Genomic DNA, 72089 nt, shown 5'->3' with positions numbered 1-72089 from the left:
GCTCTCCTGTATTACTTACTGAATGCCCCTTTACAGTATGACAATCTCATTGGCATACTTCAGAGTTTTCACTTCTTATTTCTTCCTTGTGAACTTTAATTTCCTTTCCATGTTTCACCTCGGTTTCTTTCACAAACGCTCAGTGTACAGGTAGCATAACATCGGGGATGGACTACAACGTTTTCTCAAATTTTCTTAACTGCTGTTTCGTACCATGTCCAATAACTGGTTTCGGAACAAGTTTTAGATAGGCTTTCGCTCCATTTCATGATTCAGAAGCAGAAAATTAGCATGTAAACAGATGCTTCCTGAAATAGTAGAATAGGGCAACTATTGTTGTTGAAAAAACATTCTCCAAGCTTGCGCCTGTTCCCAAGACGTTTGGAAGTAAGAACAGAGGCATGTGAGAGTGCAGACTAGCGATGCTCTGGAACGCGAGTAGGTTGACCGTAAACAAGAGATCGAAGAAAGTCCCGACAGCCGAGTGAGGGGAAGGACCGACCTTCATGGCATGAGCAGCGGCGGGCACCGAAGGCAGATGGAAAATCTTACACGTGGCCACCAACAGCCGGCTATTTAGATTTACCAGAGGTCCTACCAACCTAGCCAAATATGCTACTGTTCGCGAGAACTATGTAGCAAGGAAGACGGCGACAGTTCTGTGCAACAAGTACCATAGAGTAGTGCCACATGAACCATAAAGTAGTTAAACTACATAACACTATTTTTTCGTAAATTATGATAGTGAAATTGTGGCCGAGTAGAGACTGCCGGCCGCGGTGGTCTCGCGGTTCTAGGCGCGCAGCCCGGAACCGTGCGACTGCTACGGTCGCAGGTTTGAATCCTGCCTCGGGCATGGATGTGTGTGATGTCCTTAGGTTAGTTAGGTTTAAGTAGTTCTAAGTTCTAGGGGACTGATGACCACAGCAGTTGAGTCCCATAGTGCTCAGAGGCATTTTTTGAGTAGAGATTCAAGTTATTATTTTTGCATTCTTGTTACATTCTTCAGTCCATGTACTGATTTGATGCAGCTCATCCTATGCAGTTGCCTTTGCAACTTCCATCCATTTGAAACCGCATACTGTAGTTAGGTCTTAGTCTTTCTTTGCAACTTTTACCCCCTCCATCTATTACCAAATTACCGATTCCTTGATACGTCAAGATGTATCCCACCAACTGCTCCCTTCTTTTAGTTAAGCTATGCCATAAATTTCTTTGCTCCATAATTCGATTCGGTACCTCCAGATTACTTGTCCAGTTTACTCAAGCAGTCTTCAGTATTTCAGAAGCTTATACTCTCTTCTTGTCTGAACTACTCTTTAGCCACACTTAACTTCTACATTACAAAGAAATAGTTTCGAGAAGATCCATAAGTCAAAAATTTGTATTCGGTGTTAATTTGTCTTTTCCAGTAATGTTTTTCTTACAGAGAGAGTATGTCTTTTGTGTAATCTCAGGTTCGCCCATCGTCAGTTATATTGCTGCCCGAATGCTACTTTTAGTTTTTCATTTCCTAATTCTCTCAGCATCGCTTAGTTTGATCCGACTGCAATCGATTACTTCCGTTTTATTACTACTGATATTCATCTCAAACACTTTTCAAGACGCTATTCATTCCGTTAAGCTGCTCTTACAGGACGTGTGCCGTCTCTGATCGAGTTTCAATATTATTTGAAATTTTTATTTTAGCTCGGTGAAGTTTAATAATCTTCCCAAATTTCTCTTCCGTCTCCTTTACCGCTTGTTAGACGCACAGGTTGATTAACATCGGTGACTGTCTGTAACCCTGTCTCACTCTATTCTTAACTAGTACATTTTATCTTTGTCTATGGTCTAAAGAAACCAATAATTCCCATTAAAATCCTGGTTCTACACCTATATAATTAGTATCACTGATTTAAATTGTCAAACTATAGGCAATTTGCACACCAACCGCAGACCGTGGGCTGCTAAATATTCTATTGATGCACCAACGTGAACTTACTTTTGAGGCCGGTAAAAGAAACCGCATCTATACCTCAGGGATGATAATATGAACAGTAAAAAGTTCAAAAACACCCATTACAGCGACTTTAGCAATCTCATCTTCTTCGTAGTAAGACACACAGATGAACAATATTGTCACATTTGTAGGTAAATAATATTGCCATGTACGTAAAATTTGCATGTGAAATGGTCTAATTAGAATTATAGCCAAGATAATTTATGGCGTTACACAAAAGACAACCAAGAAAAGAGGAAAAAGATTTCTACGAACCGCGCTTCGTGGAAAAATTAAAGTCTATATCTTCAAAACCAGACCTCATAGAGAAAAACATTTTCCCAATTTAGAAATAGCAACAAAACTGAATTATAAAAAATACAATTCGTGTCAGATATGTACAGCTTCTTTACTAGTGTAATGGAAGCTGACGGAGTCCTTCTGTCCAGTTTAAGGCCAGACACCGCTGACGTGATGGAAATATATGGACTTGAATGCAACAAACGAAATGAACGTCATATTTATCTTTTATGCGTCCTCGATGGCTGTATATTACAGTGAAGAAATTTGGGGCCATTTAAGCAACAAGCAGAGAAATCTCACATGCACTGATGAACCAAAACGTTAACACCGCCTGCTTAATAGCGTATCAGTCCACCTTTGGAATGTAATACAGCAGTGGTTCTTTCTGGAATGTACTGGACAAGGCCTTGTTATATATGCGGAGATACGTGGCACCAAACGACAACGCACAGATCACAGCGCCCCAAACGTGTTGCATCGGGTTCAGAGCATATCAATTTAGTGGCCAAGACATTAACGTGAGTTCAGTATCATGCTCCTCAAATCAAGATTCTGGGTCGTGTAACACATTTATTTTGCTGGCATCGTTGTCAGGGAGTACATCAAGCTTGGAAGACTGCAGGTGGTTCGCAGTAATGTTCACGTGGTCCACAACTGTCATGATGCCTTTGATTATAGCCATAGATCCAATAACAATATAATGCCCTTATTGGCCTGCGTCCGTGACGCGAAATATGTTTCGAGCAGCTGTTCGCCTTAAGAACGGCGTATCTGAACACGACCACCGAGGCGGTATCATAAGAGACGTGATTCGTCAGACTGGGTAGCAAATTTCCATTGGTTCAGGATCCAGTGTCGAGGATCCCATGCAAACTGCAATCATTCCTAGTCTTTGGGTCACCATGAGAAAAAATGTGGGTCGTCTGCTGTGAAGCTCCATTTTGGACAGTGAGTGCAGAACGGTGAACTCCAGAACACTCCTGCCTGTACTGGCATTGCTTTCTCTCATCAGGTCTACTGCAGATCGCCGCCTATGACTACTTCACAGAGAGTGTGAAACTTCTAACTTTTTTACTTAAACTGCTGAACGTTTACTTAACGTTCTTAAACTGCTGAGTGAAACTGAACCTACAGTCACTTTACTCGTTTTTATTATTTCATTTCAAACATGAGCTACAGAATTTTCCCTGACAAATACTACTCAAACTTATCCTATTCATTAATGACCCACAATATACAAACGCAATGCAATCTCACTGCAAATAATTAACACAAACGAATGGCCTTGAATCAGAAGAAAACTTAACAATAACCCATACATTTCATAAGTCACTTACCTCACAGGGAATCTTCATGACACGAACCACAGTAAATATAGAAGGCAGCAGCTACAGCCAGATAAATAAAAAGATTAAACTACTGTAGGCTCTAACGACTAATAGGTGTGTGGTTAGCAAAGGAAAGATTTTGTTGCAGAAAATGGTTCAAATGACTCTGAGTAATATGGGACTTAACATAGGAGGTCGTTAGTCCCCTGAAACTTACAACTACTTAAATCCAACTATCCTAAGAACAGCACACACATCCATGCCCGAGTCAGGATTCGAACCTGCGACCGGTTCCAGACTGAAGCGCCTAGAATCGCTCGGCCACACCGGCTGGCATTTTGTTGCAGAACGAAGAATGTATTTAGCAGATTTTACCTAAATCGTCTGACATCACGTTCCCAAAATTGTATAATCATCAATAATTCCATTATCCAAGCATTACCAAATACATCATCATCATTTTTCTATCCATGTCAAACCAATACTAAATCTCCATGACCGACACACGTCCAAACCATCCAATCGCTCACTGCTTACCTCCAACACTGCTAACTATAAACAGCTTACTGTGAGTCCGACCAGCCACAGAGTTTGTTAGCGAGGCCGCAGAGCGCTGCTATAGCGCTGCAAAGATACAAACATATAAACAGGCTACTTACAAGCGCAAACCTCCGACCTCCATGCTCTGTGATGAGTCGTGGACATCCAACACGTTACCACCTAATCGTGGTTTCACTGTATTCTATGCACTTTCCACATCTACGTGACTAGTCTGCAGTTCACACTTATGTGAGTGGCAGAGGGTTTTTTGAACAACCTTCAAACAATTTCTACGCAGTTCGTGTCTCTACAGTGCGCGGGAAAATGAACGCTTTGTTGCACAGCAGAATAGTAAGTAACTGCTGGAATAAAACTCTTTAAAAAACGAAGGAGACCGCTAAGTGGGGCACATCTGCCGACTATGCAGCGATGTCTTAACTGAATACCAACACGGGAGGCCGAAGTGCAAGCCAGCCAGCTACGAGCACAATTCATCATACTATGCGAGATGGAAGCCAAGAACGTCTGATTCAGAACTTCGGCAACAGTGAGGAAAAGATAGAACGTGCTACAGTAGCGAGCCTAAATGTAGTTCACTTAGAGATGTCATAAGAGCACATTTCAGAACGCAAACTTAGCATAGAGGAACGCTCTGAAACCCTGAAGAAAACGGGAGCACATTCAGTCAGCACCGAGGGGGCGGGATCACGTCATCGCCTGCTATAAAACCTTCGCCTTCCGCTAGCTCATTTTCAGAGTTATGCCATTCCATCTGTATTGTAGATACCGATGGAAGAGCAGCTCCCTTAAGTTGCAGGGTGCTCAGGTGAATTCATCAAGTGTTCCCAACCTGCGAGTAAATTACCCACTGAGGGGTAAAATGAAATTTTATGAGGGGTAAATACTAAGGTATTCCTTTATGGTTCTATCAACTTCAAAATATCATTAGTATTATCACAGTATTGTGAGACTCTAATACTGATTATATAAGTTGTCAATAATAACTTTTTCTCAATTACTAACATTAATGCATTGGAGCTTGCAGATTCCTCACATAGTCCACCACTACATACATATCTTGTGCTTTGTCCCATACATCACTGATGATAAAAGTGAGGCATATACGTAAGAAACACTAAATCTCTCAAGAAAACATCTTCTCCAAGTAGTCCAGAAATTGCCTCATTACTCGCTTCGAAACAGATTAATGAATTGACAACACAACACAGCAATGACTACGTAGGAGCTACTGCAGTGCTGTTTATAGTATTATTGCTATTATTATTATTATTATTATTATTATTATTACTAGAGTGACTGGGCAGAAAGCAGTAACAGCTTGATGTCCAATTTCTGCCCTTTCAGAAGTAATGAGCCCAGCAATAATGAGATTTACTAACTGTCAATATAGTGCAGAGCATCTGAACTTGTTTGATTTTAAATGGGCGTGCAGTGCGCAGATCAAACAAGTGCTGCACTGGAGAGGAGTAATAAAGGATAAGTCTGTTTTGTAACAAGTGTCTACCTCGCTGTGGACAGTTAGCTTCCTTATCTGAGAAGGAATTGTGTGTACACTTGAGATGCACCACGAATTCCTGCATCATTCATTCTAAAACACACACACACACCACACACACACACGCACGGTCGCCGCATCCTCCTGCGACGGAACGCAGCGCTGAGCAGAAGCAACGCAAGACCTGTGCTCAGTCGGTTCCTCGTTGGGCACCGACGTGCTTCCTCGACGACTGTCAAATTCGTGCCAGCTAATAATTGTTAATTAAACGATGTTTTGTTAGCACCCAGGCGCTTACAGGATCACTCAACCGCGCTCCTCCGCTGATCTGCTGATAACAATGCTTTCCTGGCCGGGTCGTAACAAATATATTTCTGTAGGAGCTCTATTTATCTTATTTTGTTATGGCGATCATTTTTCTCTACGTAGGTTTGCAACAATAAAACATTTTCGTATTCAGAGGAGAAAATTGGTGACGGAAATTTCACAAGATCTCGCCGCCTTTATGTTAATGACTGACACCCCAACTCGCATATCATATTCGTAACACACTATATCTCTGTTTCGTGGTAATACAAAACGGGCTACCCTTCTTTGGACTTTCTTTGATGTTCTCCATGAAACCCAGCTGATAAGAGTCCCACACATCACTACTCTAGCAGAAGACAGCTCTGTGTAGGGAGTCTCTTTAGTACACCTGTAGCATCTTCTAAATGTTCTGCCATAAAACGCAGTCTTTGGTTTGTGTTCCCCAAAATATTATCTACGTGATCGTTCCAAATTACATTGTTTGTAATTTTAATCCCTAGGTAATTAGTGGGATCGACAGCCTGTAGACTTGTGTGTTTTATGGTGTAACGAAAATTTAACATATTTATTTTCGTACTTATGTTGATGACCTCACACTTTTCCCTATGGAGAGACAATTCCCACTTTTAGCACAATAAAGATATCTGGTTTTATCTTCAGATGACTTTACTAGTGGGTAAATGACACCATGATCTAAAACAATCGAAGACGTCGGCTCACACTGTCTCCTAAATCTTTTATGTATGTTAGGAACAGCGGAGGCCCTACAACTTTTCCATGTGGATCCCTAGACGTAACTTCGGTTTTAGTCTTTGCGTAGGTACGACAGAAGCACGGGAACAGCTGATCAGCTTAGCCATTTCCGAGTTGGTCGTTACGAAGCACTGGTCCATAATAATCTGCCCTTTGCCAAAGACGATTATGTCAGGAGGTTGTCCCATTATTTATAGCCCGTAACATTTCTGTTTGTGTACTTTCCTTACACGTCACAGGCCCGTAACTGCACCAGGTCTTGTGGGCGGTGGTGGCTCAATGCATTATCGATGTGTCTGAAACTATAGTTATCGCGCCTATCTAATGCAGGCACCTGTTCGTAATTCGTTGGTGTCGTTGACTGCTATACACAGGACATTTCTGTTTATCCTCAGGCCACCGCTGTGACAGAGTGGCATAGAGCCATTGAGCCACCCTCACATGCAGAAAGTACTTGCACATGGGTCTGAAAATGTATTATTTGCATGTTATAACTTATTTTTGTACGACGTTAGTCACTGGAAAAAAAAACAACACAAGGTAGCAGCACATCATCTGAAACAGATGAAATGTTACAAATGCTATCTTACAGCACTGAGAAATTCATTAACCCCCCCATTGTACTGTGTACCTTACGACAGGTGCAGCATAGAATTCGGATCACAGGCCATGCCCTGACACGAGTGCCACACCGCTCGGCCACGCTGCACACTTCCTCTCCTCTCACGCCAGGCTGAGCGCAAGAGGGGGAGAGGCGAAAAGTCCGAACATGCCACATTGCACGCATAACTGCATAGGACTTGCTTTTGTAGTTGACATTTCTCAACAACACAGATCAAAAACAAAAGAAATTTTCAGTATTATTTAATTATTTTTGGAGCACTGATGACACAATTTTTTCCTGGTACTTACAGACGGCATATAGACAGACAGACACAGACAATTTCGCGGATTCTAACCGGTGAAGTCCTTCATACGATGGACAAATAGCAAAGGGTAAACAGCGTTGACACCACGATTCTGCTGAACTGAAGAGAGCTGTGCAGACAGAAAAGTGCCACACCGCAGAACTAAATGAAATATCGTTCCTTACGGACTACTTTCGGAAAGGAACGGGCAAAGCCGAGTCAAGTCCCCTCACGCTCTTCACACCCGGGGCGCATGAAGTCTGGCATCCTGTGCCGGGCCTTGTCGTAAGAACATATATATATATATATATATATATATATATATATATATATATATATATATATATAATGAGAGCCAATTGGTTAATCTCTTCCTATTCACCTGATCTGTTATTCAGAAGCAGATGGGCCTTGACAGTTGAAAGCCTTCTACTGTCGTTTACTTTAATCAATTAGTTCATAAGGTTCCATAAGGTACTACAGCCCAGGTTTTCATGCCTTAAAGAGTGAACCCTCCATATAAAAGTCTGATTCATATGTGAATAAACACAAAGTTTGTTTAAGGTTTAGTAACGGCAAGAACCTTCGCAAAGTGGAGCAGAAAAATTAAAGAGGATTGGACAAGAGTTAACCAAGACAAAACTACTGAAGCAAGTACGTTTTTGAAAATGGAACCGTATGTATTTATGACTGCATTCGATAGTTTTTGAGAAGACAATTACAGTGTTATAGCATTTTTTAATATTGACCCTGAAGCCTGTCGTAAAAAATTCGAGAAATATGCTATAATCTAAGAGTACGGGGGCCGGAAACGGTGTTTGATGTGGGAACACTGCCAAGAAGGCGTCACGGACCAGGCTGCATAGTCGTATACTGCAACGTAGGCCTGCACAACAAGAATAAAACTTTATTTCCCTTTGAAGCAACTTACTAGAAGCAGGTTCACCTACGGATGTTATATATGGAAATGCGAAATAACCTCTAATCCAGCGTATCACAAAGGCCTTAGGAAAACTATTTCATATTTGCGTAACCTTTCATGAAAGCTGAGACAGAGAAATCAACTGTTATTTCTACAAAAATAAAGAGGTCTTGGTTTTTTTTTGGTCATCAGTCTTCTGACTGGTCTGATGTGGCCCGCCACGAATTCCTCTCCTGTGCTAACCTCTTCATCTCAGAGTAGCAACCTACGTTCTCAACTATTTGCTCGATGTATTCCAATCTCTGTCTTCCTCTACAGTTTTTGCCCTCTACAGCTCCCTCTAGTACCTGGGAGATCATTACTTAATGTCTTAACAGATGTCCCATGATCCTGTCCCTTCTTCTTACAGTGTTTTCCACGAATTTCTTTCCTCTTCGATTCTGCGTAGAACCTCCCCATTCCTTATCTTATCAGTCCATCTAATTTTCAACATTCGTCTATAGCACCACATCTCAAATGCTTCTATTCTCTTCTGTTCCGGTTTTCCCACAGTCCATGTTTCACTACCATACACTGCTGTATTCCAGACGTACATCCTCAGAAATTTCTTCCCCAAATTAAGGCCGATGTTTGATATTAGCAGACTTCTCTTGGTCAGGAATGGCCTTTTTTGCCATAGCGAGTCTGCTTTTGATGTCCTCCTTTCTCCGTCCGTCATTGGTTATTTTACTGCCTAGGTAGCAGAATTCCTTAACTTCATCTACTTCGTGACCATCCTGATGTTCTCATTTCTAATACTTCTTATTATCTTCGTCTTTCATCGGTTTACTCTCAATCCATGCTCTGTAGTCATTACAATGTTCATTTCACTCAGCATGTCATGTAATTCTTCTTTACTTTCACTCAGGATAGCCGCGTCATCAGCGAATCGTATGATTGATATACTTTCACATTTAACTTTAATCCCATTCCTCAACGTTCCTTTTATTTCCACCATTGCTTTCCTCGATGTACAGATTGAACAGTAGGGGAGAAAGTACATCCTTGTATTACACCCTTTTAAATACGAGCACTTCGTTCTTGGTCGTCCGCTCTTATTATTCCCTATTGGCTGTTGTACACGTCGTACACATACACCTGTACAGAAAACTGGAATAGAAATCAACATAAACATCATTTCCACCCTTTTTGTTGCTCGTGAAAACCACATATTGCATGATGTACCATCATATAGTGAAGCTTTCAGAGATAGTCGTCGAGATTGCTGTACACAACAGTACCTGAAATACCCAGTATCACGTTCTCTTGCATTGATGCATGCCTGTATTCGTCGTGGCATCCTATCCACAAGTTCATCATGGCACAGTTGGTCGAGATTGTCCCGCTCCTCAACGGCAATTAGGTATAGAAACCTCACAGTGGTTGCTGGTTCATGTCGTCCATAAACAGCCCTTTTAAATCTATCCCAGGCATGTTCGATAGTGTCCATGGCTGGAGAACAAGCTGGCCACTCAAGTCGAGCGACGACGTTGTAGTGAAGGAAGTCATTCACGCGATATGAACGATGGGACGAGAATTGTCGTCCATGAAGACGAATGCCTCATCATTATGCTGACAATATGGTTGCGCTATCGGTCGGAGGATGGCATTCACATATAGTACGGAGCCTTCCCAAAAGAACAGGGAAACTCCATCATGCTGCACTCGCTGGACAGTGTGTCTAAGACGTTCAGCCTGACCGGCTTGCCTCCAAACACGACTCCTTCGATTGTCTGGTTGAAGGCATATGCGACACTCATTGGTGAAGAGAACGTGTTGCCAATCCTGAGTCGTCCATTCGGCATGTTCTTGGGCCCATCTGTAGCGGGCTGCATTGTGTCGTGGTTGCAAAGATAGGCGTCGCCATGGACGTCGGAAGTGAAGTTGCGCATCATGCAGACTATTGCGCAACCTTCGAGTCGTAACACCACGTCCTATGCCTGGTGAAACGTTGTTGTGATGCCTCGTGTAAGGAGGAGAAATGCGTACCATTACGTTTCCGGCCGGCCGCGGTGGTCTAGCGGTTCTAGGCGCTCAGTCCGGAACCGCGCGACTACTACGGTCGCAGGTTCGAATCCTGCCTCGGGCATGGATGTGTGTGATGTCCTTAGGTTAGATAGATTTAAGTAGTTCTAAGTTCTAGGGGACTTATGACCACAGATGTTTAGTGCTCAGAGCCATTTGAACCATTACGTTTCCGGCTTTGATACAGGTCGGATTGTAGCCTATCGCGATTGCGGTTTATCGTATCGCGACATTGCTGCTCGCGTTGGTCGAGATCCAAAGACTTTTAGCAGAATATGGAACCGGTGGGTTCAGGAGGGTGATAAGGAACGCCGTGCTGGATCCCAACGGCCTTGTATCACTAGCAGTGTAGTGATCCGCATGGCTGTAACGGATCGTGCACCCACGTCTCGATCCCTGAGTCAACAGATGGGGACGTCTGCAGCAGCATGGACTGTCAGCTCGGAGACCATGGCTGCGGTTACCTTAGGCGCTGCATCAGAGACAGGAGCGTCTGCGATGGTGTACTCAACGACGAATCTGGGTGCACGAATGGAAAAACGTCATTTTTTTCGGATGAATCCAGGTTCTGTTTATAGCATCATGATGGTCGCATCCGTGTTTGGCGACATAGCGACGAACGCACATTGGAAGCGTGTATTCGTCATCGCCATACTGGCGTATCGCCCGGCGTGCCATTGGTTACACGTCTCGGTCACATCTTGTTTGCATTGACGGCACTTTGAACAGTGGAAGTTACGACCCGTGGCTCAACCCTTCATTCGATCCCTGCAAAACCCTACATTTCAGCAGGATAATGCACTACCGCATGTTGCAGGTCCTGTACGGGTCTTTGTGGATACAGAAAATGTTCGACTGCTGCCGTGGCCAGCGCAATATCCAGATCTCTCACCAACTGAAAACGTCTGGTCAATGGTGGCCAAGCAACTGGCTCGTCACAATACGCCAGTCATTACTCTTGATGAGCTGTGGTATCGTGTTGAAGCTGTATGGGCAGCTGTACCTGTACATGCCATCCAAGCTCTGTTTGACTCAATGCCCAGGGGTATCAAGGCCGTTATTAGGGCCAGAGGTTGTTGTTCTGGGTACTGATTTCTCAGGACCTATGCACCCAAATTGGGTGAAAATGTAATCACATGTCAGTTTTAGTATAATATATTTGTCCAATGAATATCCGCTTATCATCTGAATTTCTTCTTGGTGTAGTAAATTTAATGGCCAATAGTGTATTTGATACATAGTTCGAGTTATATACACAGGTTTGCGGCATATCCTACCCAATGTTAGGACCAAAGATCCTGTACGGCTGTTAATATGTGAGTTCTCAAGGATTGGTTTCTTACAAATTAATATATTTATTGACGTTAGTCAGTTGTTCTCTGATGAAGACCTAATTAACTGAAAACCTGTTAGTGATAAATAACAGTGAAAGTAATTAAATTATTTTCTTTTCGCCGTTAAATAAGAGATACTTCTTCCAATAAGCGAGAAAAGAAACGATTAACACTGGAACTTCGGTCCGCATACAGGGAGTTCCAGCGAGTCTGCAAGGGAGTTACATATCAGCGCACACTCTGCTGCAGAGTGAAAATCTCGTTCTGTAACGATTTACACTGTTTGCGTTATTCTGAATCTACTTTTGTTCGCACGCAGTTCAGGTGTAAGGCGCAGTGAGCTGAAAACGAGAGAGATGGAAAAAAAGTGAGTAAACTGTTTATTAGTTCAGAATGAATCGTCCTAACAGTTACTATATTTATCCACTGCGAGACAAGTAGGTCGACGCCTTCACGGAAAGATTTTTGTGTCTGCTACGGAACCATGACTGCCCTGGCGTACATCTCCTCGTCGGGACCCGCCCGCGTGTTGCAGAGGTTGCTTTGAGTACGCTTTGGTGGTTTCGCTGGGAGCCCTTAAAATCCTCCACACAGTCCCGGTGTCTCCCCATGCCGTTTTCCACATCTTCTGAGCCCCGAATTTCGTTGCTTTCGATTTGTTTCGGACGAAGAGGTGTATGCTTGCGTATAGTCATGGTCCGTAGGCAGCCGCAAACATTATTCCATGAAGGCATCGACCGTCTTTTCCCACAGTGGGATAATTGTATTAAGAGTTATGCTTTTGAAATAATAAACAGCTTGCTTACTTTATTTCAATCTGTCTCGTTTTCATTTGACTGTCCCTTGTACAAAGCAGTCACGTATTTTACACTCAGACTGGTCTTTCTCCATACTGCGGTTAGTTGAGCGCTTTCTGGAATGCGTAACGCGTGTCTCACCGTTAAAACTTGACTGGTTTTACGTGGTCGGTGTCCACAGACATCCGTCTTGTTTACGACACTGCGGTTACCCTTCTAAACGCGAAGATTTATGTAATGTTCCCGAACAGCACAAACGAGGACGCTGCTTGTTGTATATCGACGGGACGCTGAATACAAACAGCCGTGTAGGTTAAAATGTTATAGAGAGTCATACCACGTCTTGAACTGAACGTTTCGTTGCATTTAGAGGGGCCTTCTTTGTGTGGTCTTCTTGACTTCACTGTACTTTTCCTGAACTTTTACTACTGGCTAGAGTTCTGCACCATGACCTCATAAAATAAATACTGTATTACTTTATTGGCAACTGGAAATAATTACACATGCGATGTGGGTCATTGGCTCCGTCACTGCGTTCGTATCCAGGAGCAGTAGGGGTTATATACCTGTGAACCATACAGATTAATGTTCCTCTGTGTTTTCCGTAAACTGCTTAAGACAAAATTCTCAAGGGTTCCCTTGAGAAAGACAAAGCCGATCATCTCCAGTTCACTGTCCAACACGAGTCTGACCTCCATTTGTAATGACCTTATCGTGAATGAAACGTAACTCATTCTAAAACCTCAGCCTCTCATTGGTCTGGTGACTTGATTTCCACTGGGTACCACTCTAGCTAGTGGAAAACATGTTTACAAACGTGCCGTGGCTGGTCCAAATCTACATTAATTATTGGTTTCAGAAGGAAATCCTATATGGGTTGGTCAAAATCGCAGTTTATTATTTCCATTGATTACTAGTTTCGGGTAAAGTTGTTAGCCGTCCTCAGATGACCGCATACTTTTTTTCTACTTAGAATAATCAACCTGTAGATTACATCGTTATAAATTTGATGCAAGCTGCATAACTCAGTCTTATTATACACATCGATGAAATATTAAACACTCTCAGTACTAAAAGATCGACGCACTCACTGTCTAATAACATTATACAAAACAACATCAACATGTGCAGAATGAGATTAACACAATACGTTAATATAGAGAGGTAGCATCGGAAAACAATACGTAGTTTACAGTTATATAGGGACGCCTTACGCACTGTGGAAGTGAAAATCATGTACATTTTTCTAATGGTACGTCTCTACAGTAACGTAGTGTGGTAACTGTGATCTCACATGGACATTATTTGGTAGAATGTTATTACGCCGAATATCTCTCAGTAAACTGTGATTTTACAGTAATGTTTCACAGATGTGGATAATAAGACTGAGTTAACCATCTTGCACAAAGTTTATGACTTTGTGCTCTACCTGCTGTTGATCGTACACAGAATTTTTTTTTATTCTGTGGTCTGAAGATGGCTAACAACTTAATAGGAATCTAGTACCCAAATAAATTATAAACTGATATTTTTGACACTTAAACGATTTTGTGACTCCAATGAATGTGAAAAATTACAAAACACTTATCTCCATTTTGACCATGTCAAGTTACTACTACTATCAGTTTGACGACTGAAAATTCAGATAATAGCCGGAAAGGCGAAATGAAGACTCCACCAGGATGGCGGCCGTGTGTTACCACCAGAGAAAGAGTTAGATGCAATACGCAGTCACTGCTCTTAGGAGTGAAATACCGTTACTTGCAACACGTGTAAGCTCCTTGTTAACACTGAGGTGACAAAAGTCAAGCGCCAGCGATATGAAAATATACAAATGGCGGAAGTATCGCGTACATAAGATACATACAGGTTGTTTCAAAAATGACCGGTATATTTGAAACGGCAATACAAACTAAACGTGCAGCGATAGAAATACGCCGTTTGTTGCAATATGCTTGGGACAAAAGTACTTTTTCAGGCAGACAAACTTACGAAATTACAGTAGTTACAATTGTCAACAACAGATGGCGCTGCGGTATGGGAAACTCTATAGTACGATATTTTCCACATATCCACCATGCGTAGCAATAATATGGCGTAGTCTCTGAATGAAATTACCCGAAACCTTTGACAACGTGTCTGGCGGAATGGCTTCACATGCAGATGAGATGTACTGCTTCAGCTGTTCAATTGTTTCTGGATTCTGGCGGTACACCTGGTCTTTCAAGTGTCCCCATAGAAAGAAGTCACAGGGGTTCATGTCTGGCGAATAGGGAGGCCAATCCACGCCGCCACCTGTATGTTTCGGATAGCCCAAAGCAATCACAGGATCATCGAAATATTCATTCAGGATATTAAATACGTCGGCCGTGCGATGTGGCCGGGCACCATCTTGCATAAACCACGCGGTGTTCGCAGTGTCGTCTAAGGCAGTTTGTACCGCCACAAATTCACGAAGAACGTCCACATAGCGTGATGCAGTAATCGTTTCGGATCTGAAAACTGGGCCAATGATTCCTTTGGAAGAAATGGCGGCCCAGACCAGTACCTTTTGAGGATGCAGGGACGATGGGACTGCGACATGGGGCTTTTCGGTTCCCCATTTGCGGCAGTTCTGTTTATTGACGAAGCCGTCCAGGTAAAAATAAGCTTCGTCAGTAAACCAAATGCTGCCCACATGCATATCGCCGTCATCAATCCTGTGCACTATATCGTTAGCGAATGTCTCTCGTGCAGCAATGGTAGCGGCGCTGAGGGGTTGCCGCGTTTGAATTTTGTATGGATAGAGGTGTAAACTCTGGCGCATGAGACGATACGTGGACGTTGGCGTTATTTGGACCGCAGCTGCAACACGGCGAACGGAAACCCGAGGCCGCTGTTGGATCACCTGGTGCACTAGCTGCGCGTTGCCCTCTGTGGTTGCCGTACGCGGTCGCCCTACCTTACCAGCACGTTCATCCGTCACGTTCCCAGTCCTTTGAAATTTTTCAAACAGATCCTTTATTGTATCGCTTTTCGGTCCTTTGGTTACATTAAACCTCCGTTGAAAACTTCGTCTTGTTGCAACAACACTGTGTTCTAGGCGGTGGAATTCCAAAACCAGAAAAATCCTCTGATCTAAGGAATAAACTATGTTGGCCACAGCACACGCTTACAGCAGAAAGACGACGAACAGAATGGCGCACCCACAGACTGCGTTGTCTTCTATATCTTGCAGCGCCATCTGTTGTTGAAAATTGTATCTACTGTAATTTCGAAAGTTTGTCCGCCTGAAGATGTACTGTTGTCCCAAGCATATTGCAACAAACGGTGTATTTCTATCGCTGCTCGTTTAGTTTTTATTGCCATTTCAAATGTACACGTCATTTGTGAAACACCCTGTAAGAGCAGTGCACTGGGGGAGCTGTCGTTTGTACTCAGGTGATTCATGTGGAAAGGTTTCCGACTGGTTTATGGCCCCATGACGGGAATTAACATACGCTGACCTCAGAATGGTAGTCAGAGCTAGCCGCATGGGACACTCCATTTCGGAAACCGTTAGGGAATTCAATATTTCGTTGTCCACAATGTCAAGAGTGTGCCGCGAATACCAAATTTCAGGCACTACCTCTAACCAGGACAAATCAGTGGTCGACGGCTTACACTTCACGACCGAGAGCATCGGTGTTTGCTTAGAGTTGTGAGTGCTCACAGACAAGCAACACTGCGAGAAATAACCGCAATGACCTACGACGAACGTATCCGTTCGGGCAGTGTGACGAACTTGTCGTTAATAGGCTACGGCTGCAGACGACCGACACGAGTGCCTTTGCTAACAGCCCGACATCGCCTGTTGCGCCTCTCCTGGAGTCATGACTGTATCGGTTGGACCCTGATGTTGTTGTTGTGGTAGGACATGTTCTGGGGCATCAAGGGATTTTAGTATTGGAGGGCAGCGTGGAGGGTAAAAATCGTAGAGGGAGACCAAGAAATGAATACACTAAGCATGGACCTTGCCGTTGGTGGGGAGGCTTGCGTGCCTCAGCGATACAGATGGCCGTACCGTAGGTGCAACCACAACGGAGGGGTATCTGTTGAGAGGCCAGACAAACGTGTGGTTCCTGAAGAGGGGCAGCAGCCTTTTCAGTAGTTGCAGGGGCAACAGTCTGGATGATTGACTGATCTGGCCTTGCAACATTAACCAAAACGGCCTTGCTGTGCTGGTACTGCGAACGGCTGAAAGCAAGGGGAAACTACAGCCGTAATTTTTCCCGAGGACATGCAGCTTTACTGTATGATTAAATGATGATGGCATCCTCTTGGGTAAAATATTCCGGAGGTAAAATAGTCCCCCATTCGGATCTCCGGGCGGGGACTACTCAGGAGGATGTCGTTATCAGGAGAAAGAAAACTGGCGTTCTACGGATCGGAGCGTGGAATGTCAGATCCCTTAATCGGGCAGGTAGGTTAGAAAATTTAAAAAGGGAAATGGATAGGTTAAAGTTAGATATAGTGGGAATTAGTGAAGTTCGGTGGCAGGAGGAACAAGACTACTGGTCAGGTGACTACAGGGTTATAAACACAAAATCAAATAGGGGTAATGCAGGAGTAGGTTTAATAATGAATAGGAAAATAGGAATGCGGGTAAGCTACTACAAACAGCATAGTGAACGCATTATTGTGGCCAAGATAGATACGAAGCCCACACCTACTACAGTAGTACAAGTTTATATGCCAACTAGCTCTGCAGATGATGAAGAAATTGAAGAAATGTACGATGAAATAAAAGAAATTATTCAGATAGTGAAGGGAGACGAAAATTTAATAGTAATGGGTGACTGGAATTCGAGTGTAGGAAAAGGGAGAGAAGGAAACATAGTAGGTGAATATGGATTGGGGCTAAGAAACGAAAGAGGAAGCCGCCTAGTAGAATTTTGCACAGAGCACAAATTAATCATAGCTAACACTTGGTTTAAGAATCGTGAAAGAAGGTTGTATACGTGGAAGAACCCTGGAGATACTAAAAGGTATCAGATAGATTATATAATGGTAAGACAGAGTTTTAGGAACCAGGTTTTAAGTTGTAAGACATTTCCAGGGGCAGATGTGGACTCTGACCACAATCTATTGGTTATGACCTGTAGATTAAAACTGAAGAAACTGCAAAAATGTGAGAAATTAAGGAGATGGGACCTGGATAAACTGAAAGAACCAGAGGTTGTACAGAGTTTCAGAGAGAGCATAAGGGAACAATTGACAGGAATAGGGGAAAGAAATACAGTAGAAGAAGAATGGGTAGCTCTGAGGGATGTAGTAGTGAAGGCAGCAGAGGATAAAGTAGGTAAAAAGACGAGGGCTGCTAGAAATCCTTGGGTAACAGAAGAAATATTGAATTTAATTGATGAAAGGAGAAAATATAAAAATGCAGTAAATGAAGCAGGCAAAAAGGAATACAAACGTCTCAAAAATGAGATCGACAGGAAGTGCAAAATGGCTAAACAGGGATGGCTAGAGGACAAATGTAAGGATGTAGAAGCTTATCTCACTAGGGGTAAGATAGATACTGCCTACAGGAAAATTAAAGAGACCTTTGGAGAGAAGAGAACCACGTGTATGAATATCAAGAGCTCAGATGGCAGCCCAGTTCTAAGCAAAGAAGGGAAGGCAGAAAGGTGGAAGGAGTATATAGAAGGTTTATACAAGGGCGATGTACTTGAGGACAATATTATGGAAATAGAAGAGGATGTAGATGAAGACGAAATGGGAGATACGATACTGCGTGAAGAGTTTGACAGAGCACTGAAAGACCTGAGTCGAAACAAGGCCCCCGGAGTAGACAAAATTCCATTAGAACTACTGACGGCCTTGGGAGAGCCAGTCATGACAAAACTCTACCAGCTGGTGAGCAAGATGTATGAGACAGGCGAAATACCCTCAGACTTCAAGAAGAATATAATAATTCCAATCCCAAAGAAAGCAGGTGCTGACAGATGTGAAAATTACCGAACTATCAGTTTAATAAGCCAAGGCTGCAAAATACTAACGCGAATTCTTTACAGACGAATGGAAAAACTGGTAGATGCAGACCTCGGGGAGGATCAGTTTGGATTCCGTCGAAATGTTGGAACACGTGAGGCAATACTGACTTTACGACTTATCTTAGAAGAAAGATTAAGAAAAGGCAAACCTACGTTTATAGCATTTGTAGACTTAGAGAAAGCTTTTGACAATGTTGACTGGAATACTCTTTTTCAAATTCTAAAGGTGGCAGGGGTAAAATACAGGGAGCGAAAGGCTATTTATAATTTGTACAGAAACCAGATGGCAGTAATAAGTGTCGAGGGGCATGAAAGGGAATCAGTGGTTGGGAAAGGAGTGAGACAGGGTTGTAGCCTCTCTCCGTTGTTATTCAATCTGTATATTGAGCAAGCAGTAAAGGAAACAAAAGAAAAATTTGGAGTAGGTATTAAAATTCATGGAGACGAAGTAAAAACTTTGAGGTTCGCCGATGACATTGTAATTCTGTCAGAGACGGCAAAGGACTTGGAAGAGCAGTTGAACGGAATGGACAATGTCTTGAAAGGAGGATATAAGATGAACATTAACAAAAGCAAAACGAGGATAATGGAATGTAGTCAAATTAAATCGGGTGATGCTGAGGGAATTAGATTAGGAAATGAGACACTTAAAGTAGTAAAGGAGTTTTGCTATTTAGGAAGTAAAATAACTGATGATGGTCGAAGTAGAGAGGATATAAAATGTAGACTGGCAATGGCAAAGAAAGCGTTTCTGAAGAAGAGAAATTTGTTAACATCGAATACAGATTTATGTATCAGGAAGTCGTTTCTGAAAGTATTTGTTTGGAGTGTAGCCATGTATGGAAGTGAAACATGGACGATTACTAGTTTGGACAAGAAGAGAATAGAAGCTTTCGAAATGTGGTGCTACAGAAGAATACTGAAGATAAGGTGGATAGATCACGTAACTAATGAGGAGGTATTGAATAGGATTGGGGAGAAGAGAAGTTTGTGGCACAACTTGACTAGAAGAAGTGATCGGTTGGTAGGACATGTTTTGAGGCATCAAGGGATCACGAATTTAGCATTGGAGGGCAGCGTGGAGGGTAAAAATCGTAGAGGGAGACCGAGAGATGAGTACACTAAGCAGATTCAGAAGGATGTAGGTTGCAGTAGGTACTGGGAGATGAAGCAGCTTGCACAGGATAGAGTAGCATGGAGAGCTGCATCAAACCAGTCTCAGGACTGAAGACAACAACAACAACAACAACAAGCAGATTCAGAGGATGTAGGTTTACTGTAGGTACTGGGAGATGAAGAAGCTTGCACAGGACAGAGCAGGATGGAGAGTTGCATCAAACCAGTCTCAGGACTGAAGACCCTAAACGACTGGAAGACCGTGGCTTGGTCAGCTGAGTCTGGATTTCTGTTGGAAAGAGCTTATGGTACACTCAGAGTATGGAGCTGACCCTGCAAAGCTATGGACTCAAGTTGTCAACAAGACACTGTGCTCGATGTTGTTGGCTCCATAATTGTGTAGGGTGTGCTTAAATGAATGGATTGGGTTTTCTGCTTACGTTCGCCTACTTGGAGGCATTTGGTACTACTCGGGGACATCCTGTTCTCAAAAGAAGATGGAATTTTTACGGAGGACAATACGCCATGTCACTGGGCTAAAACTGTTCGCTGCTGATTTGAAGGATATTCTAGGCAGTTATGTGGGCAACCACATCGAAAGACATGAATCCCATGGAACTCTTATGAGACATAATCGAGAGGTCAGTTCGTGTACAAAATCCTGCATCGGCAACACTTTCGCAATTATGGACTGCTACATAGGTACCAGTCTCAATATTTATGCAGAAGACTTCCAACGACCTGTTGAGTACATACCACGTCGAAAGAAAAGGAGCAGGGCAAAAAGAGATCCGTCACGATATTAGGAGGTATCCCATGACTTCCGTCATACGATAGAGAAACAGAGTCAGAACGCACATTTTTGTTACCTTGGCAGCTTCGGTGTTTCTTTAAATGGGTTAAGGCAAATACAGGGATGCTGCCTTTCAGAAATAGCTATCACACAGCCAAAATAGTACTAACTTCCCTTGTCGTCCATTTCCCTTGAAAGTCTACGAATATTGTGTGTGTGTGTGTGTGTGTGTGTGTGTGTGTGTGTGTGTGTGTGTGAGAGAGAGAGAGAGAGAGAGAGAGAGAGAGAGAGAGAGAGAGAGACCCCCTCACGCCTGTTCATGTCTACTTCTCGAACGTCCGGAGCAATTTCAGCCAAACTTGTGGTACATATGACGACTTAGTACTGGCAAGTAATTATCGTGGGGGTAAGACACATCGAATACTCCCATGGGACACATGACTGACAAAGTCAAGACTCCTGATCCTTTGCAGTATCGTTTATCTTTCCGTGCTGCAAACCTTAATAGGTATAGGTTTGTGGTTCCGGGTTTTCTAGTGAAGGACGCGAATCAACTACTACCATAGGCGATGGACAGCTTTCACGGCCGCCTTCAGGAATGATGGTGGAACTTTGTGTGAGAATTGGAATCTTAACTACTTGGATCACGACAGTGGAAGAAACTTTTTCGAATATATACTATAAACTCAATCTTAAAGTGAGCTGTGTGTCGATGAGGTGAATGGTTGTTGAGGTTAAACGACTGTTACCGGGTAACCTCTGGTGGAGTAATAAAATTAAACGTCAGGCACAATGCGGCAGTTTTCCACGCATCTCATTGTTCATGACGCCATATCTCCTGCGGTGGTTCTCCCCCACATAGCGATTTTGTCTGACAATAAGTGGTATGTAGGTATACCATGTTTAGCTGAAACCAGTCCAGTGGTTTAGGAGGAGATGCTGAACTTACATATATACACACATACATACATACGCACGTAAATATATCCATTTTTATAATATCTATGGATAAGATGTAATGTAGCTGTAATTTCATTACTTACGGATGTATGATACCGTGAATTCTCAGCTGTAGTTATACTGCATAGCGTTTACTTAATGTCAGACATTTAAAACATAAGATGGACCTCATACTTTTGTAGTTAATGGGAGTTATGGCTCAGCTTCTACAGCAGGCATGTAGATTGAAGCCACGCCTCTCAGTTTCACTACTTATTTGCTTAAGCAGCTCATGTTGCATTTCGACTGGTGAGTGAATCGCCATTCTGAATTTTCGCATCTGAAAATTCCACCTGACCGGGAATCGAACATTAATAAACACTAACCAATCGCCTGACTACGGATGCAGAACTGAACCGCGTTATTCAAAAGTAACATGTAAAATCCGTCGTTCTAAAAGTAGCACCAGAAGTTCAGTGACGGTTCGGTTGCGGATAGATTTTTATTCAGTCAAAATAAACATTGTGCTTTCTCAAAAAGTAATATTTTTCGCTGATCGGTGAAGCAGTTCGGTGTTGAAATATCAGCCACGTCTGCGTAAACAAATGTGGTAGCTGATCCAAATAGAAAAAAAATTATAAATACCTGACATTGACAGCTACAAGCTATTATAAATTCAATGTAAAGGAAGCTTCAGATGTGAAGATACTGCAGTCAACTCCGACACGTGTGGCATTTCTTGACGTGCCACAGCTGTATGAGTGCTGTGTCATGAAGGCACAGTTATATTTTTTAATGTTTTACTCTCTTTTCTTAATGAGTCCGTTACGATGGTACGGAAACAGACATGTAGTCTACTGCACAGCTTGATTTCATAACCTGTGCACTAACGCTCTGAAGATGGCAGCTTAGCAGTGACGAAACCAATAATCCAGTGGACATGCCTGTGATAAAGGCAATGAAAGCTTCGTGTCTGAAGATTTCTTTATATACTCGTAGAAAAAAGTAATTTGAACTGGTTTCTGTTTCTGATGGTAGGAGCTCAGTTTACATGACATTTTCGCTTTAAGATAGATTGTGGAGAAACCCATACAGTTTAATAACCCACTCTACCTGTGCTTCGTTGTGCTTCGAAAGCCTTTGATAGGATTAGAAAAAAAGAATCAATTCCAACCCTACTAGACAAAAAGTACCAAAGGTTTGGATGAAAATCGTAAAATATACATACACACATAGCACAGGAAGGATTCATATAAGAAATTATACTAGATATAGGAATTAGACAATGAGACTCATTTAGACCACTTCAATTTAATAAGGGACCTCGTCATGAGCTGCGAGGCGTACCCGCGTGGTCAAAGCCGCCTTGCCACGCTTAGCGCGGCTCCTCACGTCAGAGATTCGACTCATCCCTCGGGCCTGGGTGCGTGTGTTGTCCTTAGCGTAAGTTATATTAAGTAGTGTGTAAGACTAGGGACCGATGACCTCAGCAATTTGGTCCAATAGGAAATTACCACCATCACTTCAATGATGATGTAAGAAAGAAACCAGGTCACCAATGGGAAATAAATTGGAAAATACTGTATTTTATGCAGATGATGGTGTAATGGTAGCAAATAATGAGGTTAGTTTACAAAGGTTACTTCACAAATTTAATAAAAGAGATAAACAATGTATTTTGGATATCTCATCTAAAAGAATAAAGTGTATCATAATATCAAAAGAACTTATACGATGTATGTGGTGTCACCGCCAGACACCACTCTTGTTAGGTGGTAGCCTTTAAATCGGCCGCGGTACGGTAATATACGTCGGACCCGTGTGTCGCCTCTATCAGTGATTGCAGACCGAGCGCCGCCACACGGCAGGTCTAGAGAGACTTCCTAGCACTCTCCCCAGTTGTACAGCCGACTTTGCTAGCGATGGTTCACTGACTTCTACGTTCTCATTTGCCGAGACGATATTTAGCATAGCCTTCAGCTACGTTATTTGCTACGACCTAGCAAGGCGCCATGATCAGTTTCTATTGATGTTGTAAATCATGTACCGTCAAGAGCGACGTTCGTCATTAATGGATTAAGTTAAGTATTCCACCAGCTACGTCCGTTTTTCTCAATTCTAATTCCTTTATCATGTTCCAGACCTCACGCCAGCCTGCGTGAGCTAAAACACGTGCATTTCGGCCTCCTTTACTAACCCTGGTTAGCTCTCCTGCCAACCACAACAATGTAAATTAGAAGTAGCTAGTTTGTCATCTGGACAAGTGATGAGATTTAATTATCTGGGGACTGTTACCATCAGCTGTAAAGACAACCATAGAAGTGAGAAATCAAATGATAAAGGCAGTTACGGTAGCCAGATGCCTGCAAAATGCTGTATGGAGATACAAAATTTATGACAACTTATGTGAAATTAAAAATATATAAAGCAACGGTGCATCCTGTTTTCACATATGCAGCAGAAACTAGAGCAGAAGTGAAACAGATAGAACAATAGTTAACGGCAGATCCAAGGAGTAACCATGTGGGACTAAAGAACAGATTTGTCGGCAGGGAACAGTATAGACTACAAAATATAAATAAATGGATGACGACAGAAAAAGACAGAAAGAAATTGGAACGATCATGTGGGAAGATTGGACCCCACATGACGGGATAAAATTTGTAAACATGGACGACCGCAAGGGAAATGATTACCTGGACGTCCACCCAAGAGATGGGACAGCAACTGTTTCAATACATCCACGGGATGAGTCACTCAAACAGGGACAACCTTAGCCAGCACAAGAAGAAGACATGCACAAAAATGAATATACTGCCCCATTACAGAAACTGGCATCGCCCGTCTTAAAGTAAGTAACTATTTTTCTAATCACTAAAAAATTCCATCGGACCCAGTAGCTGAGTGGTTGCTACGGCTGAATACTTATTTAAGTAGTGGTTCAGCTATCGGGAGGCCTAATGGACCCATTTCCAGTCCTCCCATCAAGGAAAAATTGCTGGCAGTGCCGCGAATTGGACTCGAGTAATTCTACATAACTACATTTCACAATTAAGTGCCTGACAAATGATTCATCAAACCATGTTCTCTACCGTTCCACTCTAGAAAGGCGCGTGGGAAAAATTTACTTAAAATTTTATGGGTAAGCTCTGATTTCTCTTATTTTATCATCATTTCCCCCTATGCATGTGGACGCCAAAAATATATTTTCAAATGCAGAGAAGAAATTCCGTTATTGAAATTTAATGAGAAAGGCCTGCCGCAGGGAACAATGCGTTTGTTTTAATGACTGCCATCCCAGCTTGTCTATCACATCCGTGGAACTCTCTTCCTAATTTCGCAATAATACGAAACGAGCTGCTCTTCTGTTAACTTTTTCGATGTCCTCCGGCAATCCTATTAGCAATGTAAGCAGTATTTCTAGTTGACTTGTTACATTTTCTAGGTATTTTGCCAAGAAATCACAGTCTTTGGTTTCCTTTCTCCACAACACTTTCTGTGGGATTGTTCCAATTTAAGTTACTCGTAACTGTAATCCCAGAATTTTTAGTTCAGTTTACAGTCTTTAGATTTGTCTAATTTACCGTATCACCGAAATTTAGCTCATTACTTCTGGTACTGATGTGGTTCAGTTCTGTTTTCATTATTTAGAGTCGATTGCCACATTTTTCACCATACAGATGTCATGTCTAATTCATTTTGCAATTCGTTTTCTCATCTAATTACTTTACATGACGGTAAATGACAGCACGATCTGCAAACAATCTAAGAGGACTGCTGAGATTGCCTCCCGAATCATTTATGCAGATCAGGAACAACAGAAAGCCTATAATACGTCCTTGGGGATCTCCAGATACTACTACTCTGTTAATCGATGACTTATTACAAATTATGACCTTTATGACAGGATATCAAGAATCTAGTCACCCTACTGAGACGATACTGCATTGGCACGTTATTTAATTAGAAATCGCTTGTGAGAATGGTGTCAAAATCCTTCTGGAAATTTAAGTATGTTGGAATCAATTTGAAGTCACCGTTGACAATTAAGAAGTGTGTGTGCTTCACAAGAACGATATTTTGTGAATCCGTGTTGGCTATTTGTCAAATTTCGAGCACAGTATATGTTCCAAAATCCTACTGTAACTCAACGTTAGTGATATGTTTCTGTAAGTCAGAGAATTACTCCTGTTTCTTGAGTATTGGTGTGACTTGTGCAACTTTGCAGCCTTTGTATATGTATGAAAGTTCCTGGAAGATTAAAACTGTTTGCCGAACCGAGACTTTACCTGCGGAAAGGTCCTGAGTTCGAGTCTCGGTCCGGCACACAGTTTTAATCTGCCAGGACGTTTCATATCAGCGCACACTCTTCTGTAGAGTGAAAATCTTATTCTGGAAAAACCCCTCAGGCTGTGGCTAAGCCATGTCTCTGCAATATCCTTTCTTCCAGGAGTGCTAGTCCTGCAAGGTTCGCAGAAGAGCTTCTGTGAAGTCTGGAAGGTGGGAGTCGAGATACTGGCAGAATTGAAGGTGTGAGGACGGGTAGTGAGTCGTGCTTGGGTAGCTCAATTGGTAGAGCACTTGCCTGCGAAAGGCAAAGGTCCCGAATTCGAGTCTCGATCCGGCACACAGTTTCAATCTGCCAGTGAGTTTCATATCAGCGCACACTCCACTGCAGAGTGAAAATCTCATTTTGTATATGGATTTTTCCATGAGCGAGCGGCTGTACATGATTGTCAAATATGGAGCTATTGTATTGGCATACACTGAAAGGAACATGGCTGGTATGCAATCTGGACCGGAAGCCTTGCCTTTCTTAAGTGTTTTAAGTTGCTTCCTTACACCGTGAATACCTTCATCTAATATACTCGTGTTGGCAGTTGTTCTTGGTTCGAATTCTGGAATATTTACTTCATCGTCTTTTATGAAGGAATTTCGAAAACCGCATTTAGTAATACGGTCATCAATAACATCACCACTGTTATCACGCAGTGAAGGTTCAAAAATGGTTCAAATGGCTCTGAGCACTGCTGTGGTCATCAGTCCCCTAGAACTTAGAACTACTTAAACCTAACTAACCTAAAGACATCACACACATCCATGCCCGAGGCAGGATTCGAACCTGCGACCGTAGCAGTCGCACGGTTCCGGACTGCGCGCCTAGAACCCCGAGACCACCGCGGCCGGCAGTGAAGGCATTGATCGGTTCGTGCCACTGGTGTACTTTACAAACATTCAGTATCTCTGGGTTTTCTGCCAGATTTCGAGAAATTCCGCCCTTGTCTGAGTCCCAATACTGCCTGAGCTTTCTCCGTGGTGGGAAGTTTGGGACGAGGTCAACTCTGTCTCGTGATGTCAGTTGAGGCGCTTTTTGAATAGAAATAGTGTTTGAAAGGTCTGCAAAGCCAACAACGGCCCCTTCGTACCTCATCCGAATGACGCCACTGCATGGGAATGATATGGCGGCCAGATGAAGCGGAGCTTCGCTTCTTTAAAAACGAGTTCTGTGCTTTGCGCTCATTGATGAAAAAATCGCACCGCTCTAATAGCAATTTTTTGAGAAATTAATTTTTATTTTATTCTTTACTATGTGACAAGTAGGCGTCTCCAACAGTGAGACAGACTTTTTGAAACCAAATCTACGGTGATTTAGGTTGAGATCCCAGGTATCACACTCTGCAGCCATTCACCGTGGTGGCCCCTCATTTGCGAGTTTTGGACGAAAAAAATTCAGAATTTTGTGTGATACTCAGTAGCATTAAAAGAACTGTATCACGTAGCATGGTTACTTGGTGTGATGGATAGGATAATACAGTAGTTTCACGTGCAGGAGGTTGTGGGTTCGCATGTCGTTAGGTGCTGAGATTTGCTTCTTAAATGTAATTTTTTATTTCTGTTTCTTTGTCACAGCATTTCATTCATAATATCAACTTCTTCATTTGCTCTAAGTTTTCTTCCTATTATTATTTTTCCACTTGAAATCTTTGTTCGTGTGTTTTAATTACTTTTATGCATCAATTTTGATTTAATTTCATTCGTTTTATCATCCTGTTTTTTCGTCAAAGTTAGTGCGATTATTATATCTGTTTCTCATTTTGCTCAAACTTCGTTTTACTTACAAACCTTTCTCCCATTTACTTCATTTGCGTTATTTTGTCGATAGTGCAATAGGTATTTAGGTTACGTTTCAAATGTCCGTATGGCGATCACCATGCAAAGAAAATGCACATGTGGTAGCGAAACATGTATTTTCCCCATTGCAAATACAATTAAATATATTATTTCATATTTTGTTTTGTAGCTGGTGTATCGTAATTTTCAAATTATGAATATCGTAACAGGCAAATATAATTAAATTCACATTCACCAAAATTTACGATTGGAAAATGAATGATGTACAGAAAAAATGGCTCTACCTCCTCCCCCCCTCCCTCTCTGTCCACCTCCTCCTCCTCCCTCCCTCTGCCCCTCCACCTCCCTTCTCTCACCACATTATCACCGACACCGCCATAGAAGGCTAGTGGTTCTTATCGCACAGTATTTCTTTCCAGATCTTAACGAAGATCCCCCGCTGGTTTTGACAGAGAGCTGGTTCCTAACCCCACCGCGATCCTTAGTGATAGATCTACAGTCATATGTCGCATTCATAGTCAAAAGAAGTCTGAAAAAATAAGAAGTCTAGTAAAATCAAATACTGAATTCATTTTGAGGCACAAATTTGAGAATACAGTTTGGAGCACAGGATGGTATGGTAGTAAGTCATGGATTGCAGGAAAACCGGGACAAGATTCGAAGCGGTTGACACGAGGTGCGACAGAAGCATGTTGAAAATTAGGTGTACCTAGAAGATAAGGAATAAGGTGGTTCTTCGCAGATTCGGCGAGGAGAAGAACTGGAAAACATTGACATCAAGAAGTGGTAGGATGATAGGACATATGTCAAGACATCACTGAATAGGTTCCATAGTATTTTAATGAACTGTAGAAGGTAAAATCTGTAGAAAAGGGAAGACACTGACATATATTAAATAATTGAGGGCGTCGGGGGTATGGGCTACTCTGGGATGAAACAAGTGCGGGAGAAGAATTCGTGATGGGCTGCATGAACCACGTCAGAAGACTTGACCCAAAATCACAGATTTAGTATCGGGCGTCAGATGTACCGCTGAGGTATATTAGTTGAAACGCAAAGGCACCACTTTAGTTTGGTCAGTACGGGCGTGACGTCTGTCTGCGCAACAGCCAAGTCTTTGGCTCCCGCAATAAAGTTTTACGAGACACGCAGCTAAAAGCAGCAAAACAAAGAACTCCAGAAGAGTTAAAACATAAGAATGCCTGTAAAGGCGCACACACATAAGAAATTTTTTTAACATATGTTCACCAGTCGATGTGCCATCGCCTTCCGCCGACCATCAGATGCCTTAATTACTGGGGACCTGCAGTTTAACGTGCACTATTTATAACACAGAAATCATTGACAAATGTGAAAGTATTCCTAAGTGATAGAACAATTCTAGAACTGACGACAACTCGGACCTTTCTGGATGTACAGTCTGCCAGACACCTAGTCAGTCAGCCAAACTGTTAACACGTTTAATGAGAGGTAATGTTACTAAGGCCTTATAGTTAAGCAGGCGGATTACCCGTACTAGTTAATCATAAATTTTTCTTCAGTGCTGTGTAAATAATCTCTATATAGAGAAGTCAATGTCCTCATTGACTTATCATCGCCCAGCCCAGACCGCTAAGAATAGAAACTAGAAATTTGGGGATACTATACTGCTGGCGTAATTTGAGATGGGATTCTCAAATTTCACCCCTAAAGAGGTGAAATAGGGGTTGAAAAGCTTTTTGAAAATACGCCATTATTAAGGTAACTTTGAAGCTAGAACTACGAAAATGGTTTTTGTTTCTCAGTCAGCAAATAAAAAATACGTATTTCATTTTTTTGGAAATTCAACCACTAACAGGTAAAATAGTGCGTGAAAGTTTTCTAAAATTAAATACTTACTAAATATCTTCTAAAGGATTTTTAAGGCTACATCTATGACAACTACTGTTTCACTTAAAAATAAAAAAACGGTGTTTCAGTGTTTCTGGAAATTCAAACCCTAAGGGAGTGCAACAGGGGATAAAAATCTTAAAACAATATTTCGTTACATTAAAACAATTTTGAAGCTAAATTTATGATATTTGGTATTTCACTTCTCAGTTGTTAGGGGATGGAAGTTGCTCCACAAGAACGCATAAGGCATGATTATAAAAATCTTTGAATCCCAGCTATCTCGATCGCTTTTCGACCAGAAGCACATGAGAAGTTGTTGCAATAAGGAAACAACAAAAAAATTCGAGAAAATAAAAAAAAATCTCTGCAGGCTATGCAGTTTCCACGAGATAAGGAGCGGGCACTAAGCTAGTGAGATATATTGTTCAACCGCCGTTAGAGAAAAAAAATGGTTGTCTAACTAGTGCTTTGTATTTATGATAACCTGATGCATCATTATCAACATACTAACATTTTAGGACTTCTGAGAATATCTGCGGTACAAAATCTTTGCCACAGAGTGTAGCAATCAAACATGAATCTATTCAACGACGCATGTTTCTGTTAAGAGTGGCTAAACACCTTGATTATGCATGATTTGAACAGCCCCAAAGACAGGAAACTCCCAGGCTCGTGTACCATAACTTCTCAAACAAAAAAATCTTCAATTACAATTCCTGTAGCAACCACACCGGAGCAGAATGATAATAGGTCGTTGTGATTAAATTAAGCTGATATCTGTGTCTTGGCTCACACGGTTACAAAACACGTGGGTTGTTCTATGAAGCTCAAGGGACTACTTGGACGATAGAACTTTCGTAAAAATATTTACGATATTCATGACTTGACATTTTGTCGTATGCGTACGAAGATAAAAACATCTATTACACAAGACTGTGACTCTTGGAGAGGCCTTCGTCCACTGGATTGCTGCACCGAAAGTGTTGAGTCGGTGAAAAGCTGTGCAGGGTTGGATGGAGTGCTCCAGAGGTCGCCACGTGTGCCCATCACGTGTCTGCTCACAGGGAAGTTATATTATGGTTGACGGTGGACTGCAGCGACATTGGGGTTCTGTTCTCATCCGTTTGCCTTCCACTGCCCAAGTTGTCGGTGACAGTTGATCGCGGGTAAACAGGTGAGCTCTGTAGTAGCTTGGAGAGTGTGAATGTTAGACATAAATATTTACCGATGATACTAAAACTTTATAATTATTTCTTGGGAAACTGTAATTTGAAGTATTTTGTGCGCAGTTAAAACTAAAGTAATAAATGCGTTGAAACTGGTGTGGTTAACGAATGTGAGGGTGTGCAAAAAGAAAGGGTGGGGGGGGGGGGGGGGGGGAGGAAACTGTAAACTTTGATATCTATAATTTCCGCAAGTTGAATTTAAATAAACCGTTAGGTGGGTTAGAATAATTACATCACCGATGGGGAATCTCTGAAGTGAAGCGTCCCAAAAACGATCAACTTATTTGCTATAGGTTGATCTTTCTCAAAGGCTTAAGCTTCTAAAATTTTATGCATAATGGCAAAGTACTTAAGCATCGAGTCTCATTACAAATGATTCCAAGAAACAGTTAATTCCATAGTGTCCCCTACTGAGAGCTGCGAGTAACCATGGTTTGAATCCGTGAGATTAAGTAGTGGGTCAGTTAAACCTACCGATATAGATGTCTGGTTTAACCCGGACGTAACAATGTGACCTGATGTCGTAGGTGCGCGAAGAGAAATACAATAATTAAATCTTAGTTGTTAAGTTTTTGAATGTAATTTGTGCTGCCATATTAGTTAGCTAGCACACAATCTATGTTGTTTGTAGGTGACAGTTTAATTCGAAAAACCAAAGAATGTCGTGACTATTTAACGTTTCATATTCCACAGTACTTAAGTCTCCAAGAATAAATCCTATAATTTGTCTAACAGGAACATATCCACGCAAATCTCCAGTATTCCAGTGGTAGTGTCCATAATTAGCTTGTACATGCTACCTTTGATATTCGTAAATGTAGTCTCCCTGATTTTAGCGTACTCCTTTAGAAATATAATCAGGGACCACTACTGAGAAAATGGAATAATGTAGGGAAAAGTATCCCGTTTCCATATTCCTAGGGTTACACTAAACTTGAAATGTTACATAAATATCTTTCAAATCTTAGCTCATGTATTTGGGTAATAACTATCGCTAGAGTGCTTAGTTTACGTAGACACAGTGTACCTGCAACATAAGTTGCGATCCGCGGGAAGTGCTGAAAGAATAAACCTGAAAGCAGTTTCCGAAAGTCGAGTGATGCGTGTTCAGTATTACTCTGTAAAACAAATACTAAATTTGTAGTTACATGATAATGAAATTACTAGAGTTCAAGCTAAGTACGCTACAGATCCCTTTGATACTGAGATCTTGAAGACAAAAGCAGTAATAGTTGTACAATTAGTGCAGAAGTACTGTATCATTAACAGTAATGGCTATACATAGCAAAAACAGGATATGAACGGGCCATCCACACAACGTAAACAATTCGTAGAACGTTGCCGCAATCAGGATCCGTATTTTAGGATTGTTAATAAAATTCAAAGATAAAACTTGGAAATATCAAGTGTCAATATGTAACAAAATTGGATTGTGAAGATACCCATAAGAGGATAAATTCATCCATATAACACGGAGAAATCTGCCCTACACCACGAACAAGCGCACTGCACAGATGACCGTAAAATTTGGGGAAATTTCGTTATTTAGCAAGTATGGAAATCTAACTCTCAAAGTTGTTGGAACTCACGGCACTAAGACAGTCTCTACTTTTAGTGGCTAGAATTTGGGGCCGCATTTCCTTTAGTCCTTTCGTTAGTCAGCTAGATGAAAAGTAAAATTTATGTATGATTTTTTTCCCATGTGCAAAAATAAGTGTGACAAGCGTTAGAAATGAAACTGTTGTTTTGCAGATTCATGGCGGATCAATCAGATAAAAACGGCAAACCATGCCAGGAAGAAAACGGGAAAGATAAGCCAACCCGGCCTTCAGCATCAGGTACGCTGTGACATGATTCACTCTTGGTTTTAAGTAAACTGTTGACTCTAGAAGAAAAGCTTTTTTATTGTCGTGCTACTCGGTGCGAGGATTGGTTTGATGCAAATCCAGTTGCTAATCAATACGGTGTAAGCCTGTTACTCTGAATTATTGCAACCTACATTCATTCGCATCTGCTTCTTGCGTCAGTAAATTTCCCTTTACAATATTTATCCCTACATTTTCCTCAAATATCAAATCGACGATTCGTAATTACGTCAGAAGTTGTCCCATCAATCGATTCCTTCTTTGTCAAGTTGTACCATAAATTTTTGTCCATAATTAGATTCAGTACTTAATAGTTAAGCGATCTCTTTAGATCTTCGCCAACCACTGTGGCCGAGCGGTTCTAATCGTTTGTCCGGAGCAGCGCGCCTGCTATGGTCGCAGGTTCGAATCCTGCGTCCGGCATTGAAGTGTGATGTCCTGTAGTTAGGTTTAAGTAGTTCTAAGTCTGGGGGACTGATGACCTCAGATACTAAGTCCCATAGTGCTTAGAGCCACTCAAACCATTTTCTCTAGATCTTCACTATTCTTCTGTAGGGCCACATATTAGCTGTTGTCTGAACAGCATATTGCCCACGTTTTACTTCTGTATAGAACTACACTACAGAAAATATCTTCAAAAGACTTCCTCTTAAATCGGTATCAGATACTAAATTCCTTTTTTTCCTGAAACTTTCTTCTTCCTGTTGCGTTTTTATTCTTTCTAATTTGGCCACAAGTTATTTCGCAGATTCATTTAGTTTGCAGTTTCGTGATGCCTCAGTATCCGGGTTCCGCTGGATAGGTCAGGAGTCCACTACACGCAACGAGCGTCTACACGGGTAGCAGATGTTGTGTGGCGTGGGCTGGGCGGTTTTTTTAGGTTAGATGGCCTCGGACAAGTACAGAAAGGGCAACAGCCTCAACGGGTGCGGTGCAAAGTCAGGACATGAGGGGACCAAGCAGCAATCGGTATTGTAATTGTAAACTGTCGAAGCTGCGTAGGTAAAGTACCGGAACTTCAAGCGCTGATAGAAAGCACCGAAGCTGAAATCGTTATAGGTACAGAAAGCTGACTGAAGCCAGAGATAAATTCTGCCGAAGTTGTTACAAAGGTACAGACTGTGTTAAGGATAGATTGCATGCAACCGGTGGTGAAGTGTTTGTCGCTGTTAGTAGTAGTTCATCCTGTAGTGAGCTAGAAGTGGATACTTCCTGTGAATTATTATGGGTGGAGGTTCCACTCAACAACCGAGCTAGGTTAATAATTGGCTCCTTTTACCGACCTCCCGACTCAGCAGCATTAGTGGCAGAACAACTGAGAGAAAATTTGGAATACATTCCACATAAATTTTCTCAGCATGTTAGTCTAGAGTGGAGATTTCAATTTACCAGATACAGACTGGGACACTTAGATGTTTAGGACGTGTGGTAGGGACAGAGTATCGAGTGACATTATACTGAGTGCACTATCCAAAAATTACCTCGACCAATTAAACAGAGAACAGACTCGTGGAGATAACATCTTGGACCTACTGATAAGACAGACCCGAATTTTTCGACTCTGTAAATGCAGAACAGGGAATCAGTGAACATAATGCCGTTGCAGCATCCCTGAATATGGAAGTAAATAGGAATATAAAAGAGAGGAAGGTTTATCTGTTTAGCAAGAGTAACAGGACGTAGATTTCAGACTGCCTAACAGATCAAAACGAAAATATCTGTTCCGACATTGACAATGTTGAGTGTTTATGGAAAAAGTTCAAGGCAATCGTAAAATGCGTTCTAGACAGGCATGTGCCGAGTAAAACTGTGAGGGACTGGAAAAACCCACCGTGGTATAACAACAAAGTTAGGAAACTACTGCGAAAGCAAAGAGAACTTCACTCCAAGTGTAAACGCAGCCAATACCTCTCAAACAGAAGCTAAACGATGTCAAAGTTAGCGTAAGGAGGGCTATGCGTGAAGCGTTCAGTGAATTCGAAGGTAAAATTCTATGTACCGACTTGACAGGAAATCCTAGGTAGTTCTGGTCTTACGTTAAATCAGTAAGTGGCTCGAAACAGCATATCCAGACACTCCGGGATGATGATGGCATTGAAACAGAGGATGACACGCGTAAAGCTGAATACTAAACTCCTTTTTCCAAAGCTGTTTCACAGAGGAAGACCGCACTGCAGCTCCTTCTCTAAATCCTCGCACAACCGAAAAAATGGCTGACATCGAAATAAGTGTCCAAGGAATAGAAAAGCAACTGGAATCACTCAAGAAGAAAGTCCACAGGACCTGACGCGATACCAATTCGATTCTACACAGAGTACGCGAAAGAACTCCCCCCCCCCCCCTTCTAACAGCCGTGTACCGCAAGTTTCTAGAGAAACGGAAGGTTCCAAATGATTGGAAAAGAGCACAGGTAGTCCCAGTCTTCAAGAAGGGTCGTCGAGCAGATGCGCAAAACTATAGACCTATATCTCTGAAGTCGATCTGTTGTATAATTTTAGAACAGGTTTTTGCTCGCCTTATGTCGTTTTTGGAAACCCAGAATCTACTCTCTAGAAATCAACATGGATTCCGGAAACAGAGCTCGTGTGAGACCCAACTCGCTTTATTTGTTCATGAAACCCAGAAAATATTGGATACAGGCTCCCAGGTAGATGATACTTTCCTTGACTTCCGGAAGGAGTTCGATACAGTTCCGCACTGTCGCTTGATAAGCAAAGTAAGAGCCTACGGAATATCAGACCAGCTGTGTGGCTGGATTGAAGAGTTTCTAGCAAACAGAACAGACTGCTATCAATGGAGAGACGTCTACAGACGTTAAAGTAACCTCTGGCGTGCCACGGGGGAGCGTTATGGGACCATTGCATTTCACAATATATATAAATGACCTAGTAGATAGTGTTGGAAGTTTCCATGCGGCTTTTCGCGGATGATGCTGTAGTATACAGAAAAGTTGCAGCATTAGAAAATTGTAGCGAAATGCAGGAAGATGTACAGCGGTTAGGCACTTGGTGCAGGGAATGGCAACTGACCCTTAACATACACACGTAATGTATTGCGATTACTTAGAAAGAAGGATCCTTTATTGTATGATTATGATAGCGGAACAAACACTGGTATCAGTTACTTCTGTAAAATATCAGTGAGTATGCTTGCGGAACGATTTGAAGTGGAATGATTATATAAAATTGTTGGTAAGGCGGGTACGAGGTTGAGATTCATTGGGAGAGTCCTTAGAAAATGTAGTCCATCAACAAAGGACGTGGCTTACAAAACACTCGTTCGACCCATACTTGAGTATTGCTCATCAGTGTGGGACCCGTACCAGATCGGGTTGCGGAGGAGATAGAGAAGATCCAAAGAAGAGCGGCGCGTTTCGTCACAGGGTTATTTGGTAACCGTGATAGCGTTACGGAGATGTTTAACAAACTCAAGTGGCAAACTCTGCAAGAGAGGCGCTCTGCATCGCGGTGTAGCTTCCTCGCCAGGTTTCGAGAAGGTGCGTTTCTGGATGAGGTATCTAATATATTGGTTCCCCCTACTTATACCTCCCGAGGAGATCACAAATGTAAAATTAGAGAGAGATTCGAGCGCGCACGGAGGCTTTCAGACAGTCTTTCTTCCCGCGAACCATACGAGACTGGAACAGGAGAGAGAGGTAATGACAGTGGCACGTAAAGTTCCCTCAGCCACACACCGTTGGGTGGCTTGCGGAGTATAAATGTAGATGTATTGCCTCATTTATATTGAACTCATTTGCCATTGGAGTAACTTTCGTTACATGTTTTCGGAACGCTATCCATTCCTGTCATGTCCTTACATTGTCATCGACAACTCTAATTTTATTTCTTATTCCTAAACTTCAATTCACTTTCCACAGTTTGCTCAGCGTACATATGGAATCACATAGAGGGTAGGGTACAAACCTGTCGGACTCGGTTGTTAAGTAAGATTACATCTTCATGTCCTAACTCTTAAAAATGCACTCTAGTTTCTCCTACAAGTTGTAAATATTTCAATGAATATTAGTCACTTTCGTTCCTGCAGTCAGGCATAAACTAGATATTAACTCGAACACTCTAACATAAGCGTTTGCAGTGGGATGTTAGTTCCTTATCCTGGTGTACAGTGGCTTTTACATTAAGCGAAACTGCGCTAGGGCATCCCAATGCGGTAATTTTAAATCGTCAGTATATAATGGACATCAGAAGATTGGTGACAGGCCGGGACTCGGAGCGAAAACTCATTTAGCAGTCAGTTGAACTGTGGCTGAGCAATTTATCCGCAACATTTATTCCAATGGTGTTAGCGCCACAAGGTACGCCAAACTTTCCAAGTTTGGTTGTAGGAGAGGCACTAAGTTTGGTGGTTGATTGTTAGCCGTGCCTGACTATGAATGAAGCTTAACGTGTAATGTTACAACGTGCAGTTAAACAAAAATGTGGTCAAATAATTTTAATAAACAACAAATTTCAACAAATGCAACATAATACACCTGAAATTATTTTATTAATAGTAATGTGGCCGTTTTTAAATTGTTTACTGTACAAACAAAAGTTTATGTAACATAGCTCAGAGAATCTTCTGCAAGAAATTGACTGTAAATGTACTCTGGCCTTGTCCCCATTTTAATTTTCTTGTTTACTGTAACAATTCGATGTTTATAGTAACGTTTCGCATTAGGTTTTATACTGTAGAACATTACAGATCATTTTATTTCAGCACTGGATCTGGTGGTAGAGCACGAGGCATCGAAAGACGGTCAAAGACAATCACCGGTTTGACTCCTGGTACGGCAAGAATTTAGAATAACTTATTGACTTCAAAATTATGGTGGTCTAAACACTTTTCTCCAGAATTGTAACTGCGGGCGTAACCTGAGCTATCTGAAAAGGTGCACGACACAATAGCTCAGTTCCGTTGAAAAAAACCTGGAGCGATACATTAAACCACAGTTTAAACTATTAAAAGTAAAGTATGACTGTATGACTGCTCACAGTGCAGCATCTCCTGTACTTTAATTCACAATCCTAATATTGTCTTCAAACAAAGAAACTTTTACCCATTATGTATTTGTGCTTAACTCAATGACATTACATTATACATATCAGAACACACAAAACTATTATGGTCTGTTGTAGTGTGAGCTTTACCCTCTGTGTTAAATTAGCTTTTAACTATCAGTATTAATCTGAAATAATACATTTAAAAAAACCTGATAGTTGGAGATAGTGGCCACTGTCAGGAAACGTTGCTGTGCAATTCGAACACGTCATTAAAATATTACTGCACACACATATAAACGGAAAACAAAGGTTTAATACTGAGAAATGGTTGCCTTCTGTGGTCAGTCTTGAAATACATTTTTTCTGGCTTCCCAAGCGCATTCAAACTTGACAGTAGACGCTACGACTCGTACGTTACCCTTTCATTGATTATTCCTTCTTTTTTTCCTCATGATTACCTCCCAATTTGCGGTTCGCTTTCGGAGATCAAACACTGGTACAAATCCGAAATCTTACGGTAATGTAGAGATGACGCACTTCGCTACTACAGGCCAGATGTCCTGTGGATACGCATTCTATTTAGCTGTTTCCGTTGCACTCAACATCATGCCGTTGATAACAGCGGAATTTTGACTTTTTGGGACAGTTATCCAATCCAAGAGGAAAGTGTTCAGTGATTATACTGAAAAATAGAAATATCTATTTATTCAAATTACAGATCAACGTGAGTCAATACTTTAAATTTCACCACAATACCCGCCGGCATTGTCCTGCTATATTTTATTTCAGCTTAAAAATTGAGTTTACGACAGTTGGGAGCTGACACCCTACGACGAAAAACGTAGCCAAACATTGAGCCCAGCCACATCTCCGGGCCGCTAAGTTAAGCTGAGTATAACAAACATTTTCGTGTCATAGCACGTGGGGGCTCGAAGCAAAGTATTAAAACTTCAAAGTTTAATGCCCAGTACCGTCGTATGACCTACCCCCACAATGTGGTTGTGGAGCCAGACTGACTGCATTCCACATATTGGTGCAATGTCCCATTCATTCGGCCCTTCGTGCTAAGGATATTCTTCCCAATTCATTAAATATTAGCAGACTATTCAGGGATCGCTGAACTGGTCCGGAGCTTCCTCCGTGAAAGTGGTTTTTTATTTCCTTCTAGGTCTGTGACCTCATGACCGCCCCCTCCCCCCCCCGGCCAAGTGTTTAGATGTGGTTTCACCTTTGTCTTTTACTGTGTGTCTTTAATGTTCACTATTTTATAATTTGACTCCATTACTGTTATCTGACCCCCTTTCTTCTGTGACTAGCTTCGAAATCGCGGCGCAGATGACCTCGCAGTCTGGTCCCATAGCCCGTCTCAATCAGTCTGAACCAGGACAACAATCTCTGAAAGGCTTGTCTGTCTGTCTGTCTGTCTGTCTGTCTCTGTCCACCCCATTAGCGTGACCCTCCACTCAAAATGTCCGGAAGCTCTTCCAAAACGTACGAAAGCTCTCGTTCTGATCCTAGTGAAACGAAGTCCCCTCTTCAAGACCAGATACATTTAATGGAAAATACAAGAAAATATTAAAGGGGCGGATTACCTACATTGTCACATTCAACCCCTCCACTCCTGTAATCAGTGTGGAATAAGTGGAAAATCGACGAATAAAACTGAACCGGAAAGTACATGAAGTCTCGTAGACAAATTCGATGTGCAAATGAGAAAATTTTTGAAAGGCCTGAAACAGACCGCCGCAACACAACCGCCCTGAGAATTATAATGCAATTCCAAATTGTTCTTAACCTTAGTGGAGAAAGCTTTCTGTAACACGAGCGGTCGTGTGGCGTACTTGGCACACCTGCAAAGAACAGCTGTCTTTCAGTTACTAAGGTAAACACGTACTACCAAAATCATTCATCTATTCCATTAAGCGACTATAAAGTACTTAAATTATAAGAGCTGGGCCACTATTTCATTAAACAATGATGGATTATATCACTCTCCTCAAGATAATTTTATAGGGCCTTTGCTGTTACTTATCTATATAAACGATTTGGGAGTCAATCTGAGCAGCCGTCCTCGGTTGTTTGCAGATAACGCTGTCGTTTATCGACTAACCAAGTCATCAGATGATCAAAACAAACTGCAAAACTAGAAAACATATCTGAATTGTGCGAAAAGTGGCAATTAATCCTGAATAACGAGAAGTGTGATGTCATCCACATGAGTGCTAAAAGGAACTCATAAATTCGGTTACACGATAAATCAGTCTAATCTAAAAGCCGCAAATTCAACTAAATACTTGGATATTACAGTTAAGAAAAACTTAAATTGGATGGAACACACAGAAAATGTTGTGGCGAACGCTAACCAAAGACTGTGTTTTATTGGCAGGATACTTGGAAAATGTAACAGACCTACTAAGGAGACAGCCTACACTACGCTTGTCCGTCCTCTTTTAGAACACTGCCGCGCGGTGTGGTATCCTTAGCAGATAGGACTGACGGAGTACATCGAAAACGTTCAAAGAAAGGCACCACGTTTTATATTATCGCTAAATAGGGGAGAGTGTCACACAAATGATACAGGATTTGGGCTGGACGTCATTAAAAGAAAGTTTTTCGTTGCGATGGAATATTCTCACGTAATTGTAATCACCAACTTTCTCCTCCGAATGCGAAAATATTTTGACACCGACGTAATAGGGAGGAACGATCACCACGAAAAATAAGGGAAATCAGATCTCGTACGGAAAGATCCAGGTGTTCATTCTTTCCGCGCGCTATACGACATAGGAATAATATAGAATTGTGAGGGTGTTGAATGAACCCTCTGCCAGGCACTTAAATGTGATTTTTTCTTTTTTTTTGCTTGGATCGCAAGGCAGCGGAGCTACCAAAATTATCTGAAGAAATAGGCACAGGCTTGGGACTATGAAACAACGGAACGGTACAAGACCACATTGTTTGTGGTTGGCACACTTCATACGTGAGCGTGCCCACTCGAAGGTACACAATTGTTACTTACAAGGGGAGACAACTACGATGGGATCACGGATTTACTTCAAACTTCGTACCATTTTAGTAGAGAATTAAAGCAAGATAATGTGCAGTTAGTAAGGAGGCACTACTGACATTTCCGAGAAAATCGCAAGAAAAGTTTTACACGTGTATTATGCAACTGGTGGGGTCTACATAACAGATGCATGTTGAGATTTTCTCGGAATCGCCAGAGTAGTGCAGCTTCAACTTAGACATGATTGTTTTAATGGCCTACGAAAGGTGTACAAAGTTCGACGAAAATTGTAACCCCAGCGTCGTGGCTTCCCCTTGTTAGAATTCCGGCCCGGCAACGCTGTGACAGTGACACAGGGCTCTACTGCTCCTGCTTCCACTTTGCAGGCGCCACAGAGGTGCAGCAGGGGCGCCAGTCGCGACCTCGAGAGCGGCAGAGCCGGCCCCTGGCGGGCAGGGACACGTCGCCCACGACGGCCTCTCTGACGTCTAGGGCGCTGCGGCTCTCGCGGCAGTTCCTGCAGCAGAAGGGCCGCCGCCTCATGGAGTTGCCCCTGGGGCAGCGCGTGCTGGTCGTAGCGGACAAGGCGCTCGGCTGCGTCATCCAAGCCTTGCGCTGGGCCGGCGTCCCTCCCGTCGACGTCCCGATCGCCGAAGATGTCGGTAAGCTGCGCCTCCCTCTCACCATGCGCTGTCCTACCTCTGCCATCGTTCTTAGTTGGGTACCCTCCACGACTTCACCTGTGCTAATCTCTGTATCTCAAGGTAGAAATTGAATTCTACGTCACCAAACCAAGTCGTGAGATACCTTCCAACGTCGTGTCTAGTGTGGTGCGGCAATTTTACGAGCCATGGAGTAAAAAAAAAAAGTCCACTGCTGCCTCAATAGCCGTCCATAGATTGAAAAGTGTTGCCGGTGAAGGGTGTTAGTCAAGAAATGACCTCCACTACTTCCCATACATGCTAGATAAGGTTCATGACAGGCGAAGTGGAAGACCAAATAATTTGCTCGAACTGCCTACAATGTTCTTCAAACTATTGGTGAAAAATTCATAGTTCCAAAGTAGACTAACATAACCATTTCCAGTCAATGATCCTATCAGTTGGCTAAGAGCATTCGGTCCATCCGACAAACTACCCACATAATTATGGAGCCACCACCAGCTTGCACAGTGCCTTGATAACTTATATATGGCATCGTGGGGTATGCGCTACATTCGAACCTACCATCAGCTCTTAACTGAAATCGGCACTCATCTGGCCACGCCACTGTTCCCAGTCATCTAGGATCCATAGGGTCACGACCCCTCTTCCTGGAGGTACTCGTGTTGATAGTCTTTTACCGTTGTCCACTAACGCCATATTTCACCGCACTATCCTAACTGATAAGTTTGCCGCACGTCCCACATAGATTTCTGCGATTATTTCACGCAGTGTTGCTTCTCACTGACGACTCTAGGCAAACGCCGCTGCTCTCGGTCGTTGAGTGAAGGCCGTCGGCCATTGCGCAGTCCATGCTGAGAGTTATACCTGAAATGTGTTATCGGCACTTCAGACATTGCAGATCTTGGAATATTGTATCCCCTACTGATTTCCTAAACGGAATGTTCTCCTGCGTCTAGCACAAACTACCATTCCCCGATGTCTGTTAGTTTCTATCGTGCGGCCATAATCACGACGGAAACCTTTCCACATGAATAACCTGAGTGCAAATGACAGCTCCGCCAATACACGGTCCTTTCGTTATTTGGCTATCTGTACACGTGCATATCGCTGTCCGACGATGTCAGTAATCGCAGTGCGATGTCTAAGAGATACATTCCGCGGCCCGCATGTCACAAAGGTGGTCTAAGCTTGCTTGCTTGCTCGTTCGCTCAGCTCAGGAAAGTGAGTTTCTACACCTGTTAACCCGTAACTGCGTGTGCGTGTAAACGAGAATTGCGTCTACTGGAATCCATTATTACGGTGTTTAGTAGTCCCACATAGATAGGAAGTCCACAGACCTATTAACGTCACCGCTGTACTAGGACACCACAAAATTAAAATAATGCCAAAGTGATTATCAGTTGCATAACGCGCCACATCTCGAATCAAATGACTGTTTAGCAGAACAGACTAAATGCTATAAAAAGGAGTAAAATTTATGTCGATAATTTACCTTAAATTTTCTCGAAAGACTAGTTATCAATCCGACTTCATAACAGCAGATTCCCGTAGAAGACTCAATTCTCGATAGTGTGGATATACCCACTTAAGGTTAACAGGTTTGGAAAATCGTTTTGTCTGCTGAGTTAAGCGAGCAAGCTAGCTCAGACCTACCTCTAAGACGTAGGCGCTGCGGGCTGTCTTTCTCGTAGGTCTCCCCTCAGTGGAGTCCCAATTTTCCCTCCACACATATCTAGTAGAATATAAACTACTTCCGAATGTTTTAACACTTCCTATCATCCTGTATCACGTTCTCGTAAGGTGTTTAGTCATGTCTTACAAACTACAAATAGTGTACCTGATCTGTGATTTTTCAGAAAAGGAATAAATTCAGAAGAATTTTTACCGACAGAATGCAGGAAAGTGTACTACTGACAGTTATAATAAAAGCCACATACGTTGCGCTAATAACGACTGAAAACGAAAAAAATTCGTAATTGTTAGTGAGTTTCAATCAATGAAATTCTTAATTACGGAACTCAAATTTCACAAAATTGATTGTTCAATGAAATAATGTCCTTAGTCAATTGAAGGATGAAAGTTAAGAAACTAGTTATGTTGAAACTATGTTCGCGTAAGAATTATTGAAATCTATGTAGGCGATAACTGTCAATCCTGGACCACTATTTTTTCATAGCGTCACAAAGCTCCCAAGATAAACATTGAGCCGTAAACATTGCAGCTGAACCGCACATAGGCCGTAGTTTAACGGCTTTCATAAAAACCAACTCCGAAAATAGGAAAGCCAGGGTTACAAAACACACAGATAAAATTACACATAATGTTGAAATATATTACTATTTTGCAAAAAGAGAAGAAATTTGTGAAGGTATAGTGTCACCAACGTTTAAGGTTTTCTTTCTGGCATGAGGCATATATATTTTCATGTTACAGTGCGCTTTAATTACGTGACATCCAGTGACTACAGTGATGGGGAAAGGGCGCTAGTATCGGTAGTAATGATGTAGGAAAATTACTAACGCTGCATAAGAATAAAGTTCATAAAGAGTGTAATGCTTAGATTTTTACTACGATGGCAAGATCGTTCCCAAACTTCAAAAATTCCTTGCCTTTCTTGCTCAGTCATGTTTCTAAGTTAGCGGAATTCCCTAACTATCTTTTTGGTTCCGAAATTAGATAAGTTTATCGCACATTCCATTTCGGCTACTCATTCCTTTACTTTTCCTTTGGTTTACTACCGGAACGTATTCTGTGGTCATGTAGATTCCATTGGACAGGGGTTTTAAATCTTGTTCAGCTTCACTGGAACTCGTAATATCCTCAGCGAGACTTGCTGTTCACATTATTTCACCATAAAATAAGAAATTCATCTCTATGAGAACACAAGATTTCATGCAAAGAAATCGAAACTAAACGATTTGGTGGCCAATGAACATAGATGGTAAATTTCATCTTCGGAAGCACCACACTCTTTAGGCGTAGCCAATGACAGCCATTGATTTGAGTTCTGGAGCGAATGTCGCAAAATTCCTTAGTACATGTTCGCATATTGCTAACACCAGCTGATAAGACACTCGCGTTTCCTTCCGTCGACTGTGGAGGAAGCTTTATTTTACAAGCAAAAAGCTTCGAATGATTAACGAATTTATCTAAAGAATAAAGCAATATTCGCCTGAAAATGGAATGATCATATAAAGTTGTCAGTAAGGCAGATGCCAGACTGGGATTCATTGGAAGAATCCTAAGGAAATGCAATCTGACAACAAAGGAAGTAGGTTACAGTACGCTTGTCCGCCCACTGCTTGAATACTGCTCAGCAGTGTGGGATCAGTACCAGATAGGGTTGACAGAAGATAGAGAAGATCCAACGGAGAGCAGCGCGCTTCGTTACAGGATCATTTAGTAATCGCGAAACCGTTACGGAGATGATAAACTCCATTGGAAGACTGCAGGAGAGACGCTCAGTAGCCCGGTACGGGCTTTTGTTAGTTTCGAGAACATACCTTCACCGAAGAGTCAAGCAGTATATTGCTCCCTCCTACGTATATCTCGCGAAGAGACTGAGGATAAAATCAGAGAGGTTAGAGCCCACACAGAAGCATACCGACAATCCTTCTTTCCACGTACAATACGAGACTGGAATAGAAGGGAGAACCGATAGAGGTACTCAGGCCACCCTCCGCCACACACCGTCAGGTGGCTTCCGGAGTATGCATGTAGATGTAGACTGCTAAATATTTTCGGTAGATTTCTTGAAAAAAGCACTCATTCTACAACAACGAAAACATGCTCATTCATATTTCATCCAGAGTAAAAGTTTCATTTCAGTTTCGCAGTTCAAGTGGATTCAATTCTCATTGCACTTCTGCACAACCTTGTTGAAAATCCACTGGAAGTTTTCATTGTGTGCCTTTTACAGCTTGTCACAGCAAGTTTGATCACATCAGGAGCACTGAAACGTTGATCTTTCACAGCACATTTAGCTGCCTGTAGGTGACAAATCAGGTAAATACTGTGGCTGTTACAGAATCAGGGTCAGTTTTGATGCTAAAAACTGTCACGGGTGTGCCCAATGAGCCGGTGCGTTGTCATGAACTACCCTGGTCTTTCTCTGGAATACACGTCCTCATACGAAGCACACGAACGGAGACATTGCTTAACTCGTAAATGGTACAGTCCGGTCACTGTTGAGTTGTCGGAGAGAAATTCACGATGACTCAGTCCAGATGTATAGGAAAAAGTACTAACGCTAGATTTCTCCAACCGTGGTTTATTCCAGCACTCAGTGCCGCCATTACATACAAAGTTCTCCTGTCAGTCTAACTGAGAACATTCATTTTAAATTAAAATCAGTTTAAACAAATTCGGATCCTCATCGGATTTGACAGAGAAGCTGGCTCAATATGATTCACTCTTTCCCTGATCTTTTCAGTGTGGCAACAAACCGGGGAAAAACATCTTTTATCTCGTGTGAGACTTAATCTAAAACGGACGTGTCAACTTTCCATATAGACAAGTTTCTCTGCAGTTATTCTAGTAGTAATTCGTGTTACTAGCAACAGCAACAATTTCCTTGGCTTTTTCGCACATCTTCATCCGCCCGCGTAGACAGAATGTCAGACGCGGGGTTAATCTATGGATTCTCCCATTCGTAAATGTTGCAAATCAACGGAACATTTGCTCACAGGGATAATTGCCTTAGTCGTGGGCGACTTGGAAGCCCTGGAAAACCTGATTGCACTTTTTCTGATATACGCCAATATTTTATCACAGACATTTGATTCCTGGTGCTAGGTTTGACCACCGTTATTTGTACGTTACTTCGACGGCAGCTGTGAATGCAATGGCCGAGTCGACACGACTGAAACTTCGTGTGTAGCACAGTGTAGCGGGTGAAAGATCAGCCCATTTCAAGAAGCGTCATACATGCAAAAACCGTAGATTTCATTGCAGACAGCCAGTTACAGGATAGTTAGAGATTAAACATAAAGTTCCCAAAAACGACGCAAGCTATCGTATAGTACTAGGCTATGAATAAAACTGCAGTCTTCAGAATCAGGCACGATACGTCAAAACTGTTGTCAAATCAGTACGACGAGCTGCTTCCTGAAGAGTGACTCTTGCTTCAGCCGAGGTGTTCGTAGGCTTCAAAAAAAGTCATCCTGTAAAAGAGTATGTTCTAAAAGTCAACTACCATCAAACATCAGCTCTAATGTGAGACCTCCAGAGCATTGCATGGAACCGAATCATGAACAGTGGAAACACCTGAAAGGAAGACAAGCCTTTGACATGTGGTACTAAACAATGATTTTGTAGACTAGGTATATTAAACAAAAACGTGACTGTTCTCTGCAGAATCGACGGAGAAAAGGACATATGAAAACCGCTAAGATACGAAGGAGTAACCTGCATCGTAATAAGACCTGTGAAGGGTAAAAACGGTGGGGAAACAATTTAGAATACATCCAACAAATACTTACGGAGCTAGTTAGGAAGTAAGACTCAGTGGGCTCAAGCGTTTTTGCGGTAAACACTAACAGTCGATGTTTAATGGGAGGGGGGAGGGGAGATGGGAAAGGGCCTATTGGATGAGGAGGCAGGGGCCACGGTTCTGCGAGCGCTCAGTAGCACTGTGACACGAAAGCAGAGACTTGTTTTCCAATTACAGGGGAAATTACTTAGAATTCCATTTTCACTATGTAATTAGCATCCATATATCCCGCAGGAGTACGTTTATTTGCCAACTAAAACTAAGCAATGCGCTCGATTACACGCACCTAAGGCCTCTTGTTAACATACTTCTTTCGGACAGAAGAGAACTACTAGATGCTGCTTCGCTTTTCTTATTATGTAAATAACTAATGGTTGAGCATCAGGATGTAATGGAAATGACACAGTGCACCGGTACAGCCATCCTGGGACACAAATAGTGCAGCAGATTTGGTGCTTAGTAAAGCGTCAATAGAGTAGGATATTTATTCGGAAAGCCATTATTTCGTGAAGAGAGTTGTAACTACAGACCACGTATACTCTTACTGGCATCACGTGAGTTCATATAATGACCATTGTAGAAAACAATAAACCGGATATACAGCTGAGCTGCTAATGTAGGCTATAGAATATTGTACTTCAAAGACTAGATTTAAACTGGTACGACAGTGCAGTACCAACATAGCATGTTTATCGTATTGCTGCAGATGTGAACTCCATAGTTTCCTATGGCGCCACCTGAGGCTAGTCGTTTGTTCCAGTGCTTCCACCGGAACCCCTCGGGTTGTCTCTCCGGGAACCGATTACGACGCTCCTGCAAATGATAGGGTCGGCGATGCACATGGCTGCGATGTTTCTGCGGCTCCATATTCCAGATGGCGAGGAACTGGTAAGAGGAAAAATATTTTACTCTGTAACGGTGAGAATGTTTTTTCGCGCCCTGTGTAACAATAACAGTCGTCAGACTGTAATGTTCTTTGCACCTCTTCCTGTCTTGTGCTCACACTTTTCAGCGATACAGTGTTCTGAAAATATCAGTGTCTTGAACAGTAGACAATGTTTAGTGTTTCCTTATTTTTTTAGTGGTGGTCGTGAAACGAAAGAGGAAGAAAAGAATTCTACTTCCACTATCGTTACACCCTCTAAATGAAAAACGACGAAAAGGAAAGTCGCCCGATCGTAATAACAGGGTACGCCAAAACTACTACATGCATTTCAGATATCACCTTTTTAATAATTTTCAAACATTCTCCCTGAATTTCTGGAGATGTTACCATTTAGGTACCCTGAGGAGCTCTGTGTGTGGAGATTTAAACGACCCGTAGTGGATTTACAGTTCGACTTAATTCTACCGAATTTCTTTGCAGCTTCCACTCTTGCTAATCGATAATTGGAGAGTATTTTTACTAGTATGGTTCTTACTTATTTTCGTATCCTTCTGTATAAATTAGTTAAAATACTTCTGAAGAGCGTCACATTCTCTACATCGACCAGAATGATGGAAAACGGTCAGTTTCTCGCTTCTACAGATACTCATGTTAATTATCATACATGCAGTTCGCAGGGGCCAATTCGCATGCGAATATGTGTAAAATAGAATACACACAGTAACAAGAGAATTGTTAAATTTTCTCGCTGAATGCCAGATGACACTGAAAACTGTAAATGGTCTTCGATGAATCTTTCAGTGGCTCTAAATAACAATTTAACTATGTCGGAGGGTTCATAATTTGTCATCAGTTCAGTAACTTTCCTATAGACTGCTAGTACAATCGTATGAAGTAGAATTCTTCCACTTCTGTCGAAGAACATAGTGCTGCTCGTGTGGGAACAGTCTAATAGAAGCCTATGTTCTCGATTCGAATTGTAGATACGATCAGGTAAGTAAAAACAAACTGAATTTTTCCGTAAGGCTTGAGTAGAGGCAGATGTGATGCAGTAGATTCTGAGTGCTGTCAAATCAGTTTTCTGTTCATGTATGCAAAAGTTGTTGAAACAGCCTTGTAACATAGATCAGTATTTCAGTTGCACGTAAGACAAAGAACTTGGCCATAAAATAGTCAGCAAGGTGGCGCAAGAAATTTGCCTTACATAGGTTCCCGTCAAAACAGCAGCAACTGCAGAACTTGGTTATACAGATCTGTTCTGAACAAGGTCATGTTCAAGAAAATTAAATGTGCTAAAATAAGTATTTTTGTGAAGTAGGATTTTAACTTGCCATGATCATAGGAACAAGCATGTTTTAAAATGTACACAATGAGAAGTGTTGACAGCATATTTTCTTTGGACAAATGTTGGATCGCTTCAGTATTTGGATTTACGATGTCAAATTTTATGTCTCTACCAAGTATTCAATAGCATTGTTCCACTTTTTAGAGTACAACACATTTTGCTTGTGAAAAATTTAGAAAGTCCTGGACAGCATTGCCGAAGTATGTTGCTCCAGATGTCTGCACTCAGATCAAGCAGTTCTCGCTAATTACGGGACGGTGTTCCACGGACATGCAGCTGAGTCGGTGTGCCATGTGTGTTTGCTGGCCAAAATGTCAACCTGAGTTCACCATAATACCCATGAAACCACTGTAGCACGATTCTGACCCAACAGGGGCAGTTTGCCTGCTGGATGACATCCCCGTAAGAGGGGACTTCCTGCACGAAGTGATGCACGTGATCGGCAATAATATTCACTTACTTGGCTGCCGCCATGCCGTCTTAGATTACCACCGTAGATTACATGGAAGCCCAGTCCAATGCACCCCATAGCATAGCTAAATCTGCTCCAACTGGGCCGCATATGTAGCGCGGTGCGTGTTTCTTGCAGCCTGGATGAACGCGTGTAAGAACCCGGCCATCGGCCTAGCGTATTAACAAAAAATGGCTCTGACCACTGTGGGACTTCAGAACTACTTAAACCTAACCAACCTAAGGACATCACACAACACCCAGTCATCACGAGGCAGAAAAAATCTGACCCCGTCGGGAATCTAACCCGGGCGCGGGAAGAGAGGCTTATTGACAAAAGCGACTCAATAGACAGGCGACACGATGATATTGATCCAGAGTGAAAACGCAGTGATGCTGTGCCTGCTGCAATCATAACAGACAATGTCGTTGGGTCAACAGGAACTCGTAGGGGTCGTGTGATACGGAGCTCAATGTTAAACAATGACCATCGAACGGTTTGCTCCGAAACACACTGCACCAGCATTGCACTATATTCACGTCTGACACAAATCGCTGCCTATATTAGATTACACAAGGGGCCTCCTCCGACCTTAGCGTTTTGTGAGACGTGTCATCCAATACCATACGGTCTACTTATTTCGCCATCCTTCGACTTCCCGTAGGTGCTGACATTTGCACGTCGCCTCCTGCAAACATTGTTTCCTTACTGTGCCACGTGCCCGCAACCCCATCATGGAGCAGTCAACCTTGGGGTGGGCAATGGCAGAAGTTTTTGATCAGTGTAGCCGTTAATCAGTCGCAACTATTGTGAAAGATCGAGTAAAATCTTTTGTTAAAACTGGTTGACTGCTTTGAATTCACTTACCAAATGAGATCTCTCAAACCCCTACACTGAATGAAAACATTAATGCAGCTGACACGATTGCAAAGACTTGTTAGAGTTGGCTGTCTAAAACTATAGATTGGCGAATGAGTCGTTAAAACCAGTCGGTCGTCTTGTCGATGGTTCTCCCACTACGCCGCCAGACGTCTTCCACGTAACGATGTCGAATGTCGCGCTACGTCTTCTGTTCCCTAAAACACTACAGTCGCCTCGTCTACGCCGGGCTAAGCTAGCTGCAACACCTCGTGGTGTTTCCGACGCCTGCTCCTCTGGTGCCAGCTAACTGCGTAAGCACTACTCTGGCGCGATTAAAATAGCTCAGATTTTGGGATAGCCGACGTTCACTGGGATATATCGGCCTGTTTAATGTACCGTGGGCTATCTACCATTACAAGCTCCCATCGTCTTAATCGTTTGGCGGAATATAAACATCTTAAGGCTGAAAGACACCTGTTCAATTACAGGCCGCACTTTTTGCAGAAGTCTGATAGTCATGAACTGCAAATTTTCTCTGATTAAGGACTTGATCGCAACGTAAGGCTCGCCCCTATTTTACTGCCTATTGCGATGTTTCTTTTGAAGCTCTTACCGAGCGGATAGCGACGTTCAGGGATGCTGCTAGAGGTATAAAAAATGATCATGGGGTCCGTAAATCGCTATTTCTGACATTAATTTCCAGGAAGTGAATAGTCGCGAAGTCCCCTAGGCTAGATGTTCTGCGCATAAGCAGTAGCATATGATGCTTGACACGGCAGCTTAAAACATACCCTGTTGTCCACAGATGGGTCAGCTGATGAGTTACCGACGCGAACTGGAGGAGCTTCGAATGGTTCCGGGCAGGCCCCCTCGCGCCCAGTCTCCTGAGGTGCAGGTGAGTCTCCATATTTAGACTTACTTAACTGAACTAACATCCTGTTTGTTGCGCAAATATGTTAAGTGTACTATTAATCTAACAGAAGTTGCATCAAACGGGTAACAGATATTGATCTTAAAAACGGTTCTCGCAAGAATGCTGCTCCAGCATAATCCACTTCTCTCGCCTTTTCGAGAAAGGGTCTTCCTACAGTGAATTTCACTCTACGGTAAGTGATATTGTATTCTGAAAGTTCCTACAGATAGAAACTGTGTTCGATAGGGATTCCAACCTGGAACCTCTGCTTACTGCGCCGTGGTAAAAATTGCTGTTTTTGAAGAGCGCGCCGCAGCGTGTAGTGTGAAGCAGTTCCCCTCCGTTTCTGGTGGTGACGGCTCTGTCGAAATCGCAGCTTTGGTGTCCCCCTCTGGTGGGAAAGTAGAGGGGTTACCTGTTGTCTTGTATTCAAGGGGCACTATGAGCTCTCCATTCGGTTAGTCTGGGTCAGTCTCTCGTCCCCACCTTGCTAGTCTGTCTCTCGTCCGCATTTGTTAGGCAGTTAGTGTCTGTCTTTCGGTTTGCTAGTATCTATTTCTTTCGGATAAACCTTTAAAGCCGGCAAAATGAGATTTTCCACTCCGCCAGTAAGAGAACTCAGCGAGTGGTCGCCCGATAGGGGCTTAATTCCTGCGTCTGAGTCTGCGCGTTAGGCCGCCAGTCTGCTCGAATTTGCTCAGGCAATGGTCATTGGCGGTTGGATCGATCGGTTGGTCGGTCGCGCACTGCGACACAAGATGACTTGCCCGCCTTGAGCGTCGGCGCATGTGAGGTCGCCACGTGTGTACAGTGGGCCGCGCAGTATAGCGAGGGGTAGAGGCTTCGCGGTCGACACGAGAGCAACAGGAGTCAACCCACCACATCAGTCTCACGGTGCGAACAGCGACGCCGTGAGAGGGGAGATTGGCGAGCCTTCCTGCGTCCGTTGAAGCTGTTGGCAGCGGACGGTTCGGGAGAGCGATTTGTGGGTGCTGCGCCAGGTCTTCTCAAGAAATCGCAGTTTATTAAAAGTTAAGTGATTGGTGATATGATGATTGATTTACTCTTATTAAATTCAATTTTTCTTGGTGAGGTCACCAGCCGTTTTGCTTTGGGGTCGTCCCACCATTCTTCTTCGTTTGCCCACCCGCGGGTTGTTCATAATTGGGTGGCCCGTTTTTCCCTTGTGGAGTAGGGGCGGGTTAGAACAACCTGCGGTTCGGGTAGTTCGGTAATCTCCCTATCAATCTACTGTACGTTAGTAGCTGCCTCTTACCTTAAGCGATTGCACTAACAGCTACCTAATCTCGGTCTGCTCTCGCATGTCTGCATCCGCCAAAAGTGGCAAAAGTAAGACGTACTGACGGATGTTGTAAGGGTGGGTCGTGACTCGTGCTCACCTATCGCTAGAGCAATCAGCAGCGAATGGCAACGGTTGTCTTGGAGTTCCGATCCGGTAGTGTCTTTTAATCTAAGAAATTTCGTGATGCTGTTGAAAGCAACACCAGATGAACAGCCATTGAATAGTGGCCTTGGACAACCGGCAGAACAGACAGCTCCCTCCCCCCCTCCCCCCACCAAAATAAAATCTCACACACACATATATATAATTTCAGATTTTCTGCATGTGATGAAAACATGTAAAAAAACTCAAACTGCTTCCAAAGCCAATATTACTAGAAAAGCATTTCTTTCGATAACAGGTGTCTGTAAGTCGTACCTTCAGATATGTGCTCTAAAAGATCACGCAATCCACTCCATGTCCGAATTTGTAGAGCATAAGATCAGAAAATGGTAATTTAATCGAGCGTAATAGTAATTGTCATTGAAATGTTTTATTAGGGATCATGTCTCTTTGACGTCAATCTTTTGAGTTACAGACCAGACTGTTCCTTCACTCTGACAAGACCTCAGTAACATACAGAAAGCGTCTGAACAATTGTGATAGTTTAGACTTTTATGGAGTGTCCTTCATTTCTGTTTCAGAGATCCACTGCACTGGCTGGATCAAACTCTTCCGCTATACCACAACCCAGAACTGCCACACCATCAGAGTCCTCTTCAACTAGCTCTAGCTCAGGAAGTACAGCACCTATCACGGAAGAGGTAAGTACGCCTCACCCGGCAGAGCAAGGAAGTAGAAGTTCCTAAAAAGGGACTTAGTCTCATACTAGCTCAATAATTGAGAATTGTATCTACGAGAAAAACAATTCTCTTAAGCCCCACTTGTTTCGGTCATATACTGGAAGTTAACCCTCCATTTCACTGTCAAACAATAAGTATTGAACGAGAAAATATGAAATTTAGAATTGCCATCACATTCACGGCGTCTTCGACGGGACAGCTAATTTCATCTGCAATAGGAATTTAAGGATTAAAAATTGTTGGGCAAACGTTCAGACCTAAACATCTGGTGATGGGATTATGTTGAAGTGTCATCTTAAAGCATGGTGTTCAGTTCTAATTATTGAAGGCTATAGTTCAATTTCATTTACTGTAACGTTCACGTACTATTCGTAACAATAAATATCTCATACGAAGACGAGAGAACTCGATTTAACTTAAGGTCGAGTCCTCAAAACTGAAAGATGAGACTTTGGCAAAAGAAAAACCGCCTAAAGATCAAGTATAGATATAAGTTTAAAATTCCTATGCACTTCGTCCAGGCCATTAATAGCCTCCAGTTGCGAGGCGTAAGTTAACAAATGAAGTGAAGACGTCTTTCATAATTGGCAACTAATCAAATATTTGTATATTTGAAAGAAGTAATAGGCCGAGATAATTTTTCACCGTTGACAATCGGGAAGGAATTTTCTCAATGCGTGTCTGACGTCAAAGGTGGACATGGCTTTATAAATTAAATAAATCGGAAACACACTCGGTGCCCGAAAAGAAAAGCGAATGTTGAAAGCACAGACAAGTATTAAGTAAATAATTGACGTACTTCAAATTGTACCTACATGGCACTAAATGTTGGACAATTAACGGTGAAAACGTTTAACACACAATTTTGTATACAGATGACTCAACGATACTTCAGCCCGCCTCACTTCAGTACAGTTTCGACAAATAGAGAGAGAGAAAAGAGCGACGGAGAGGAGGAAAAACATCCAAAGGAAGACGAACGGAAAGACAGTGAAACACAGGTAATATTAGGCTATTAGTTGAAACCATTATGCCATAAAGTGCCATAACCAGCTCGGTGAAGCTATTATTTTCCGCATCGTAGTGACAGTTACCATAGTATTTAAACATAATACATAAATATTCCTTTAGATCTAGTTGTTAGTTCTCATCATGGCATGCAGTATTCTACAGAACTATACACTGAAACAGCTATCCAGTCTTGACCATCGAGAAATAAAGTAATCGTAAACGAGCTCGGCGAGTTACTTAAGTAGTTTGTGACAGGTTAAAACCAAATAGTAGTAATTAAAGAAAGATGGGAGGTCTACGCCTATAAAACGATTACGTTTGGTTTTGGGTTAAATAAGAAACTTAAAAACTGATCAATTTACGCCATTTGGTGGCTACCACTTCCATACAGAGCAAATAAGATACGCGTGGTTTTCGGTGCTGCTTCAGAGAAATATTTAGATTCGAAAATGTCCATTTTTACATTTCGAAGCAGTAAGCTTTATTTTGCAACCTGCTTCGTCTCATGTGGAGCGTGTTTCTTAGATATTCGTGGGGATCTTAATGCAAGATTTCTCTATCGTAGTGGAATTCTGTAGGAACAATTTCTGCATCTCAAATATCAGCATTCGTTCTGAAAAATCAGGGAACGGACCTCATGTACTGAAATGCAATAATACTGTACCAACAGCCCTAATTTTGGTTTTATTAAGAAAAAAATATACACTCGATATATCTTCAGGTATTTCACATTAATGACACAAACTACCACTCGTGCCTGTCTTAGACAAGGCACCAATATTAGTATGTTGCTCCGTAGATATGAGCATAATAAGAACGTATGCTCTCACTCCTCACTCTGAACAGCAAACGTGATCAAAGTTCGGATATCTACGGAACCAGATACGAATATTTGTGCCTTACTTTGCAGATACGAGTGGTACATATTCACTCGAGAGCCTGAAAATGTTTGGAACGTCTAAATTGGTTGCTTGACAGAACACCAAAACGACGGTTATTAGTGCAGTAAAATTAAATTTCACAGCTAGCCGCTGTCCCACGTTCCGGAACCAAAGACGCAGTTGAATATACCTTGTTCACTGAGCATGTTTGACAGGAAGGCGAGCGTCGGAATTTGCGCCTAAAACGTTTCGAATTGAGTTATTAGTCTGTCTACCCTAAGAATTTCCGTCAGCTCCATACTCCATACCGATGTAGGGACTGAAATCGAATACTTCCTGCTCCCGCTGCCGGAGCTCTGTTCCTTCCTACTAAGACTATCAAAGTTCGTTTCTGACAGATAACAAAAGCATGGCTGTAATAGAGTACACGATCATAAAAAAGCGTAATCGGTCCAGATCTGTTTAGCAGTGTTAAAACTTTCGCTGCGGCTGACGCTTATATGCGTCAACGCCCACTGTAGGATTACTCAGTCTAGTTGTAGCGTTTAAGCTAGCATCAAAGCGTGTAAACTTTCGTTTTGTGTGGTCAGTTATCGAACGTGTGTTGTTCGTAATGGCGGCTAATGATCCGACATCTGGACCTTCCAATGTGAAAATGAGCAGAAAAAGCGTTAAATTGACAGAGGAACAGTGACTTAATGTACTAGACGACAGTGTTTTTTTTTTGTGTAATGAGGAAGAGGCTGCAGAAGAATTGCAGACTGATGATAGCGTGGAAGTACACCTTTCGAATCTGTTTCGTGACAGTTCCGAATCTGACTATACGGATCACGACGATTGTGTGGAAATAGACGACGAAAATAAACCCTACCTGTCACACGGGGATAATCCAGGTGAGTCCCGGCATAAAGAACCACATAATATACAGTAACACCCATTTGCGAAAGAAGTAGTTTTGCGAAATCATACTGCTGGCAATTCTCCTATGGATGCCTTGAGTTTATTGGTACAAGACGAATTGTTTTAACTTGTAGTTGACGAAACGAACGATAACACGGTCAACATATTGCTGAGAGAAAATACAAAAGAGGGATCTAGAGCACTCGCACGTTGCCGGGCCACACTGGAGAGTTGCTCGCCTACACCGATGCCGCAGTGAAAGTGTTAAAGGCTGACAATCTCCTTTTTTCTACCGACTGGGCAGCTACCTTTTCTGCAATTACACACAAACATGCGGCATGAAATTTTAATCTTCGAAATGAAGTTGAAAAAATACGCGCTCAGCAGTTGGGGTAGTTTTTCAAAATGTCGGCATGTAGTAATGTATACTACTGCAGAGACTGACAGCTGTTATCTGTTCTAACAGGATGACCCTCAGCGGCCAGCGACGACGGCAGAGAAAGCGGAGAGGGAAGTCCTGAGCGTCGGCCAGCCGTCTACGTCAGCAGCACCTTCAGAAGAGGCATTGGCTGATGACAAAGGTGGTCCTCAGCCGGAGGCTAGCGGCGATCGGAGGCAGTCTACAAAATTCCCAAAACCTTCGCTGTTCATGAATTTATTGGGTGTAAAGATAGCCTGAATTATCAGCATTCTAGCTTACGCACTCATAACAATTCGGTAGCAAAGTCAATTGATTAAAACTTCAGTTTCGTGCAGTACCTACCTGAGTTTGTCTTAAAATACATATTAGTCTTAAGCTTGGCATTCGGAGATAAGATGAGGCAAAAGTATTTTAAGTGTTCTCTTGCATGTACCATACTTACAATAAAGCGCTTTTTAAAAATGATTTGTGGATATCTCTGACAACTTGAACAATATGCAAGACGTACGTGGCAGTGGCTACAACTTAGTCTGCCATATTTATGAAGAGCCTATCGCATTAATCTCAAATTTTATTATAATTTGAGAATCAAACTTGATCCTATCATCTTAATTTTGAGATGCTTGAGAAATGTAAAGCTTAAATTAAGACTTAAAAGCGAGCTACAGTATTTTCATTAAGTCTACTTGCAAGCAACACGGATGCGCAAAACTTACGGACAAGTCACTTTTCCATGATACATCACTACTAACACAGCTAGATCAAACTTGGACCATACACAAGAAGTACTACTTGTACACTGAAAAACGTACCCCAAAGAACTGAGCAGACACAAACAACACATTCAAAGGCCATAATCACTGAGGTCACAGCGCTGTATGATGGCGCCCTGGAAATAAATTTCAAAAAATCCAATGGATCGTTCTTCGCAGTGAGAGCACCAAATGGCAATATATATTGTGCAACTTTTTTCCCGTGCTGGGCACAAAGAAGGTAAGGAGTTCCCGGGGTACGGCTTTCCCTTCATCCACCAACGTAGTTCAAAATCTCCACAACGCGTTGAACACCTATTCCATAGCATCACGGAATGGGAGTGCCAGTACAATGGAATAGCCTCTTGTTCAGAGCTCCACTTGATCTGTTAGTTTGGGTTGCGCGGTGTCATCCATAAAAAAGGAAGTCGCGAACCGAATGCACCCATTAACATCGCCAATTGGGTTAGAAGCGATACTAAGACGTTCGCGGGTGGTGTGCCTGTACATGATGGCTGAAGACACCGTAACATTTTGGCCACCAAATAAGATGGTGGGCCATATTCGTGAATGTATTAGGGGTTCCCATCTCTTGCCATACGAAGATAGTCAGAATCTGCTGCCTTCAGATCGGCAACAGAGGCCACTCCTCGTTGGGCCAACTCTTGCTCTCTTCGCAAACACACTGCCGTGTGTGTGTGTGTGTGTGTGTGTGTGTGTGTGTGTGTGTGTGTGTGTGTATAAAACACTCAACGTACTTACCGTCGGGCAAGGAGACGGCTCAATGCAGTTGCTCCGCCACTGTGGAGCGCCATAGCATGCTTCGAAATAGTTTTAAATATGGTTTGACGTACGTTCCTTCTTGTCTTGGTCAAAATTTAACTGTTTCCGCTGCTGCCGTTATCCGGTAGACCGCCTCTCCTTAGAGTAGCAGTGTTAGTGGATCGGAGTGATTTTCCCCCACGTGACACAATGTGAGCAATAACAAACTCCTGGGCTTTTCGTTACACTGTCTTCCTAAAACGTTTTCTCGATGATGGTTGCCCGTCTGAAGTCTGGCAAATGTTGTCTCCAGACTGTTTAAAGAACAGTGTGCCGTTACAACTTCCTGTTCCTGACAGTCCTTCCCTGTTGCTTAAGCTACCATATGTGGTGGTGGTGGTGGTGGTGGTGGTGGTGGTGGAAGCAGGCTCAGACGGACAGTCCCATATGTCTAGTGTGAATAGCTCTATATTAACAGAAATGTATCGTCGTAATACGTGAAATCAAAAATGGTTCAAACGGCTCTGAGCACTATGGGAGGTCATCAGTCCCATATAACTTAGAACTACTTAAACCTAACTAACCTAAGGACATCGCAAACATCCATTCCCCAGGCAGGACTAGAAACAGCGGTCGCGCGGTTCCAGACTGTAGCGCCTAGAACCGCTCGGCCACTCCGGCCGGCACCTGAAATATCTATTAGACAGATTCTCAACGAAATTGCAAAATAAACGGATGTTTAGCAACATTCGTCTGTAGCACGACATCTCAAATACTTGGATCCTCTTCTGTTCCGCTTTTCACTAGCATACAATGGGATGCTGTGTTCCAAGCGTACATACTTAGAAATTTTCTCACGTTAAGGCGTATGTTTGATACTACTAGAAGTATCTTGGCTAGGAATGCCCTCTTTGCCAGAGCTAGTATGCTTTCAATGTATACCTTGCTGTGTCCGTCGTTACTTATTTTGATGCCTAAGTAGTAAAACTCAACTTCATCTATTTCATGTTTATCAATCCTGATCTTCAGTTACTGTTTTCATTTCTGTTGGTTGTCATTACTTAGTTCTTCCTTCGATCTACTCTCAATCCATATTCTGCAGTCATTACTGTTCATTCCATTCAGCAATTTCTGCAACTAACCTCCACTACGAATAGCACGTCATCAGAAATCCTGTTACTGATTTCCTTCCCTCTTGAATTCTAATCCCGCTCTTAAACCTGTATTTCCGTCGTTGCTTCTTCGATGCATGGATAGGATAGGGCGGAGGTCTAAATTTGTCGTACACTATCTTTAATCAAAGAGCTTCATTGACTTCCACTCCTACTGTTGCCTGTTGGTTGTTGTACATACTGTACACTAACCGTCTTTCCCTATACCTTACTTTCCTTAGTATTTAGAACAATTTGCAGCATTGGGAATACTCGCTCTTTCTCCAGATCGGCAAATTGTATCACAGTCATGATTTTTATTTAGTCTTGCTGCCATTATCAACCACAACTTAAAAATTGCCCCTCTCGTTTCTTTACCTTCCCTAAAGCCCAACTGATCGCCATCTAAAGCATGGTACATTTTCTTTTACATTCTTCTGCACATTATTCTTGTCAGCGGCTTGGATGCATGAGCTGTTCAGCTGATGGTGCTATAATTCTCGTGAATAGTCATTTTGATGCCACTTGCCCAATGATTTCAGAAATGGATGGAATTTACCTATCCTGCCTTACTGACCTTAGCTCCCCCATAGCTCCCCCATAGCTCTCCTAAATTCTAATACTGGATTCTCTATCTCTTGTAAATACACTCCTGTTACTTCTGTCACATGAAACAGCTCTTCAACCTCTTCACCTTCAATGTACTCGACCTATCAGCTCTCTACTCACAATGGAATTCTCGTTGAACTCCTAATGCTACCACCCTTACTTTAATTTCACCGAAGGTTTTTGTCTCTCCTATATGCTCAGTCAGTCCTACTGACAATCATTCCTCTTTAGATCTCTTCATTCTTCATACAGTCTTTTCGTCTTAGTTTCCCTGCTCTTCTGTCAATTTCCCTCCATAGCGACTTGCATTTTTCTATTCGTGGCTTTCCCTGAAAGTTTTTTTTACGTTCTTCATTCCTTCGTGCCTCCATAACACATTTCATTGCGAGTTGATTCTTCCTGACTAATCTCTTGGACTACTGTAAATGTATATGATCCCACTTCTGGTCACCAATTGTAAATGTATACAGGGTTTGGGAAACGGGGCAGGCGGTTGTTGCATATGCCTCCTGACGATAGGGTGCAGGAGGTGGAGCGGTCAGGATTAGAGAGTGGGCATCCAGGGTTGCCTTCAAATAACAAATCAGGAAATTAGGTACAATAAAGAGGATGCATTTCAATGTACGGTATACAAGGGGGTGAGCTCGGGTCGGGAGTTACCAGGTTTAGGTCAGTCTAAGTGGTCGAACAATTATTTTAAATGGGCAACAGAAGGGGAAGCGGTTCATATTAAGTTAGTAGCCGGTCGTGAAAAGCAGAGCCAGACGCTCTGCCTTCCAAAAGACGTCTGTTCTGCTCGTGGTCTGGATTACAAGAGAGAAGCAACTGTATGCGGTTCCGCAGAAAATTCCAGCGTCCACACACGTGATCGGTATCCGGAGCACGCTATTCGCTAAAACCAATGGCTTGAATTCGCTATCAGTTTCAGCAGAGGGCTCAAGGCGTCTCTTGTCAGCAGCTTTAATTGGGCTGAAATGCCTCGGTTTTGAAAGAAAAGCGACTTGTCACGTAGGCACGGCGTAAGTTACTCGGGGCAAAACTTGCAGAGATTTGAGTGGGCCTTTGAAATAAATTTTTTAAACCACTACTCTAAAATATACCTTGACTGGCTGCACATGTACACTACTAAATTGTGATCTGAGTCTATACCTGCTGTTGGGTACCCCTTACAATCCACTGTCTCATTTCAGAAGCTCTGCCTGACCATAATGTAACCTAACTGAAATCCTATATCAACCTGCCATTCCTAAATTTACTTCCTCCTCTTGTAATTCTTGAACAGAGTATTCGTTGTTAATAGCTGAAACTTGTTACAGAACTCAATCTTTCTCCTCTCTCATTCCTTGTCCAAAGCCCATGTTCTCCTGTAAACTTTACTTACAGTATACTCCTTCCCAAAAACTGCATTCCAGTCCCCCATGACTATTAGATTTTCATGTCCGTGTATGTACTGTATTATCCTTTAAATACCCTCATACGCTTTCTCTCTCCTCTTCAGCTTGCGATAGTGGTGTGTGTACTTGAACTATCGGGTATTCCGTATGTTCAATGCAGTCGTTTCTATTGCCTTCTCTTATGCCGGTGATCATTGCTGAATTTTCAGCATTGAATGTGCAGTGTTCCACCCGCAGGGACGAGTATCTCCTGAAATTATCAGCTCCTCTCTGACAGGGCTGTTTGCAGAATGAGGGTGACACATTATGCCGATATCTTAGGCCGTCAATGCGCGGGGTTCGAAACTGTATCGACAATGTTTTGATTACTAATTACTCTCTACTCCTAGACCACAGGCCTACTACTACTACTACTACTACTACTACTACTACTACTACTACATAATTCGATGTGGTAGGTAGCGTGGAAATGGTGAGGTGTAGCAAAACGAACTCGACATACCCAGAAAGAGATTTTTTTCCAGCCTTTACTCTCCTCGGTGATTTTCGAACAATACTGGCAAACACAAATAACGGCAGTATTATCGTTTCCTTCCACTACAGGTATTATGCAACCATCGTAGTTAATGAATCACATGAGAATGACACTACAACCTACCCTTTTGTAGAATGAAGGAAAAATTTTAATTTCTCGGTTCGTGTCCCATGAACGGGGAGAGAATAAATATTAACAGGAATTTCAGACCCTAGTTTCTCTATTAGACGAATTAGAAGAACGTAATTCATCAGTAATAAATCCAAATCAAAATTCATTGCTGAAAAAAGTCGGGTTACTGTTAGGCTTTAACGTTAGATGCTCGCCTTAAGAGATGTCTTACCTGAGTGCTATGTTAAAGATGGTGGAGTGTCTCCCAAGGTGGTGAACTCAGTGTCACATTGTTTCATTGCTATGAATGGCATTTCATTTGCAGTCTGGAACGCTGTGAAATGGTCTTCGTTTGTGGATGACTTGGAAATCTTTGCTCTTCCTCCGATATTAGGATGCTGGAAACCTGGGCCAGTGCAAGAGGTTTTCAGTTCTCACCAGAGAAGGCCATACGTGTCAATCTCAACGGTGTTCGTCGAAGTTTTAACAAACCAGCGGTCACAGTGGGATACAATATTTACAGTTTTCAGCAAACTGTGTGCTTTTGGGTGTCTTATTTGACTCTAAAGTAATTTGATTTCTACACCTGAAAGACCTACGAACAGAGAGCTTCCAGTTATAGAAATGTTGATACGCCTTACTGGAAAATCACGGGTAGCTGATGACAGATCCCGCCTCCTGGAGTTTAAAAGGGCATTTTGTCGATCACATTTACATTATGGTAGCGTTGTCTATTCATCAGTCTGTATTTCCTACCTCAGAAAGTGTACACCATGAGGGCATTTGGATGTCGACTAGAGCCTTCCGGTCTAGGCCAGTTCAGAGCCGGTGTGTAGAGGCAGGTGAATAACCACTCTGTATTTTGGCTTAACAGGTGCTGAAAATCTCAGCGTCATCTGTCACTGGCATTTAGTGTAGTGCTCCAACCCAACTTTGAACGGCTGTACAGGAATCAGCTCCATACAACCGAGCTATTCAGGATGCATGATACTGTCAAGGTTTTGGATCTATAAATACACAGCCAGGGATGGAATACGCTGCTGTTGTGGTATGTTTAAAGGCCCAAAGTGATTTTAAGCTTGACGCAGTGCAAGAAAACTTGTATTCCAGATCGTTTTCGAAACTTAGTTTTCTTCCATTTTAGGTATGTATCAAAGTTTTATCATTTTTATATAGACGGATCTCAGCAGTAGAACGTCATCAGATGTTCTGATGTTTTCCCTGATACGGTTTTCAAAAGTGCATCTTCCGGAACAATTCGCGAATTATAATGCGGAATTCTATGGAATTCTGATGACACTGAATAGGGTTCACAGACATCACAATACAACGTTTCTTGTCTGTTCAGACTGACTTGGAGCACTACAAGCACTTCGCCAAATATATCCAGTAGTATAGCTTATTCAGATAATCAGTGATTCCATACAGCAGCTCAAATACCATGGCATGGAAGTGATACTCTGATTAATATTTGGCCGTATTGGGATGCAGGGAGTGACATGGCTGACAAAGCAGCCAAGGAAGCTTGTTGGGATGGTGTTTTCCGTCATGTCCCATACTGTTCCACACAATTATTATTTTCTGATAATGGCATCGTGCATCAGTGGAAGGCTGATGATTGTAGGTGACAGAATCGACGACACTGGCACGGCAGGCTTTGTCAGCCTCATCACTGCAGCAGCAGGGAGTTCGTGTGTGGTTACCACTGGGCCACAGCCTTCACAGCATCTTTTCCCTTCCATGCTGCATGTCTATCCTGTGGCTATTCTTTTCCCCCTCCCTTGGGAACATGTCTGATGTGTTTTTGGGAATGCTCTGCACTGTCCGTAGCTGACGTAAGTTTCACCACTGTTTTTCATTCCTTTTAACTTTCTTCGTTTACCATCTCCTTCCTTCGCTTTGGTGTTTGAGCTTCCTCCTCCTCCTCCTCCTCCTCCTCCCCTCCCGTGTGCTCCTGAATGCCGGCCCGCGCGTCTTACGTGTAACATGTGACTGACTCGTAATTCTCAGCCACAGGACGACAGGTAGGGTTTGCAGGACCAGGGATGGGTGATTGCCGATTGGTCTCCCTCTCAGGTGTGACTTGAAGTGTGAACAATCACCTAAGATGGGTATACCCCCTTGTGAGGGGGCCCCCAGTCGGAAGGAGGGCGCCATAGGAGAAGCTGGCAATCATGCGGATTTTCTCGAAATGAACGGATCATGATCTTTGCAGCCCATGTCTACCAAAAGTAAACGGAATAAAGTTCCCGATTCAAAGACCCTTCCAGCTGCACCACGATTCCAGTCTCCTGCAATGATAAATCTGTTTCTCACTCAGAAAGGAGTTGAGGCAATTTACAACCCTGTGTAATCCTGTTCTCATTTACACAATGGAGCTTTGCTGTTGGAGACTGCTTCTGATCCTCAAGCACAACTAATGCTTGCAGCTTCGCTTCTCCATGATTATCCTGTTTGTGTCGATGCCAATAGAACTCTGAATTCTTCCATTGGTGTTATTTACACTAGGCTGCTCGACGGTCTGACAGGCCGAAATGCAAACATACCTCTCTGATCAGGGTGCCGTTGCCATCCATTGGGTGATGAACGAGGTAGATGCCTTCTTGGTGTTTACGCGCAATCTTTTTCTCACCTTTGATAGTCGTGCTTCCATCAAAGTTCAAGGGTGATTGTTCACCACCACTTCCTCCCCCTCCTCCCTGATGTATCAATTGCAATGGCAACCATGCCGTCTTCTTTCGAGACTGTCGCACGTACCTGTATGAGCGGGCTGTCCAGGAGATCTCGCAGAAGGAAAAAGTACCTTACTCGTTTGGCAAGTTGTTGGCTAGTCGAAAACTCTGTGATCTACCACCTGGCACCTACAGTACTGTTATTGCTATGTCTCGATCCTCAGAAATGGCCCCACACACATGCGATCTCAAATACAGCTCTGATATTGTGAAACCGCCCTCTGTCGTTGTAGGATCAGTCTCCTTGTCCAGATGTGCAGGAAGACATCGAACTCTCGCCTCACGGGGCGAAGTCACCAGGTGCGCAACTGATAGGCCAGAAATGACAGATGGCATACTCCCATGAAGACATCGTATGTCCCTCCAACGACCAAATATGAGAGTCTTCCTCTGCTAACCGGAAAGGCCCGAAGAAGTGTTCTCCTTTGTCGACTCAAAGATCCTCTTCGATGGTATCACCATGTGATACCCTCGCCTGGCTGGCATCCATGTCGCCGGTGCGCACCACCAACAAATTTTCTGCTTTGGACTCTGCAGGCAGACATCAGAAGAAAGTCGATGCTTCTGCAGATATCACGGGGCAGGATTCTCCTGCCCCTGTAACCTGTAGCAGGTTGTCTTTGCGAGCTGGCACTTGAAAGCCGCCGAGGTGACTCCATCTTTTCCTCATCATGACTCTCCTCCAACATTAAATTTGCGGCCTTCGAACCATCGAAGAGGATTTACGGCTGCTTTAAGAATTGCAGCATCCGCTTGTTCTCTGGCTTCAGGAAACGAAATAGCGTTCTGACGACCGCTTTGATTTTCTCAATTCTTCCCAATCTGTTTTAATCTTCCACCCGAGATTGGCATTCCAACTCATTGGGAATCATGCTGCTCACACTGGATGATGATCATAGTCAACCCATTTCTCTGACTACCAAAGCTGTCTCAGTTCCCCTTTTCATTCCTCACTTGACCTTTTCCCTTCATACCATTTACATCCCTCCATCCGTCGATGTCACCAGGTCAGACTTCCTCCAGCTTATTGGGTAGCCACCTCACCGCTGTCTGCTGCTTGGCGACTTCAATGCACACCATGCCCTTTGGCGTTCTCCCAGAAACTGTCAGAGATGCCCTCTAGGCGGACCTTATTAACAGACTTAACCTCTATTGCCTTAACACAGGAGCACCCACATTGTTTTCAGATTCCACCCTCACCTATTCCTATTTGGACCTATCCTCCTGCACTGCCCAGCTTGCTTATCTCGAGTGGTCTGTCCTCACACCTACTCGAGCGACCGTTTCCCACGTGCTATCCGTTCCTTCCCCACCTATGTGGACACCCAAATAGCAGCTTACTAAGCCCGACTGCAGGCTTTCTTTACTCATCCCTGTCGACTTTCGATGATTTTCTTAGTTGTGACGACCTAGTGAAATATCTTACAAACGTTAAACACCATAGGGCGTTCCATTCCTGAACCTTCCTCTTTACCACGCTATTTCCCGGTCCCTTGCTAGACTCAGGCGTACTGTGACGCAATTCGCGCGCAGAGACGTGGTCTCCGCTCTTTTAACAGTCATCCTATGAAGGCAAACTACATTCATTAGAAACAGATGCGTGCAGTGTGTCCTAGAGTTCTTCGGGGTAGCAAAAAGCTAGCTGGATTTCACTCACTAGTTCTTCTAACAGTTCCACCCCCTCTTCCGTCGTGAGAGCCAACACTCGATGGCTCTCTGGGACCAAGATACATTCCCCAGTTTCCGGTCCGACAGTAGCAGACGAAGTCATCGTGGACCCTATTGCTATATCCAACAACTTTTGCCGCCATTTTTCGGCGATTCCGATATGCTCCCACTGTCACCCCGCCTTCATTCATCGGAAATGAGCGGAGAAGGCTTGGTTGGAACCCCTCCCTTTTCAGAATCGTGTGTGGTACAATGCCGCCTTTAGTATGAGAGAGATACATCAAGCTGTCTCATCCAAATCCTCTGCTCCAGGGCCAGACGCTGTTAACATTCAGATGAAGGAACTTCCTCTTGCCGGCAAGCACATTCTGCTTAATATATACAATCGCTTCTGGGCAGAGAGCAAGTTTCCAAAACGCTTGCGTGAAGCCACTGTCATACCCATACCTAAGTCCGGTAAGGACAAACATCTTCCTTCTAGCTACAGTCTCGTTTCTCCCATCAGCTGTGTTTGTAAGGTGATGGAACGTATTAATCATGCACGGAATGTATGGTAGCTCTAGCCCCACATTTACTAACCACTGAACAGTGGATTTCGAGTGCGCCGTTCTGCAGTTGACCATCTCGTCGCTTTGTCCACCCATGTCATGAAGGGTTTTCTTTGGAAATCCCAGACTGTAGCCGTGTTTTCCGATTTGGAGAAATCCTACAACACTTGCAGGAGGACTGGTATCCTCTGTACACTTGGGGCATCCATTGCTGCCTGCCCCGTTTCCTTCAGGCGTTTTTAAAAGATCGTTTTCAAGGTAAATGTGGGTTCTGCTTTGTGAGACACCTTTATCCAGGAAAACGGTGTCCTAAGGTTTCCGTCCTGAGCTTCGTCTTTTTGCTAGCGCCATTAGCCCTACAATGACCTGTCTTCCGCCAGGCATCTCCAGCTCCCTTTTCGTCGATGATTTTGCCATCGATTGCAGTTCTCCATAGACCTGTTTCATTGAGCGGAGACTTCAGCGGTGTCTCGATCGTCTTCACTCATGGAGCATTGACAATGGCTTTAGTTTTTCCACCGACAAACCCGTTTTTATGAATTTCTGGGGGTGCAATTGATTTCTTTCATCGTCTTTGCATCTTGGGCCTGTTACTCTTCCGTTCGTTGAAACATGAAATTCCTTGGGCTCTTGCTCAATAGGAAATTTTCTTAGTCCTTCTTCTTGTCTTACCTGGAAGCCCACTGTATATGGTCCTTCAATGTCCTCATTGTTTCTTCCCAGGGTGCAGATCTAAGCATCTCTCTTCGTTTGTAATGGTCCATTGTCCATTCTAGACTGGACTATGCGTGTTTCGTTTATGCACCTGCACATCCGTCCCTCTTACTCTGTCTCAATACTGTGCACCATCGTGACTTCCATTTGGCCACTGTCACCTTACACTAGCCCAGTTGAGTGTCTGTAGACAGAAGCTGCTCAACTACCAGTGTCCTACCACCTTGACTTTACAGCAGTTATGCACGCCGTTTGTCTGTCATGCATGGTCACTCATCCTATGCTTCCTTCTTCGATGACTCATTTGATAGCCATTGTAGGGTGCGCCCTTCTTCTGTTACTCCTTCGCTTTCGACTCTTGCTCTGGAAGCTTCATTCCCGCTACACGCAACTTTTCCGATGGGTGTGAACCCTTCACCATCTTGACTTCGTGAGGCGGCCCGTGTTCACCTTTACTTGCTTCCTGAGGACGCTATTACAGCCCAGCTCTAACGCCTTCAATTTCACGACCTTCGCATGGAGCTTCGCGATAGTACCTTTCTGTAGACTGATGGCTATCGGATTGACTGTGGTGTCCTGTGTGATTTGGGCGTTGGCGCCGACGTTTTCCTGCATTTACTTCCGGCACACTGCTCAGTATTTACAGCAGAGCTCCTTGCCTTTTATCAGGCCACTCAGTACATGCGGCGACATAGGCTTTTCAGTTGTCATCTGCTCATTCTATTAGTACCCTTCAGAACCTCTTACACCGTCCATCTCTTAGTGCAACGGGTCCAGGAAAGCTGTCACTTGCTCAGTCTTGTAGGAGTCATTGTGATGTTTCTGTGGGTTCCTGGTCACATCGGTCTGTCAGAAAACGAGGCTGCTGACGCTGCTGCCAAGGCTGGAGTAGTCCTACCTCAGCCTGGTAGTTCTTATCTCCCTTACGATGGTTTGTGTGGCCGGTTGCCGTCTGTCAACAGGTCGTGTCACTTTGGTATCCCCGCTGGTACTCCATTTATGGGAACAAGCTCCATGCATAAAGCCTCTCCCAGCGTCTTGGACGACCTCTCCGCTGTCTGGTCGCAAGGTGGTCATTTTATCTAGGTTGCGTATTGGCCACTTCCTTTTTAGCTATCGCCATGTAAGTGGTGCTCCACCGCCATTTGATACACATTGCGCCCAACTTTTAACTGTCCGCCATTTCTTGACGGAATGCCTTTTTTAACCGCTTACGTTCCCGTTTTTGTTTGTCATCTGAATTATCGGCCGTTTTCGCGAACCACGCGCGGGTTGTCGACCGCGTTTTACTTTCTATCCGTCATAGCAGTATGACAAAGGCCATTTAGTTCTGGATCCCCGTTTTTCTATGGCGTGCCTTATAGACCTTTCTCCGTGTTCTTGTCTTCAGCTGTCTTGTTTTCTGTTGATCGGGATTGGCATGTAGTCGCCTTAAACTCCCATCTTCGTGTTTTACAGTTTTTACATGTGCGCCTATGACCATAATCGTTTTTGCGCTCTGAACGAAAAAAGCCGCCACTATTGGAAGGAAGTTCTGCTTACCAGGCTAAGCATTGGACATAGCCCTTTAACACAAGACTTCCTTCTCCAGCAGTAGGACCTACCACTCTACATTTTTGGTGTGTTTCAGTTCAGCATATTTTGGCAATGACTCCTACGTACTGATATAAGGGCAGCCTAAGTCTCTATGGAGATTTACCCACGATCCTTGGCGATACTGATTCCAGTGTTACAAGAGTGGTGAAATTTGATGAACTATCAGGCTGCATCCCTAGATTGGTAGGGAAGAAAGGCAGGCTATAATCCGTTATCAACTACACCACATGTGCGACAGCCTTTGTCACCACCTATGAGATTGGCATGCTAACGTTTCGCCAGGGCACTGATGACCATGGGGCAGAGCACCCTTCACCTCAAATAATCACCATCATTATCTTCCTCAATTTGTCCACCTCATACTCACATGGTCTTCCTCCTCCTCACTCTGTCACATGGGAGGGCTCACTTCTCTTTGGTGGGTACTTGCTGGGCTATCACGGGCCCCAGCCTTTGCAGTGCAACGTCCCTTTCCGTGCTGCGTGTCTGTCCTTCCCTCGCTTGGGGATGGCGTCATATGCCTTCCTTGGGAAACAGAAGTTCTTGGTAAAACTATACATGGATTCATCCTCTCAAGCAATTTTTCCTTCCCTGTGCTTCCTTTTCTTACCCTTCCTCTGTTTTTGTGGTCTCTTTTTCCTTTCCTTCCTCGTCTTCCCTGTGCATTCCTGAAGGCTGGCACACGGGTTTGACGCTTAAAAGATGACTGGATAACCAATAATTCCCAGCTACAGGTCAACAAGTTCGTCTCGTACGTACTCCTGGCAGAGGCCAGACCCAGGGAGGGGTGATTGGTTGAGCTGGTACCTCTATGCCGATTGGTTCGTATGTCTGGGAGATGTGACCTGAAGTACGTACAGTCACCTGAGGTAGGTGAGCCCTCCCCTGACGGGGAGGCCCCCCAGAAAGGAACACGCCTTCGGAGACGCTGGCAATCATGGGGTATTTCTCCACAGTGAGTTCCTTATCTCAAAAACGTATATTGGTAGAGATAAAAGAATCGACGCCTCTTCCAGCTGCACCATGATGTCTCATCATGTCACACACGGAAGCCAGTTACTTGACAGTTAATCCATCTGTGTTTCAGAAGGGTGTAAATGCCATTGCAAGTCGTTTAAAGTCCTGCTCTCGGTTGTGTAATGGGACCTTGCTTCAGGAGACGGATAGAAATTTTGAAGCACAGAAACTGCTTAATGCAATACTTCCCCTCATGTACCCTGATAAAGTACAGGTTTACTACACTCTGAATTCCTCCTGCGGTGTCATATACAAGAGGTTGCTTGATGACGTAACCAAGGCCGAAACAACAGCTTCTCACTGACTGCAGTTTTCCACGCCATGAAAAGGGTTGGTAAAGAAAAAGTGCCAACCTGCACTCTATTCCTCATATTTGACTTCCATCAAAAATTTAAGTTGGCTACGAAGCTGTTACTGTCAAGCTACACTCCTGGAAATTGAAATAAGAACACCGTGAATTCATTGTCCCAGGAAGGGAAACTTTATTGACACATTCCTGGGGTCAGATACATCACATGATCACACTGACAGAACCACAGGCACATAGACACAGGCAACAGAGCATGCACAATGTCGGCACTAGTATAGTGTATATCCACCTTTCGCAGCAATGCAGGCTGCTATTCTCCCATGGAGACGATCGTAGAGATGCTAGATGTAGTCCTGTGGAACGGCTTGCCATGCCATTTCCACCTGGCGCCTCAGTTGGACCAGCGTTCGTGCTGGACGTGCAGACCGCGTGAGACGACGCTTCATCTAGTCCCAAACATGCTCAATGGGGGACAGATCCGGAGATCTTGCTGGGCAGGGTAGTTGACTTACACCTTCTAGAGCACGTTGGGTGGCGCGGGATACATGCGGACGTGCATTGTCCTGTTGGAACAGCAAGTTCCCTTGCCGGTCTAGGAATGGTAGAACGATGGGTTCGATGACGGTTTGGATGTACCGTGCACTATTCAGTGTCCCCTCGACGATCACCAGAGGTGTACGGCCAGTGTAGGAGATCGCTCCCCACACCATGATGCCGGGTGTTGGCCCTGTGTGCCTCGGTCGTATGCAGTCCTGATTGTGGCGCTCACCTGCACGGCGCCAAACACGCTTACGACCATCATTGGCACCATGGCAGAAGCGAATCTCATCGCTGAAGACGACACGTCTCCATTCGTCCCTCCATTCACGCCTGTCGCGACACCGCTGGAGGCGGGCTGCACGATGTTGGGGCGTGAGCGGAAGACGGCATAACGGTGTGTAGGACCGTAGCCCAGCTTCATGGAGACGGTTGCGAATGGTCCTCGCCAATACCCCAGGAGCAACAGTGTCCCTAATTTGCTGGCAAGTGGCGGTGCAGTCCCCTACGGCACTGCGTAGGATCCTACGGTCTTGGCGTGCATCCGTGCGTCGCTGCGGTCCCGTCCCAGGTCGACGAGCACGTGCACCTTCCGCCGACCACTGGCGACAACATCGATGTACTGTGGAGACCTCACGCCCCACGTGTTGAGCAATTCGGCGGTACGTCCACCTGGCCTCCCGCATGCCCACTATACGCCCTCGCTCAAAGTCCGTCAACTGCACATACGGTTCACGTCCACGCTGTCGCGGCATGCTACCAGTGTTAAAGACTGCGATGGAGCTCCGTATGCCACGGCAAACTGGCTGTCACTGACGGCGGCGGTGCACAAATGCTGTGCAGCTAGCGCCATTCGACGGCCAACACCGCGGTTCCTGGTGTGTCCGCTGTGCCGTGCGTGTGATCATTGCTTGTACAGCCCTCTCGCAGTGTCCGGAGCAAGTATGGTGGGTCTGAC

General features: G+C 43.3%; 1 protein-coding gene across 2 annotated transcripts; it reads left to right on the top strand.

Annotated features, from left to right (window-relative positions):
- Nucleotides 1-30722: 30722 nt before the first annotated feature.
- LOC126284369 (uncharacterized) lies at nt 30723-57160 on the top strand. 2 transcript variants are annotated; one of them, XM_049983240.1, is made up of 8 exons: nt 30723-30798; nt 32603-32688; nt 41112-41387; nt 47642-47769; nt 51230-51319; nt 53324-53443; nt 54358-54483; nt 56741-57160. In XM_049983240.1, exons 2-8 carry the CDS (start codon nt 32607-32609, stop codon nt 56951-56953), a joined length of 1035 nt encoding a protein of 344 aa, XP_049839197.1. In that variant the 5' UTR covers nt 30723-30798; nt 32603-32606; the 3' UTR covers nt 56954-57160. The 2 variants fall into 2 exon arrangements, with proteins under 2 accessions (XP_049839197.1, XP_049839198.1); XM_049983241.1 differs by lacking the exon at nt 54358-54483 and having other exon boundaries at nt 30726-30798.
- Nucleotides 57161-72089: the final 14929 nt, after the last annotated feature.

Source organism: Schistocerca gregaria, chromosome 8, assembly GCF_023897955.1.
Source record: "Schistocerca gregaria isolate iqSchGreg1 chromosome 8, iqSchGreg1.2, whole genome shotgun sequence".
Taxonomy (NCBI): domain Eukaryota; kingdom Metazoa; phylum Arthropoda; class Insecta; order Orthoptera; family Acrididae; genus Schistocerca; species Schistocerca gregaria.
The sequence above is the reverse complement of the archived record's forward strand: the minus strand, read 5'-3'. Positions and strand labels throughout refer to the sequence as shown.

Coding starts and splice junctions, on each gene's coding strand:
- LOC126284369 (XM_049983240.1), top strand. CDS start 32,607: ATGGCGGATCAATCAGATAAAAACGGCAAACCATGCCAGGAAGAAAAC. Junction 51,320..53,323: donor CCCAGTCTCCTGAGGTGCAG/GTGAGTCTCCAT, acceptor TTTCTGTTTCAG/AGATCCACTGCACTGGCTGG. Junction 54,484..56,740: donor GGAAAGACAGTGAAACACAG/GTAATATTAGGC, acceptor CTGTTCTAACAG/GATGACCCTCAGCGGCCAGC.